Raw genomic sequence first — 63506 nt, 5'->3', positions numbered from 1 at the left:
AGGGTTGTTTTGATTTGCATTTCCCACATAACTAAAGACGTTGAACATTTCTTTTGGTGCTTCTCAGCCACTCCATATTCCTCAGCTATGAATTCTTTGTTTAGCTCTGAACTGCAATTTTTAATAGGGTTATTAGTCTCCCTGCAGTCCAACTTCATGAGTTCTTGTATATTTTGGATATTAGCCCTCTATCAGTTGTAGGATTAGTAAAGGTCTTTTCCCAATCTGTTGGTTGCTGTTTTGTCCTAACCACAGTGTCCTTTGCCTTACAGAAGCTTTGTACCTTTATGAGGTCCCATTTGTCTATTCTTGATCATAGAGCATAAGCCATTCGTGTTTTGTTCAGGAAATTTTTTCCAGTGTCCTTGTGTTCAAGATTCTTCCCCGCTTTTGCTTCTATTAGTTTGAGTGATCTGGTTTAATGTAGAGGTCCTTGATCCACCTGGACTTAAGCTTTACACAGGGCAATAAGAAGACGATGATTTGTACTCCTGCATATGCTGACCTCCATTTGAACCAGCACCCTTTGCTAAAAATGCTATCCTTTTTCCACTGGATGCTTTTGTCTCCTTTGTCAAAAATCAAGTGCCCATAGGTGTGCTGGTTCATTTCTGGGTCTGCAGTTCTATTCCACTGGTCTATCTTCCTGTCTCTGTACCAATACCATACCATGCTCTGTAAACTGCTTGAGTTCAGGGATGGTGATTCCCAGGGAAGTCCTTTTATTGTTGAGGATAGTTTTAGCTATCCTGCGTTACTTGTTATTCCAAATGAATTTGCAAATTGTTCTGTCTAACCCTATGAAGAATTGGAATCGAATTTTGATGGAGAGTGCATTGCAACTGTAGGTCACTTTGGGAAAATGGCCATTTTTACTATCTTCCAACTGCCAAGCCATGAACATGGGAGATCTTTGCATTTTCTGAGATCTTCTTCAATTTCTTTCTTCAGATCATGAAATTCTTGTCACACAGATCTTACACTTGTTTGATAAAAGTCACACTGAGGTATTTTTATATGATTTGGGACTACTATGAAAGGTGTCATTTCCCTAATTTCTTTCTCAGCTTGTTTATCTTTTGTGTAGAGGAAGGCTACTGATTTGTTTGAGTTAATTTTATACCCAGCCACTTTGCTGAAGTTGTTTATCAGGCTTAGGAGTTCTCTGTTGTAACTTTTGGGGTGTCCCATGTATACTACCCTATCCTCTGCAACAGTGATATTTTGACTTCTTCCTTTCCAATCTGAATCCCTTTGACCTCCATTTGTTGTCTGAGTTCTGGCTAATGCTGGGGACAACATACAATGGAGACATCGCAGTAGCCCGCAGTAGCTTTTTGTAAAAACTGGTTGTTTCCATTTCTCCAAACCTTAGCCCTGGACAACGGCTGTATAGATTTCATTAGTGTGTGACTGCCTATCAGTTGGCCTTGGTGTGCACAATTATTGTATTATATCTGACTTTTCTACTTCTTTCTCCTTCTGCTCTGGTGAATTCTGTGAAACTAGATGTTCCTTGATGTTATGATTCTGAGACAATTGGAAATTGATGCATAGGGGCACAGCACAGCACAGCCCTAGTGGCCCAGGTGGATACTGTGTATTCTCATCTTGGAAAAAATGTAATAACTGCAGAATTGTTGTTCTAGATTAGGGTTTTACTTGCAAAGACAGCTTGAAGAAAATAAGAGAAAATGAATTAGAGCCAACATTGGGACCCTAAGAAAGGAAAAAGTTATTGAAGTTAGGAAGTAAGTTTTACATAATATTATAGACTGGTTAAGGAAGTATAGAATATATAAAATAATATACTAGTAAACTAAGTCTAACTACTGGAACCCTTATGAGAGTCATTGTGTGCAAGGAACAGAACGCTAGTGGAATTAGTGTGCTAAGGGTTACCTTGATTCTTTCTGGCCACTGCCTGGCAGTTTTGCCTATGTCATTTATCATTAGAGTGTCACAGGAAAATGCAATTAGCTGATCTCGGAGCTTTGGACTCTGAAGTATAAAAGTAAATGTTTAAAGTTTAAATCATGATAAGTTTACAATTATTATTATTATATTGGCCACAGGCCTGGGTATAGGGCAAGCCTGAAACTTTGGAGAACAGTTGTAATTCTTAGTTCTTGGTGAGATGTAGTCATTCTTTGCATTTGATTTGGCAATGATTATAAATCTCTTTTTTCTACCCGCTTTTGGATTATTAATAAAGGACTGGGGCAAGAGAAAGGCTACAGAACATGTGAAGACTAAATGAGAGAGAGCATGAGGGAGTGAATGAGAGAGTAAATGACAGAGCTAATGTAAGAACAAATGTGAGAGTGAATGAGAGAGCATGACAAGAGCATGTGAAGAGTGAATGGAAAGAGAATGTGAAGAGTGAATGAGGGAGCTAATGAGGGAGCGAGTCTGAGAACAAATGTGAGAGCCAGGGAGAGAGCATGAGGAGAGCATTTGAGAATGAGTGAGGAGAGAATGTGAGGTGTGTGTGAAGACTGTGTGTGTGCGTGACAGGAGAGTGCATGTGCTGTGTGTGAGATATGTGTGAGGTGTGTGTGAAGACTGTGTGTGTGCGTGACAGGAGAGTGCATGTGCTGTGTGTGAGATATGTGTGAGGTGTGTGTGAAGATAGTGTGTGCATGACAGGAGAGTGCATGTGGTATGTGTGAGATATGTATGAGGTGTGTATGAAGATTGTGTGTGTGCGTGACAGGAGAGTGCATGTGGTGTGTGTGAGATATGTGTGAGGTGTGTATGAAGATTATGTGTGTGTACGTGACAGGAGAGTGCATGTGGTATGTGTGAGATATGTATGAGGTGTGTATGAAGATTGTGTGTGTGCGTGACAGGAGAGTGCATGTGGTGTGTGTGAGATATGTGTGAGGTGTGTATGAAGATTATGTGTGTGTACGTGACAGGAGAGTGCATGTGGTGTGTGTGAGATATGTGTGAGGTGTGTGTGAAGATTGTGTGTGTGCATGACAGGAGAGTGCATGTGCTGTGTGTGAGATATGTATGAGGTGTGTATGAAGACTGTGTGTGTGAGTGACAGGAGAGTGCATGTGCTGTGTGTGAGATATGTGTGAGGTGTGTATGAAGATTATGTGTGTGTACGTGACAGGAGAGTGCATGTGGTGTGTGTGAGATATGTACGAGGTGTGTATGAAGAGTGTGTGTGAGAATGAAAGGGTAATGAACAGACGTGTACATGATTGTGGGAGTTTGAGAAAAGAAAACTGCAATAAAAAAACCGGAGTGCACAAAAAATGCAGCGTGTGTGCAGCCTCAAGCTGAGAGAGAGAGAGAGAGAGAGAGAGAGAGAGAGAGAGAGAGAGAGAGAGAGAGAGAAAATGACTTTAAGCCTTGAAGTTGCCTATCAGTTTGTACCCAAAGAGGAGTCTGTGGATATGTATTATGTGCCTTCCAGATATTCCTGCTTCCAGGTGAGAACTCTGATCCTGTGACCGAGGGCCAGGAAAGGCTGACAGAATGGCTGCTCCCTTGAGGGCAAAGGATAAAACTTTTAGGTCTATGACCTCCTAATTTATTTTTTCACCTGAAGACTTCTTATTCAAATTTTCTTACTGGGATACAACTATGGTCCTGGTGAGCGTCTTTTCTCTTGGATGCTCAATCCGTTCTTTGTTGTCACAGACTGTTTGAGCTTACTCCAGTCACTGGGACTTATTCACACCTTCAAGTTTCCTGAACTTTTCAGATTTCTAACATTTGTGGCAAACTGCGTGGCAAAAGCAATGAATGTTGAGCACTTCCCTGGGGTCCAGTGCATATGGAGCTACGGGTGTATGGATATGGTAAATCCCTAGGAGTTACTCTAAGAATGTAGGACTGTGCTCTTAAGACCGCTGCCTGACCTCACTTCACTTTGCCAGCTTTGTGGGCTTCTACACTGCTGCTCTGAGAAGAACTGAAAACTAAGGGAATAGATGTGTAGCCTCCCATTACCTTTGTTATTGTTAGGATATTAGTAGGATAGGTTTGATTGAAATACACTCTCAAAAATATTAACAAAACCATTGCCTCTTGTGTACCATCTGGATGAAGGACCAAGTTCACAGACAGTTCTTCACAAGCTTCCCAAAGCCAGCAAATTGGAGCATGAAGAAAGCCAAGTCCAAGGCATTCAAAACCAGCATCCTCACCAATGCCCCCAAGAAAGGCTTTGGTTAAAGAAGGGAGGTAGTGAGACAGTTGGCCCTCATACACTCAGAGAAGACTGTGCCAGGAGAATTGGGGAAGGATTGTGGGAGAGTAATTAGGTATCAGTAGTCAGTGAGCAGAACGTAAAGTGAAAAAGAAAAAATATATAAATAGAAATAAAACAAAGTTCTTTAACAAAATGGGATACAATGTATTGCTGAACTAACTCTACTGTATTTACATTTGCACATGCTTTAACAGATAGAGAGACTAGATGTGATAAAGTAGGATGCCCTTGTCATTTACATATATTATGTATACAAGATAAATGAGGTGGAGAACATGCAGTTCAAAGATCCATTGTTCCCTCATATCTATGTGGCTCTGCTTCCCTTTATCAGGACTGTGGAGGCCTCTGCTCATCCAGGTCTCAGGGCTCAACCAAAATGCAGTCCCCTATGATCTCTGGCCAAGTGCTCTTGTGTTCACAACAGAACTCTGCCTCAGGCTGCAGAGGCACTGAAGGGCCAGCCTTCACCTTCAAGGTGCAACCACGCTTTCAGTCTTTCCAGGCTCTCTGTTACTCAACTGAAGGTTTCAGCAGAGGCTTTTCATCTCAATAACAGAAGCTTACCTAACCCAAAACAATGGGAAGCCATCCTACACTCCTGATTGGCTGGTTACCTGAGACCAAACAACATAGCTCTCTTCTTTATGCCTGTTTTCCTGATTTGAAAGTAAATAATGTGATCATCTGTGGTGTTGGTGGTAAGAATAAAATTCTTAACATGAATAACAGGACCATGCAGAGCATGGCCTTCACATTCTAGGTATAGAGTGAAGAGCTAGAGGGAATTACCAAAGAAAACAATAAGAATCCTAGCAACAATTACAGAAATAATGAAATGAAATAAAACAAAAACAAAAATACCTTGTGGGTGCTGGTATTAAAGGCATGTATTAACTCTGACCAGCTTTTATGTATTTCCAATAAAAAGCAAACAAACAAACAAACAAACAAACAAACAAACAAACTGCCTTATTACAGTTGCAGCAAGTGCAGGAGAGAAAGCTGGGAGACATGCTGTGCTGCTGCCCCCAGGCTGTGATTCTGCAGCAACAACTTCCTTGGGAATAGGAACCTGTATGCAGTGGGATTCCTTGCTGGGCCTATCATCTCAAAAAGAGGGGCTTCCCTAATTCAAACCTTAGAATCCAGTTTACTTCCGGCCAGGAATGAAGTCAACCATCATTAGTGAAAGAGCAAGGGAACAATTATATAGGAAAAAATATGTGCCTTAATCAGAAAAGATCCTCAACTTCTAAGGCCTCCACAATCTCCACCCCTCTCTTCTGAGCTTTGCATAGTGATGTTGTATAACTACAGATGGTAGGAAAAGGCAGAGTTCTTCCCAGAAAAGTCATACATGATTTTCACCCTGACATATGTGAGTTGAGGTGGCATCGTATCACAGAGTCAGCACACCCGGGATAAGGACACAGAAGCCACAGATGACAATGCCAAATGGACTCCCTCCTGAACTTATGGACCCATTAAAATTGAGGTTTAGCCTAACCTTAGGCCATTCCACTCCCTGCCCATCCACCTGATTTTTATGTTTGCTATGAGTAAAAGATCAGAGTGGACCCCCAAATAACCTCATGATTGGACTTGGAAATTCAGGAAGAATGATATTGGAGAAGGGATGGCTATGTGGTTACAATGTGGTAACTAGTTTCTGACCAGGAACCTCGTCCTTAGCCATTGGGGAATTTAAGGCCGGGCCTCCTGCTTGTTCCAGTGCAGGCTAAGACTTCAGGGTCAGGCCAGCTCCTGAGCCCCACACAGGGCTGCCTGCATACTCTTGTGACTGCATTAGAGCCAGAGTGCTCTCCACCCTATCCTCTTCTCTCCTCTTTATCACAGCCATGGTCCCCAAGAGTACTTGTCAAACACATTTATACATCTATCTCTATCTCAAAGTCAGGTTCCCAGAGAATCAATCCCCATAGCTGACCATAAATGAGGATTCACTGTGTGTGTGTGTATATATATAGTATTTTAGAACACAGAATGGGGATTCTTGGTGAAAGCTTCATGGACATGTATTGCAGAACTAGAGTTTTAAAAAGGTTACTCATTGTCAGAGTCCGGATGTGCAGGGCCGGACGTGCCTTAGGGAGAGCCAGAGATAGGACTTGCCAAACCAGCTATCAGCCCCAAGGACATTGACCATCTATAGCCACCCCCTCCCCTTCCTTCACCCCCCTGAGTGAGATGAGCTACCCTACCTGCCTGCCGAGCTGCTAGAGAGCACGTACTCCTTGCTGATGTAATTTCGCGCTGAAAGTAACTGTGCACCATTTGAATTGACCAATCATGTGTAACCGCGCGAATGCCCCTAACCTCCCCTATATAAACCCCCGAGTTTGGAGGCTCGGAGTCGATTCCTCTGTCTCCTGTGTGAGATACGTGTCGACCCGGGGTCCCGCTAAGACTCGGGATCTCGTTTAATAAAGCTACCTCTTGCTGTTACATCAAGAATGGCTACTCGTGATTCCTGGGGGCACCCCAGCCCGAGATCGGAGCGAGAGACGGGGCTCCCCGTTTTGGGGTACGCTCTTTCATTTGGGGGCTCATCCGGGATCTGAGCGTGACCCCCCCGGAACCCCGAATGTCACTTGGAGGTACGTTAGTGTGAGTGCTGGAAAGCGGCCGCTGTGTGTGAGTGTGTGTGAATTAAGTCTTGTAGTCTGTGTTTTTCAGTACCGGTTTAAGGTCTTGGTGCACTGTCTGGGCAGATGAAGGATTCCTGCCCTGTGCACGGGTGGAAGAAGGATTCCCACCCTGTAGAAAGCTAGCTTGAGAGTGCACTGTCTGGGCAGAAGAAGGATTCCTGCCCTGTGCACGGGTGGAAGAAGGATTCCCACCCCGTAGAAAGCTAGCTTGAGAGTGCACTGTCTGGGCAGAAGGAGGATTCCTGCCCTGTGCACGGGTGGAAGAAGGATTCCCACCCAGTAGAAAGCTAGCTTGAGAGTGCACTGTCTGGGCAGAAGAAGGATTCCTGCCCTGTGCACGGGTGGAAGAAGGATTCCCACCCCGTAGAAAGCTAGCTTGAGAGTGCACTGTCTGGGCAGATGAAGGATTCCTGCCCTGTGCACGGGTGGAAGAAGGATTCCCACCCAGTAGAAAGCTACCTTGAGAGTGCACTGTCTGGGCAGATGAAGGATTCCTGCCCTGTGCACGGGTGGAAGAAGGATTCCCACCCCGTAGAAAGCTAGCTTGAGAGTGCACTGTCTGGGCAGAAGGAGGATTCCTGCCCTGTGCACGGGTGGAAGAAGGTTCCCCACCCCGAATAGGCGCCTGTGAGTAGATGAAGGATTCCTACTCTGAATAGTCTTTTTTTTTTCTTTTTCCTCTTTAGAAAGCGCACAGGGGGACGCCCCAATTGGGCAGGATCTGAGACGCATGAGAACGTTCCACGAGCTGAATTTTGCAGGGAGGACCCGGCAACTGACAGTCAAAAAGATCTGACTGTGTTTAAAATCTTGGACCGACGACTGTGTTTGAAATCATGTTTTGCTTTGTTCGTCGAAGAGTTTTACTTGGTCCCCTTAATGCTTAGTGAGTAAGAAACTTAATCTTATGGACCCTGCTCTAGTGGCGGTGTGTTTGTTGATAGCCAAAGTTAATTTTTAAAACAGTGTTTTGAAAGACCCCAGCTTAGCAGCAGTAACGCCATTTTGCAAGGCTGTACTTAAGATGACTGGTTCAGAGAAAGGTTAAAACACTGAGTACAAAGCGGCTGCCAAGCAGGATGTGTTTGGTTGAAGGCCTGGCAACAGGACGACTTCGGTTGAGCACCTGACAATGAAAAAAAAAAAGCCCCGGGAGAGGTCCCACACCCTGGTGGGGGGCCGAGTCAGCCGTTATGTTTCAGGAAGGTAGCTAGGAAACTTGCCCCCGGGCTAAACCTTTGCCATATTAGAATCCACCAATTATATCCCTGTAACCATGCATCTGCTTCTGTATGCTTGCTTCTGCTCCCCAAAATCCTATAAAAAGCCCATCCTTGGTTCCGTGGGGCGCGCCAGTCCCCCGAGTAACTGAAGCGCCCGCAGGTGCCTGTGCCTGTGTATCCTGACAATAAACCAAGTCCTCTTGCTGATTGCATCCTGTGGTGTCTCGGTCTGGTCTTTGGAGTTAGAGGATCTCCATCCCGAGGGAAAGTTCTCCCTGAGAGCTTTTCATTTGGTGCATTGGCCGGGAAAGGAGATCCTCCACCCAGGGACCACCGACCACCCACTGGGAGGTAAGCCGGCCGGCGTCTGTCTGATTCTGTCTCGTTCTGCCTTATTCTGTCTGTTCTGTGAGCGCTCAGCCAGGTCTGTTCTGTGGCGCTCAGTCAGGTCTGTTCTGTGAGCGCTCAGCCAGGTTCTGTGAGCGCTCAGCCAGGTCTGTTCTGTGAGCGCTCAGCCAGGTTCTGTGAGCGCTCGGCCAGGTCTGTTCTGTGAGCGCTCAGCCAGGTCTGTTCTGTGAGCGCTCAGCCAGGTCTGTTCTGTGAGCGCTCAGCCAGGTTGTTTGGAATTTGGGCGGGACGAAGAAGGAGCTGACGAGCGCGGACTTCTCGCCCTGCAGCCCTGGAAGATGACTTTTCGGGGCCCAATCTGGGACTCTGGTTAGAAGAGAAAGATCCGGACTAACGGCACCTCTGTCTGTATTTTTGGCTTTCAGAGGGCCCCGGACCTTTGCCACCTCCATCTGACTTTTTGCTTTCAGTTTGGTACCAAAGCCGTGCAGCACGCCTGTCTGTTGTTTGTTTGACTGTTGGTGTTGTTTGTTTTCTCTGTGTTCTAATCTTCCTTAGAACTAACATGGGACAGTCCCTAACAATGCCCCTAAGTCTCACTCTTGATCATTGGGAAGACGTCCACGACCGGGCACACAACCAGTCCGTCGAGGTTAAAAAAGGAAAATGGCAGACTCTCTGCACATCCGAGTGGCCCACTTTCGGAGCGGGATGGCCAGTGAATGGCACATTTAATAAGATCATTATTTTACAGGTTAAAGATCGGGTCGTCCACGGACATCCTGACCAGGTTCCTTATATTATCACTTGAGAGAGTCTCGACTTAAACGCCCCCCCTGGGCGGAACCCTTCGTGGACCCGAATTGGCCTCCCCTCAACCCCCAGCCTGTCCCCTCGGCCCCGCCCGGTCCGACGGCCATGTCTTCCTCTCTCTACCTTTGTGAAATCAGAGCCTTCTAAGAAACCTGTCCTCCCGGCAGACCCAAACTCCCCTCTCATAGATCTTCTCTCTGACAGGCCCGGCTAAAACGGAGGAGGCAGAGCCGCCGGCCAGATCAGTTGCCGGGCCACAGTCTGATAAGGGTTTCTCCCCTGTCGCAGGGAGATTGCGCAATAAGCGCGAGGTGATGCCAGATTCAACCTCCCAGGCTTTCCCACTTAGACAGGGAACCGGTGGCCAGACCCAATACTGGCCGTTTTCAGCAGCTGACATTTACAATTGGAAACAACACAACCCTTCTTTCTCCAAAGATCCGGTGGCACTCACCGACCTAATAGAATCTGTTTTACTTACCCACCAGCCTACTTGGGATGACTGCCAACAGCTCTTACAGGCCCTCTTAACCTCAGAAAAAAAACAAAGAGTGTTCCTAGAGGCCAGAAAGCATGTTCTGGGAGATGATGGGCGTCCCACCCAGCTGCCTGAGAAAATTGATGCTGCATTCCCACTTAAGAGACCAAACTGGGATTTTAATACAGCTGAAGGTAAGGGACACCTACGCCTTTGTCGCCAGTTGCTTCTAGCGGGTCTCTGAGGGGCTATACGACGCCCTACTAATTTGGCTCAGGTAAAACAGGTATTACAGGAAGCAGGGGAAACTCCCTCCGCCTTTCTAGAGAGACTTAAGGAGGCCTACCGTATGTAAACTCCCTATGACCCAGATGACCCAGGACAAATGACAAGTGTCTCTATGTCCTTCATCTGGCAGGCGGCTCCAGATATCAGGACTAAGTTACAGAGGTTAGAAAATTTGCAGGGCTATACATTACAGGATTTACTTAAAGAAGCTGAAAGGATTTTTAATAAGAGAGAGATAAAAAAAAAAAACAAAAAAAACAAAGAATTGAGTCGAATCTTGGCCGCTGTAGTACAGGGCCAAGAAAGGAAGGGAGATAGGGGGGAGCTCGAAAGGGGCTAAAGCTGGATAAAGATCAATGTGCCTATTACAAAGAGAAAGGACACTGGGCCAGAGAGTGCCCCAAGAAGCCTGGTGGACCCCGAAAGCCTCGACCACGAACCTCCCTCTTGGCTCTAGATAAAGATTAGGGAGGTCAGGGCCAGGAGCCCCCCCCCCCCCCGAGCCCAGGGTAACGCTTAAAGTTGGGGGGCAGCCGGTTACTTTCCTGGTAGACACAGGAGCCCAGCATTCAGTCCTCACCCGAGCTTCAGGACAACTCAGCGACCGGACGGCCTGGGTACAAAGAGCTACTGGTGAGAAACAATACCGATGGACTACAGACCGCCGGGTTCAGCTGGCTACCGGTAAGGTGACCCATTCCTTCTTACATGTTCCGGACTGCCGGTACCCTCTGCTGGGCCGTGACCTGCTCACCAAACTAAAAGCACAAATTCATTTTGAGGAAAGAGGGGCCCGAATAACTGGCCCCCACGGAACTCCCCTTCAAGTTCTATGAATATAGACTATATGAACTGGGACAGGACAAGCCACAATCCCTAGAAATAGACACTTGGGTCACGAATTTTCCACTGGCTTGGGCAGAGACTGGTGGGTTGGGGTTGATGCTCCAACAGCCCCCCTTAATTATACAGTTAAAGGCCACTACAACTCCAGTCTCCATAAAAAAATACCCTCTGTCACATGAAGCTTATCAAGGTATAAGGCCTCACATTACGAGGCTTCTAGATCAAGGCATCCTAATCCCCTGCCGGTCGCCTTGGAATACGCCTCTTCTGCCTGTTAAGAAACCCGGCACTGGAGATTATAGGCCAGTACAAGACTTGAAAAAGGTCAACAAGAGGATAGAAGATATTCATCCGACTGTTCCAAACCCTTACAATTTGCTCAGTAACTGTTCATCGATGAGAAACAGGGGTATGCTAAAGGGGTCCTAACACAAAGGTTGGGACCCTGGAAACGCCCTGTGGCCTACCTGTCTAAGAAATTGGACCCTGTGGCCTCCGGCTGGCCACCGTGCCTAAGGACGGTGGCTGCTATTGCTGTCCTGATCAAGGACGCTGGAAAATTGACTTTGGGACAGCCACTCACCATCCTAGCACCCCACGCAGTGGAGGCCTTGATAAAGCAGCCCCCAGACTGCTGGCTCTCTAATTCTCGCATGACCCACTACCAAGCCTTGTTACTGGATGCAGAACGGGTTCAGTTTGGGCCCATAGTCGCCCTCAATCCTGCCACCTTGCTTCCTCTACCAGAGGAGGCAGAACAGCATGACTGCCTACAAATCCTCGCAGAAGTACATGGAACCAGGCCGGACCTATCGGACCAGCCTCTTCAGAATGCTGACCACACATGGTACACGGATGACAACAGCTTCTTGGCAGAGGGAGAGCGAAAGGCTGGAGCTGCGGTCACTATGGAGGACAAAGTGATTTGGGCGAAAGCCCTGCCTGCTGGTACCTCCGCACAACGGGCTGAACTCATCGCCTTGACTCAGGCGCTCAAGATGGCAAAAGGTAAGAGGCTAAATGTATATACAGACAGCCGTTATGCCTTTGCCATGGCACACATCCACGGGGAGATCTATCGGAGGCGGGGGCTGCTCACATCTGAGGGTAAAGATATTAAAAATAAGGCTAAAATTCTGGCCCTCTTAGAAGCCCTATTCTTGCCCAAAAGACTGAGTATTATACATTGTCCAGGACACCAGAAAGGGCACAACCCAGAGGCATGAAGAAACCGGCTGGCCGATGCCACGGCGCGAGAAGTGGCCATAAGCAAACAAATCTTGCCCTTAAATAGCCCAGACCAACCCACGCCCCCACCAGTGGGACAAACCAGTTGGGTTTATGCCCATGAGGACATAGAGCTCCTAAAAAAATGGGGGCCATCTACCACCCTCAACTAAAACAGTGGGTCTACAAAGGACTTTTGAATTGATCTCCTTTTTACATAAATTAACCCATTTGGGGTTTAAGAAGATGAAAACCTTACTAGATCAGGAAGAGATAAATCTGTGTTTTTTGAATCGGGACAAAGCAATACAAAAGGTGACTGAGAGTTGCAAAGCGTGCGCTCAGGTTAACCCGGGAAGGACCATGATTGGACAAGGAGTTCGTCCTAGGGGACACCGTCCCGACATCCATTGGGAAATTGATTTTACTGAAATTAAACCAGGTATATATAGATACAAGTATCTCCTAGTGTTTGTAGACACCTTCTCAGGATGGGTCGAAGCCTTCCCCACGAAGCACGAGACTACAAAAATGGTCACCAAGAAGCTCCTCGAGGAAATCTTTCCCAGGTATGACATGCCTCAAGCGTTGGGGTCGGACAATGGGCCCGCTTTCGTCTCCCAAGTAAGTCAGTTGGTGGCCAAATTGCTGGGGATTGATTGGAAATTACATTGTGCCTATAGACCCAGAGTTCAGGTCAGGTAGAACGCATGAATAGAACAATTAAGGAGACTTTATCCAAACTTACGCTTGCAACTGGCTCAAAGGATTGGGTGGCCCTCCTTCCCCTAGTTCTATATCGGGCCCGGAATACCCCGGGCCCCCATGGTCTATTCAAACATTGCTGATTTTGCTGACAGCCCTTCTCTGAGGGCCCATTTACAGGCCCTACAGATTGTGCAGAGAGACATCTGGAGACCTTTGGCCGCTGCTTACCAGGACAAGCTTGAGCATCCGGTGGTGCCACACCCGTTCCAGATTGGAGACACCATGTGGGTGCACAGACACCAGACCAAGAATCTTGAGCCACGGTAGAAAGGACCCTACACTGTCCTCCTGACTACCCCGACCGCCCTAAAGGTAGACGGAGTCTCGGCTTAGATCCACACACCACACGTCAAGGCAGTCCGGTCTGAGGAATTGACTAATCACAACACTACACCCCAGACATGGAGAGTTCAGCGCACTCCAAACCCCTTAAAGTTGAAACTCCTACGTAGCTCCTCCTAGCCCTTTTGTGGCCTAGAGTCAGTGGGGGAATAAGCCCCCACCAGACAGAAATTTCTTGACCAAGTCGAGTGAAAGATTTCACTCAAAGTTAGCAAAAAAAAAAAAGGGGGGGGGGAATGAAAGACCCCAGCTTAGCAGCAGTAACACCATTTTGCAAGGCTGTACTTAAGATGACTGGTTCAGAGAAAGGTTAAAACACTGAGTACAAAGCGGCTGCCAAGCAGTATGTGTTTGGTTGAAGGCCTGGCAACAGGACGACTTCGGTTGAGCACCTGACAATGAAAAAAAAAGCCCCGGGAGAGGTCCCACACCCTGGTGGGGGGCCGAGTCAGTCATTATGTTCCAAGAAGGTAGCTAAGAAACTTGTCCCCGGGCTGAACCCTTGGGGGGCCGAGTCAGCCGTTATGTTTCAGGAAGGTAGCTAGGAAACTTGCCCCCGGGCTAAACCTTTGCCATATTAGAGTCCACCAATTATATCCCTGTAACCATGCATCTGCTTCTGTATGCTTGCTTCTGCTCCCCAAAATCCTATAAAAAGCCCATCCTTGGTTCCGTGGGGCGCGCCAGTCCCCCGAGTGACTGAAGCGCCCGCAGGTGCCTGTGCCTGTGTATCCTGACAATAAACCAAATCCTCTTGCTGATTGCATCCTGTGGTGTCTCGGTCTGGTCTTTGGAGTTAGAGGATCTCCATCCCGAGGGAAAGTTCTCCCTGAGAGCTTTTCAGTTTTATCTGTGCTTGTGCTCGCAGCCAGCTGAGATAAGCTAGAGAAAGATTTAAATTTTGCTTGTGAGTAAGGAATCTTAAAGGCAGAGTTTCAGCCGTTTTGACACTTAGTGAGTAGCTGCCTAAAAGATCAGAAATGCTGTCAACAGGCTATCAAAAGAGAGAGAGAGAGAGAGAGAGAGAGAGAGAGAGAGAGAGAGAGAGAGAGAGAGAGACAGGCTGTGTTAGAAATGCTACAGGAGGAACTATCTGAAAAGGCTGAGAGCGAGGTGGGAGAGGACTATAAGGAAAACAAGAACAAGAAAGGAATTTCTGACATTTGCTCACAGTAGGAGAGCACTCATTTAGAGAAGTTCTTTAAGGGAGCCTGCCTTATCAGGCAGTGGCCAAGGTCAGGATTAATGTTTTCTTTTCCATGGGCCTTTAAACCCAGTGAGACAGTTTGGTAAAGGGCTGCTACTGAGGTCCTGATAGCCCCAGTTGAATTGGTTACGATTCTTTTGTCAGCAACCTGGCATCTAGCACCCAGGTTCTAACCATCTCTCCATCCTTTGGTTATACACCTTGAGGGAAAAATCTAAGTCTAGAGAGATAGTCGATAACAGATCTGCTACCTCTCTGCTCACCTTTCCGTTTCATAGACAAAGCTTGTGCTTATTTGTACAATGGCTTTTTGTCCAAGAAGGCCTCCTGGTTTAGCTGTGTGACTAAATGCTGTTTGCCCTCTTCATGCTTGTTAGTAACTGTTACAGGTTTTCTTTACCACTGAGGAAAGACGGGATCCTACTAGAGGCCAGAAAAAATGTTCCAGACACGGATAGAAGGCCCTCACTTCTGCCTGCTCTCTTCAGACGCCTGAAGGTAGGGAGTGCTCCAGGTCTGCCGCCAGGCTCCAAGGGTGGTCTCTGAAGGGCTGGAAAATGCCCCACCAATCTGGCTAAGATAAGGAAAGGATATGAAGAGAAAGTTACAGAAACTTGAAGGGTTAAGCTAAGTCACTGAGAGAGTTATTGTAAGTTGCAGAGAAAAATAGCTGTAGAAGAAGGTGCAGACAGAGAGATTGAAAAAAAGAAAGAAAGAAAGAAAGAGTATAAAAAGAGCAGGAAGCTAGGGAAGAAAAGAGACAAAAAGAAGAAGAAGTTAGAGAGCTAAAGAGAGATAAAAGATGAGAGAGGAACATATACTGGCCACAGTAGTTAGGGAACCTAGGAAGATAGTACCTGGCAACAGAAGAGAATTCCTGGCTAAAGATCAGTGTGCCTAATGCAAAGAAAAAGGACACTGGGGCAGGGACTGCCCAAGAAAGAACAAGAGGGGCCACTGGAGAGCTTCTTGGTCCTAGAGTGCTGGACAGGGACCCAATGCTCTGTGCTCCTGTGCCCCACAGTGGGCCAATATCCAAAGACCTTGAGTACAAGGGGCTACTGGCAACGAACAATACTTATGGACTGCCCGAAGAACAGTGGACCTTGGCGTGGGCCGGGTAACCCACCCACTAATTCATGGTCATCCCTGACTGCCCCTATCCCTTGCTCATGAGAAAATTGCTCTCCAAATTGGCTTGCGTGGGCTGAAATCGCTGGGTGAGGCCATGTGTATGCATATCTACAGACTGTGAATGTGGAGCTTAAGACCTGTCTCAGTGCACCAGTACCTGATGCTGGGAGATGTGTGACTTAGTCCTGTTCTGCTTGGAACACACCGTTCCTGCCAGCCGGGCACTGGCAATTATCACCCAATCCAGGACTTAAACTGTGATAGAGTGGCTGATGTTTTGCCTTTAAATAGAGTGTCCCAAAAGATGGAACCACTGGTCAGCTGCCATGGACTAGATTCTCCACCGGTTGGGGACAATCTGGTCACCTTGCTGCCCAATCCAGACCTGGAGCCACCACAGCACGAGTGTCAAGCACTGACAGAAGCCCATGGGTGGAGGAAAGACCTCTGCAACTGGCTGATTGACCCCTGCTGAAAGCCGAGGACCTTGTCCACAGACGGGAACAGTTCTCTTCATGAATGAAGGTCAGAGACAAGTGGGTGCTGCCATGGTGGACAACACGATGTCATCTGGGAGGGCTGAACTTCTACCCCCCAGCACATCAGCACTTCAGATGCCTTTACCATCTCTTGCATGCCCTGGTGAAGCCAACAACTGCAAGAGACGGCCTCGATAGTCATCAAGAAGATACTGGAAGAAATCTTCCCCCAGTCTGGAGTACCCAAGGTAATCTGGTCAGACAACAGCCCTATTTTCATTGCCAAGGTAAGACAGGGTGTGGCCAAGTATTTAGAGGTCGATTGGAAATTACATTGTATCTACAGACCTCAAAGTTCAGGACAGGTAGAGTAAATAAATAAAACTCTAAAAGAGACCCTGTCCAAATTAAATTAACCATGGAGACTGGCGCAGACTGGGTGACACTCCTTCCCTCTTGCTCTCTTCAGAGCAAGAAATACCCCTTCCAGATTCAGCCTTACCCCCTTTGAGATCTTATATGGGGCCTCAGCCCCCCTGACTGTATTAGATGATGTTACTGAACCAACACGTCATAGTGCCATAGTAATAATGATTTGTGTGCCAGGCTAAAAGACCTACAGGTGATACAGAAAGAAATCTGCTCACAGCTGACAGCAGCCTATGCCCCGGAGACCCCTGAGACATCCCATCAGTTCCAGGTCGGAGACTGCAGCTACACTGAGCCCAGACACTCGAGCCTCGCTGGAAAGGACCATACCTGGTGCTGCTGACCACCCTGACAGCTGTCAATTCTCAGCCCTCACCAGTCGTGTACTAGCTGTTGGGGCTGAGAGCTGGGACCTAGAGGGAAATTCAGTCATGTTTGTCCCGGGTTCTATCAAGATAGGTGTGGGATAGGCTTGATTTCCATTACAAATGATGTAACATTGCATATGTTACTACTCTTAATACTTCTTGGGACCGTGCCTCAGGGATCACAGTCTGTATAAGCTTAGAAGTTCTAAAAGCTAGTCATGACCTTGGTGTATAGGCTTAGATAGTGTCCAGATTAGAATCCTCATGTTAAGACAACAATACCAAGCTGTTATGCTAGATGAAGCTGAGTTCTCCATGAAGTTCTAAGATTAGAACTATTAACAAAAAAAAGAAGTGGGGAATGTAGAACTAGAGTTTTTAAAAGGTTACTCATTGTCAGAGTCCGGATGTGCAGGGCCGGACGTGCCTGAGGGAGAGCCAGAGATAGAACTTGCCGGACCCGCTACCAGCCCCAAGGACATTGACCATCAGTAGCCACTCCCTCCCCTTCCTTCACCCCCCTGAGTGAGATGAGCCACCCTACCTGCCTGCCGAGCTGCTAGGGAGCACGTACTCCTTGCTGATGTAATTTCGCGCCGAAAGTAACTGTGCACCACTTGAATTGACCAATCATGTGTAACCGGGCAAATGTCCCTAACCTCCCTATATAAACCCCCCAGGTTGGAGGCTCGGGGTCGATTCCTCTGTCTCCTGTGTGAGATAAGTATCGACCCGGGATCCCGCTAAGACCCGGGATCTCCTTAATAAAAGCTACCTCTTGCTGTTACATCAAGAATGGCTACTCGTGATTCCTGGGGGCACCACAGCCCGCGATCAGAGCAAGAGACGGGGCTCCCCGTTTTGGGGTACACTCTTTCAGTATCTTTGCTACATGTCTTTGCACTGGGATCTTTCCACATGACTTAGATATTCTTGCCATGGGGTCATTACCCGTCACCTTGCAATTTCAATTTTGTGTTTCTTTTGGATGCTAACGCTGTTTGACATAAAATCCAAGGATGAACTTCCATAATGGGCTATGGTTTCAGACTTGATTTACAGCCATGTGGCCCTCGGGTTGCTTCCTTTTGATCCTAGAGTTTGATTAATCTTTCCAGCAAGGCTTCCAGTACTTGATAGGATTGTGCTACATGCTGTCAGAGCAGAGTTATACAGAATTCATATGCTGGCCTTCCTCTGACAGTGCTTACCCTTGACAAGTCCTCAAACAGGGCAGCGCTTGCAGAAAAAAAAAACCCTGCAGGCAATAAATCATATATCTGGGTCTTCCCCTGGATCCTTGAGAAATGAAAGAGGAATATGGTCTTGGCTTACTGGAAGTCTTATCCCAAGACTAGGGAAGGGGACTCCAGAGAGCACTAAGCCTTCTCCTCATCCATCCTATTCTGTATAGCCTGTGGCTTTCATTTGTTCGGTGTGGTGACCTTAAAATGTTCTAGGTATTTCTGCCATGTTATGTCTCTATACCTAGACATGACCTCAGGTGTACAGTCACATTGGAAATATACAAAGCCTCGCATCTGAATTGTAAAATTCAATGTGTGTTATATTTAAAATACCACAATAATTGAGTGGCCGTTGCTACAGTAAATATTATAAGGGGGTTTCTACCCCACCGTAGATCATTTAGTTCCCAAATAAAAGACACAAAACTTTTAGATTTATAATAAGCTTTAAAATACTAGAACTGGGCAGACATCAACCCTCTGTGCTATTTTTTCTGCTTCCTTCTCAATAACCCTGAGGTATTGCTTGCCATGCTCTACCTGGGCCACTCCTGTTCTGACAGGCTGCCCCTCATGGCAATACACTCACGATCCACCTACCGTATGGGGTGGTGTCTCCTTCTTTCTCCTCCATGTCCTTTCCTTCTCCTCGTGGACCCTGCCTGAGCCCCCAGGCCCAGGGAAACTTTGCTCTGTCCCCTCTCTTCTGCCCAGCCCATGTTGTAGGGATTTTATTAACCAATCAGGGGTAACTTAGGAGGCAAAAAAAAAAAAAAAGAAAATCTGGTATACATGAGGATCTCCTTGTCTTGGAGCAACCAGACCATAGGGTACAGAATTTACCATTTGAATATACAGCAGCAGCAGACACATTATAGGCCGATCTACTTTGTAGTTGGACTCAAAGCTTGGCTCTCACATCCATTGGATGTTCAACCTGGAGAAGTTATTTTACCTTTGTGTGACTCAATTCCCTTATCTGCACAGTGAGGATGATAACGAGTGTTAATTCACAGAGTTGTCTTGGGGACTGACGAGTTAATATATCTAGTATTTAAACATTAAACATCATCTACTTTGCATAATTAATAAAAGTCTGTGGAAAGGGCAAAGTAATAAAGCCAGAAGAACATTTGATTTGGAAATGGGGCTGTATAACTACCTCTAGTAACAAACTGAGAATCAGGGAATGATGGAAGACTAAGGCCAGAGAATTGGGAAATCAAGGCCAGCCTGGGCTGCCTAATAAGATCCTATGTCAAAATGTCAAGAAAAGTCAAGATTTATTATTATTTAATAATAAATCAAGAAATAGCCATTGTAAAGAATTTACAAAAAGCAAAGCAGTGGAGCAGAGTGGATGCTGTGTGTCAAGTCCCTCTGCTGCCCATCTCTGGGACCAAGTATGCATCAGATCAGTGATGGGAATGGGGTGCTGAGAGCCTGGAGCAAAGGGATGCTGGCTGCATGGCCACATTTGAACAGCACTAAAGCAGGACTAAATGCTAAGAAAAAAAGCAATATGCAAAACATGTAAATTTTAATGTCCTCCAGAAAGGCAAAACCACAATAATTTTACTGTTTCTCAAGCTGCTTGTGTCACAAAACTTCTAATATTGGTAAGGATGTGGAAAACTCTTGTGATGCAAACCAGTTGCCAATAAGAAGAGCACTGTGGTCCTGACCACAGTGACCTGGATGCTGTCAAATAGGCCGAGGCAGCCTGGACAGCCATGAGAGTATGTTTAACACACAGATATCTGTCATTTCAAAAGGGGGAAAATGAAGCCTGACTTTCCCCCCCTTTAAGCAAAACCAAGAATACTAAAGCATTGAGGATTACAAATAAAAATATGCCAAGAAACTTCATAGAATATACATTTCTCTTGTGTGTGCTCCTGAGTGTGTGTGTTTTGTATGTGTTTTGTGTGTGTATTATGTGTATGTGTGAGTGTGTGTGTATGTGTGTGTACTTGTGTGTGTGAGTGTCTGTGTGTCTGTGTGTGTATGTGTGTGAGTGTGTATGCAGGTGTGAGTGTGTGTGTATGCGTGTGAGTGTGTGTGTTCTGTGTGTGTGTGCGTGTGTGAGTGTATGTATGAGTGTGTGTGTGTGTCTGTGTCTGTGTCTGTGTGCACTAATGCTTCAATTATCTGCTATGGTGAATATTGTCCCCAACTCAATTATGAAGGTTAGTATTAAGCTGTGAGTAGTATGTGGAGAGTGGTCACAAAGAATAATTAGAAGTCCTCTTCTGTTAAGTTGTCTGAGACTTCCAAATGCTGCATGATGTGAGTGGGCCTCACATCTCAGCACACTAACTATATTAAGTAAATTCCCGTTTGTTTTTCTTAAACATTTTTCTATGAAAACCTTTAATAATTTTTTCTCCCATTCATTTTTTTTGGGGGGGGGCGCAAGGGTCTTTGTTCGTTTTTTGTTTTTGTTTTGTTTTTTGGTTTTCTTTTTGTTTGTTTTTTTGTTTTTTGCTTATTTTAGGTCCACAGGATTTTCTGTAGCCTTGGAGGAAGTCCTAGACTTAGGACACTGGATCTGTACAGTTAAGGGAATTAACCAGTTCACTGAGCACATTTTTTCTTTGTTTGGTTTCTGTTTTTCTTTTGAGATCTCACTGTGGGAGCAGAGGAAGCCCTGAGGAAGTACAGCCCTAAGTGGATGTGTGCTGTAAACATGATATGACCATGCCTTGGACCCAAAGCCATTTATCCATGGGGAAAATGCAAAGGCCCCCATGCCCCTTGAGGCTCAGGGACATGACAAAGCCTTCTCAGGATGGTGTTGATAGTGTGTGCAGAAAAAGTCTACTCTACCTTCCTCCCTGGCCCCATCTGGATATTTACAGCCTGAAGACTGCTCCCTGCACAGACTGCTCCTACTGAGATTAGCTAAATCTGCCCCTTGTCAGTTGCATATGCATAGTCCTCCCCTACTTGTTTATCTGCATGTAATGCCCACCTCCTTGCTGCCCTGTGCAACAGCCCTGCTTCCTGGCCAGCTCTATACAATAAACATGCTGAGCTTCTGGGATGCTGCATTTTCTCCAGCCCACGGACCCAGCCTTCCCCATGTATGTGTGTCCAATGTCATTCTTCATTTCCTCCTCATCCCTGGTCAGGCCCAAGTCCCTGGAGCCACACAAAGGACTTGGCAATCTCAGTCTGCTCCACTTTGAAGGAAGTACTTTCTAAACTGAAATCTAAAGCACACAGTGGGTTCAGCTCCCTCTCAAGTGTCTTTGGTGAGAGTTGGGGTGGGTGTGAGACCAGTTGCATTATGAGTATTGTAGAAGAGTAAAGGATTCACAGTTTGCTTTTGGTGAAGCTGAGCTCCCCAAGAGGCTATCACTGCCAGCGTTTTCCCAAGTCACTTCTAGGAGGTCAACTGACTCCTAGGTGAGTCTTTGGTTACACTGCTTCAGTTTTCTGTGGCTACACTGTCCAAATGGCACCCACTGGTCACACATGGCTATTTGAGATGAACTAAACTTAGAACTAAAATCTGCCTCTTTAGTCACAGCAGGCAAACCAGGAGGCAAACAGCCAGCCAGAATCCATAGCCAGAAACACCGCAGATATAGAATATTTCTATCATCTAGAAATTTCTCCTGGACAGCAGTGGTCTAGGTTCTTGGTGTCTGGTTTTTCCTTCAGGGAGAATTATTTGCCGTACTAATATCAAATGGTTTATTTTTAAAGCAACTTTACCAAAATATGACTTACTCACTCCGAAATTAATCCAGTTTAAGTCTACAATATAATGGTTCCCCATAAATTATCCGAGTTCGATGGTAGACCACGGAATAAAAGAAAGACAGTTTATGCAGTTATGTAAAAATGGTATGCATCAATATTGACCACTGCATAATTATACTGTACTACTTTTGATTTCTTCAAAATTCAGGCCTTTTATTGATAGTTTTACAAAAATACATTATCCTAGAGTTGAGAAAATATTTTACAATATTTCATCTGGGCTTTTTATTTCATTGATACTTTAATATTTTTGCATCTTTTGCTAATATTGTTAGATTCTTAATATGAGTTTTATTTTGTGGATTTTTTTGCCGATCTGGTCACTATTTGATGCCATTTCAATGTTCTCAGGATTTTGATGACAATAATACCACAATGATAAAGGGATACTCATTTTCTTGAGCCATTTACATATGTATATACACACATATGGGAAGTTATGTATACATATTTCTATGCTATACTGTGTAGAATACAATTCTATTATACCTCAACATATACAGTGTACTCAATATGAGTTCTGTGAATGTTATCAGTCATGGGGAAATATTAAGAGCCTGAATAAACATGGACAATATTTGCAGAATGCACATAAAATTGAAGATGGTATATAAGCAAAAGTGTGAAGTATATCACTTAGAGCTTTCATATCGAATGCACTTTAAAATTTTTAATAGATTAAAAAATTTAAATCATCTTTACCCAGTTTCATGTTTTTTTTCACAATGTATCTCCTGGATGATTTGAATTATATATGCTGCTCAAGATCCTTTTAACAACAGTAACCTAATGCCTTACATGTGTTTCTGATATTTCTATTCACTTGATCACTGTTCAAAAATTGTACCAAGTTGATAGCTGTTATTTTTTATGACTTTAAGAATGTAAATTTCATGTGTGTGTATACACTTTTGATCCTAACTCTTTGGAGGCTTAGGCAGGTTGATCTCTTTTTTGAGTCAACCTGGTCTACTTAAGAAAACCCTATCTTAAAAAAAATCAATCAATAAATAAGCAAATAAAAAAAGAATTTAAAACACTTGAAATTAATATGAACACAACCACATCTTTAATAACAATTGATTTTTTTATTGCAGATAATCCATATAATCCATTCACAATATGTTATATAGTGTCATATGGGAACTCAATTTCATCGTAAACAAACCTGCTTTTCTCTTTTCATTGGTTGCTCTTAGTTAACATTTTCATACACATATATAATTTATTGTGATTATTCTCTCCCCCCACATCGTCTCATCCCCTCCCCTATGACTTAAACTTATACAGTCTTCTAAATTTAGGCTTTCCAAATTTAGGATTTCTCTTTTATTTATTATACATTCCTTTACTTTTCCATCTACATTTTATGATATCTTAATAAGAAACCCATTCTGTCATTAGCATTATCTCTGTGCTTGATAGGAGACATTCACATTCTTCAGTAGCTTGTCATCAGTGCAGGAAATGACATCAAGCTCTCTCTCTGTCTCTCTCTCTCTCTGTCTCTCTCTGTCTCTGTCTCTCTCTGGCGCTGGCTCTCTGTCTCTGTCTCCCTCTCCATGTTTCTCTGTCTCTCTGTCTCTCTGTCTCTCTGTCTCTTCTGTCTCTCTGTCTCTCTGTCTCTCTCTCCATCCCCTCCCCAATTGTTTTGTTTTCTAATACAAGGACTCACACTTTAGTCTAGCCTTGAACTCAAGGCAATCCACCTACCTCAGCCTTGTGAGTGTTGGGATTGCAGGTATACACCATCTTGCCCAGTGAATTTTGTGACTCTCATACATCCCTTTACTATTTCTGAGTTATTTTTAATAGTGCTGTGACCCTTTTCTAGCTTCTAGATGTAGATACATTAACTGATTAGAAGGTTTTATTTTTAAAGATTTATTTATTTATGTACATGAGCACTCTGTTTGCGAGTGTGCCTGCATGTCAGAAGAGAACTTCAGACAGAGGAGGGCATTGGATCCCACTACAGATAGTTGTGGGTCACCATGTGGTTGCTGGGAATTGAACTTGGGAGCACTGGAGAAGCAGCGCTCTTAACCACCAAGCCATCTCTCCAGCCTGATAAAAAAGATTTTAAATTTCATTCTTTTCGTGTTTGTTTGCATCTTTCTTCTTGAGAACACTGTGATGGAATGTCCAAATGGTAATTAGTGGCGGTTGGTAGAAGGAGCCATATGTGTGATGCTGCCATATGTGTGAGGGGCTGGCAACAAGGTGAGGAGCCAAGACCATGGCCCTGTGCCCTGAGGCTCGCCTGCTGGATGTGGGCTCTCAGCCCCATCAGGATGCCTTCAGGCGAGGACAGCAGGTGGTGGCTTGGGCCCTGCTGAGCCAGCCTAGGAGAGTGGCAACCACAATCGCCATGTCCAAGCCTCCAGCCTGGGGCACCTGGAAGCTCCAGCTGTGATGCCCGCGGGTTTTTCGTGGTGGACCTGGAGGCCTGAAGAAGCCGCCCTCGCATCCACAGAGCCTTGAGAGGGGACTGACGCGCCTGGTTGGATCCCTGATTTCAGCACCCTGCCCTTCTGGGTGTCGCGCCTCCCGGTGTTGCCTGCACCTTGCAGTGGGCACACGTGTCCTTCCCACCCCGCCCTTCGACCTCGCCCCAGCCGGGCCTCAGGGCACGCGGAGCTCGTGGGTGAGCGCAGGGCCTGAGGGGGCGGGGCGCTAGCGTTATATTTGGCGCCCGCAGCAGCGCGTGTGCCTGGACAGGTTTTCCCTCCGCAGGCGCCGGCAGCCAGGGCGCCTCCGCCCAAGCTGACTCCTCTCTCTCCCTCTCCGACCCCGGCAGGCCCCAGAGGTGATTCTGCCTGCACGATGTCCTCCTTCCTGGAGACGAGCTCTTCGCAGGCGCCACATCGCCAGCAAAAAGAGAAAGAAAAAAAGAAAAGAAAAAGCAGAAGAAGCGGCCAAGGAAGGGGGCCTTAGCGGCGTTGGGCATCATCTCGGCCACGGGAGGGCGCCCTATGACAGCGGCGGGGTTTCCAACAGAGACTACAGCCTCGCAGTGTCCAAGGAAGAAGCCCAGGCCAGCCCTGCCAGGGGACCTTGAGGCATGGAGCTCGCGGGGACCCCTAGCCCAACCTCCGGTCTGGTCCCCAGGAACAGCAAGCAGCAAGCAGCAAGCAGCAAGCAGGGCGGGCTGCAGCCCCAGAGCAGCAGAATCAAGGTAGGTAGGAGACCCGCGTCCCTCTTTGGACTGGTTCTGCCTCCCCCCCCCCCCCCACCTGGTCCCCCTGTCCTGGGAAAGCAGTGGCAGAAGGAGGCAATGCAAAGTGAGCCCATTGGGTAGGGGGAGGGAGGGTTCAGGGATGTATGGAGAGCTGAAGCAGGGATTGGAAAGCCTATGGCATTGGGAAAGAGTGTAGAGGTGCTCTGGAGTGTGCATGAGAGCTGTGCTCTGACATCCCCAGAGCAACTTGGGGCTGTCACCTCTCTCCAGATTGACTTAGAATTAAATGACCTGTACCTGCCAGGGCAGGACAGGCTTTTCAGAGGCAGCTTATCCTGGTGGCACACTCCCTGTAATGTTTCTATTGTATGTTAAAGGATGGGGATCATGGGAATATATTTTCTTGAAACCTCAGGCAATTTATGCAGATTACAGTTCTGCCTAATTTAATTCTTTCCTGCCTGCTATGAGCAGGCCCCCAGATCAGCAAGTTCCTTTGGAATGGTTTTGCTTGTTTTTGTTTATTGTCCATGGTGCTGATTAGAAAGCCATGAATTGTTTTGTGAATTTTAAATTTCAAGAGGTGGCACCCAGAGTTTATGGTGGTTTCCTTCACACATTGCAGTGTAGTTGCAGCATAAAAACGTACTTCTTGTGACAAGAAGTGGAAAAAGAAAGTTGATGAGCTAAGAAAAGTAGAGCCTTGAGCCAGATCAACCATTTGGCTTCCTCAAATATGGAGCAAGCATGGAATGTGGCTTTTTCAGAATCGAGGGGGTTTTTAGGATTGGGCAGTGAATGCTGTCTGGGGCTAACCCGTCCCTTTTGTGGCTGACAACCCTTAGGAGAAGGTCAGAATGTGCCAACAGCACAGAGTGGGCACTGGTGGTGTTTGAACTCAGCAGTGCTCAGGAACTGTGAAAGTTTCTCTGTTATCACCCTGGAGCCATCTAGTGAAATAGACCACTGTGATGCTGTGTAAGAGGCCGTTGTGAGGGCTGGAGAGATGGCTCAGTGGGTAAGAGCACCAAGTGTTCTTCCAGAGGTCCTGAATTCAAATGCCAGCAACCACATGGTGGCTCACAACCGTCTGTAAGGAGTACTGATGCCCTCTTCTGGTGTGTCTGAAGACAGATGCATTGTCTCACATATAAATAAATAAATCTTACAAAAGATTGTCATCTACTGCAGTTTCTATGTGGACAGGGCACAGTTAAAGGGATTAAAGATCAAGTACATTGTCTGTCTTTAAAGATCAAGTGTATCTCCTAACTTTTAAACCAAGAAATGTAGTGTCTTTTTTGCTGCTTGTGTAGCTTTTCGTGATGTATCTTTTCTCCTATTACGTCGTTTGTTTCCATGATAGTTGTTTTCAAGTATATATGATTATCGCTCCTATTTGCAGAGCTATTCAATATTTTCATTGGTTAAACATTTGTGGTGAATTTACATTGTGATATCAGTAAAATGCTATGTGAAAATTTTAGAGAATATACCGGTTTGGGTAATTTTAATAACCTTTGCCCTCAAGTGGTGGCCTGTTTTCACATTGAAAAGACTGGAATGTATTACCATCCATAGCAGGATTGATAGGGAAGCACAATGGACAGCGACAGTGTTGTTCCCTTTGACAGTTGTGGGAGCCAAGAAAGAAGTGTGACTTGCTTTTTGTGATTTACCAAATCAAGACTGAGTATCATTACTATAGAAGCCCATGGAAAAAATGATGAAGTTTTCAGAAATCACCAGTTGAAGAAATGGTGGTTTTGCTTATATTGAATTCTGAGTTTCAAAGTTATGTTTCATTTTTCTTTATTCCTTAATGAGGCTTTTTATTAAGTTTTTTATTCACCATTACACACTTAGATGCACAGTGCTAGGATCGTAGTAGGTGCTCATTAAATCACTGATCATTGGGGAGGAGAAATGATAAGAAAGTATGTATTTTCTGTAAGTTCTGTTAGTTTTGGGAACAGGTGGTTTTAGGTTTACCATCATACTTTGGTATCTTGTCCCACATAAGACAACTTGACAGAACCCCCTTTCTGGCCATTATGTTCAACTTATTTTTCTCTTAATCATTCTTGAAAATCATGGAAGTAGTGTGGAAAATTGATTGTACCTGCAGTATAGCAAAAAAGCCCAGTCTAGATAGGAAGCAGTTATGTTTCTCCATGAGCTGATGTCTTAAAACATCTAGATTTTAGGAATTTGGTGTTGTGTTTTCTAAACATACATCTTACAGCATTCAGATAACATCGTGATAGAATAAAGGAATCTTTTGATTTAGCACCAAATTCCCTAAAGCAATGACTACTGCACAGCTCTCTTGGCCATATGAATAGCCGAAATTATATTTCACTCTTTTAAAGAAAGTAATGAAAGCACTGAAGGTTAAAGCAGAGCCCATGGGAAAAGTTTGCTGTGGTGTTTCTCTTTGGTTTCTTGTGCTCTTTCTAGGGAATGACTTTAAGAAGTCAGGGCGACCGGTCAGGTGGTCAGTGTGGTCAGGCAGTCATGAGCAGATGGTTAAGCGATGTGCTAGGGCCCCATAGGCCAGTGAGCCCAGCTGAGAAGCAGAGTCTGGCCAGTGAGCCTAGCTGAAGAGCAGAGGCTAGCCAGTGAGCCTAGCTGAAGAGCAGAGGCTAGCCAGTGAGCCTAGCTGAAGAGGAGAGGCCAGCCAGTGAGCCTAGCTGAAGAGCAGAGGCTAGCCAGTGAGCCTAGCTGAAGAGCAGAGGCTAGCCAGTGAGTCTGACTGAAGAGCAGAGGCTAGCCAGTGAGCCTGACTGAAGAGCAGATGCTAGCCAGTGAGCCCAGCTGAAAAGCAGAGTCTAGTCAGTGAGCCAGGCTGAAGAGCACAGGCTAGCCAGTGAGTCTGACTGAAGAGCAGAGGCTAGCCAGTGAGCCAGGCTGAAGAGCAGAGGCTAACCAGTGAGCCTGACTGAAGAGCAGAGCTAGTCAGTGAGCCTAACTGAAGAGCAGAGGCTAGCCAGTGAGCCTGACTGAAGAGCAGAGGCTAGCCAGTGAGCCTGACTGAAGAGCAGAGGCTAGCCAGGGAACCTGACTGAAGAGCACATGGTAGACAGTGAGCCTGACTGAAGAGCAGAGGCTAGCCAGTGAGCCTGACTGAAGAGCACAGGCTAGCCAGTGAGCCAGGCTGAAGAGCACAGGCTAGCCAGTGAGCCTGACTAAAGAGCAGAGGCTAGCCAGTGAGCCAGGCTGAAGAGCAGAGGCTAGCCAGTGAGCCTGACTGAAGAGCACAGGCTAGCCAGTGAGCCAGGCTGAAGACTGAAGAGCAGTGATTTTAACCTTTATTTATAAGTTCTTCCGTTTTCCTAAAATTTCTACAAAGGTTTGCCTCCATAAAGGTTGACTTATAAGGTTCTCCTTGCTCTCTTCTTATCTCCTTTCCTCTTGCTCTTATGACACAATAATTTCCTTACTCTCAATGCCTTACTCTCAACGCTAGGCCTTTACTTCTAAGTTCTTCTTGAGTTCTGTTCTCTTCAGTTCAGTTCTGTCTAAAAAGCTTTCTCTCTCTTTGTCCTCAATATTTGTATATCTTTCTGAACACAGCATCACATGGTGAAAAGTTCACCACAAGTTTGCACAGGAATTCAAATCATAAGTTGGATAATGAGTTTACGACAGAGAATGTTTACATTCATATCCATCAAGAGTAATCATCAGGATAAACCGTCACCATCTGTCACTGGCTCTGCATGTTCATGGAGAGTTAAAAGCTGTAATTTTTATGAGAAAAGAATAAGTGAAATTGCCTATAGGCAAATCCAGTCAATTATTAATGTAAAGTCCTTGCACCTATAGTAAATCATTAGTTCTCTATTTATGAACTTTGGTTAATTGGTTTATACCCTCTTAGCATGGGTTCTAATTTGTAGATGCCTGCTTGGTATTGCAGAAGCAATTCACTCATGAAACTTTAAGAAGGAAGAGTTCTCAATGCAATTTTGATTACCAGAGAAAACATAATAGCTGTCCCATTATAAAGGAGCTTAAAATTACTAATCTAATTTTAGGAACTCTTATAGAATCATCATAAGAATTAAGAAATCATCTATTTGTCTGTACATCATCACGCCAAGACAATACATCTTCGTTGCTCTGTGGTGATCTGCTCAAAAGAGTGGGGTAAAGAGCATGACAAATACAGAGGCAGATACTTGCAGCCAACCATTCAGCTGAGAGCAGGGTCCACAATGGAGGAGTAAGAGAAAGGATTGAGGGAGCTGAAGGGGTTTACAGCCCCATAAGAACAACACTAAGAAACACCCAGAGCTCCCAGGACTTAAAGCACCATCCAAAGAGTACACATGGATGGACCCATGGCTACAGCTGCATATGTAGAAGAGGATGGCCTTCTTGGGCACAAATGGGAGGAGAAGCCCTTGGTCTTGTCAAGGCTTGATGCCCCAGTGTAGGGGAAACCAGAACAGGGAGGCAGATAGGCCTGGGTGTTTGGGTGGATGTGGTAACACCCTCACAGTAGAAGGGGGAGGGGGTTTTATAAGGGGTTTTGTGGAAACCAGGAAAACGGATAACATTTGAAATATAACAAAAGCCCTCTCTGGGGAAGGGACAGCGGATAAGCTGCTCTGAGCCCCTACTTCCCTGCTGCCTCCCTTTGATCGAGACTGTGGTACATGGTGTCAGCCTGGGACTCTCCATGGGCTGCTGCTGGCACTGGTCCTGGCGTTCATGGCCAAGAGCATGATGAGCAAGGAGCACATGGTTTGTCCTGATTCAGAGCAGGGCGAATGGCCACCAGAGAATAAGCACAGCTTCCTGTACGATCCTGAGGTCTTCCTGGGCAAGGAGGACTCCAAGACCTTTGATAGCTAATCCTGAACGAGAGCAGGAGAGGCTGGGGAAAATTGTTGATCCAATCGACAGTGATGAAGGCAGCCTTGTTACTACTGAGGACCTGAAAGTTTGGATCAAACAGGTACAGAAAAGATACATCAACTAAAATGTGGCTAAACTCTGGAAGGATTATGATAGGGACATAGATGAAAAATCTCCTGGGAAGAATACAAGCAGGCTACCTATGGCTACTACCTGGGAAACCTTGCTGAATTCTAAGATAGCTCTGATCATCACAAGTTTAAAAAGTTGCCTCCACGAGATGAGAGGAGGTTTAAGGCCTTGACGGTCACCTGACAGCTACTCAGGACTGGTTCATTGCTTTTGTGCACTAAGAGGATTTAGAACATATGAAGGAGTTTGTAGTTCTGGAAACACTGGAGAATATCAACAAGAACAGGGATGGTTTTGTGGACCAGGATGAGTACATTGTGGACATCTTTTTCTCACGAGGACAATTGCCCTGAGACAGACTGGGTTTTGTCTGGGGAGCAGTTCAATGATTTCCCAGATCTGAACAAGGATGGGAAACTGGATTAGGATGAGATTCACCACTGGATCCTCCCTCAGGACTATGACCATGCACAGGCTGAGGCCCAGCATCTGGTGTATGAGTCAGATAAGAACAAGGATGAGATGCTGACCAAGGAGGAGATTGTAGACAACTGGACCATGTTTGTGGGAAGCCATGCCACCAATTACAGGGAAGATCTTACCAAAAATCATGATGATCTTTGAAAGAAACTCATCCTCATGTGGCCAACAGTCACATGCTTTCTACGGATATTCTGGTTGATTGCTATATTTGTCAAGTATATAGCAGTTGTGTCCCTAAACAATAAGAAACCTTTCTAAAGCTCAAAAAAATCATACATTGCACCACGAACAATAATAGTAGTAGATTTAAACACGCCACTTTCATCAATGGACAGATCAGGGAAACAGAAATTAAACAGAGACACAGAAAGACTAACAGGTTATGAAACAAATGGATTTAACATATATTTATAGAACCCACCACCCTAAAACCAAAGGATATACCTTCTTATCAGCATCTCATGGTACCTTCTCCAAAATTGACCATATAATCGGTCACAAAACAAGCCTCAACAGGTACAGGAAGATAGAAATAATCCCATGCCTCGTATCAAAAAACCACGGACTAAGGCTGCTGATCAATAACAACAAATAGGACAGAAAGCCCACATATACATGGAAGTTGAAGTCAATGACAACTTGGTCATTGGAGACATAAGAAAGAAATTAAAGACTTCTTAGAATTTAATGAAAATTAAGATACAACATACCCAAACTTATGGGACACAATAAAAGAAGCGCTAAGAGGAAAACGCCTAGCTCTGTATGCCTGCAAAAAGAAACAAGAGAGAGCAAATGTCAGCAGCTTGACAGCACACCTAAAAGCTCTAGAAAAAATTAAATAAGCCCTAGATGTGTAGAAGGCAGGAAATAATCAAATTCAGGGCTGAAATCAAACAAGAAGAAACAAAACCGAGCATCAAAAGAATCAGCAAACCCACGAGCTGGTTCTTTGAGAAAATCAACAAGATACATAAACGCTTAGCCATATTAACCAGAGGTCACAGAGAGTATATCCAAATTAATAAAATCAGAAATAAAAGGGAGACATAACAACAAAATCTGAAGAAATTAAAAAGATCATCCGATCCTACTACAAAAACATATATTCAACAAAACTGGAAAATGTGGAGGAAATGGACAATTTTCTATATAGATACCAGGTACCACAGTTAAATCAGGAACAAATAAACCATCGAAACAACCCCATACTCATAAAGAGATAGAAACTGTTATTAAACATCTCCCATCCAAAAAGAGCCCAGGACCAGATGGATTTAGTGCAGAATTCTATCAGACCTTCATAGAAGACTTCATACCAATACTGTCCAAACTATTCCGCAAAATAGAAACAGACAGAGCACTACCAAACTCCTTCTATGAAGCCACAATTACTCTTATACCTAAACCACACAAAGATACAACAAAGATAGAGAAATTCAGACCTATTTTATTTATGAATATTGATCAAAATGCTCAATAAAATTCTTGCAAACTGAATCCAAGAACACATCCAAACAATCATCCATCATGGTCAAGTAGGCCTCATGGCAAGGATGCAGGCATGGTTTAATATACGGAAGTCCATCAACGAAATTCATCATATAAACAAAGTCAAAACCACATGATCATTTCATTAGATGCTGAGAAATCATTTGACAAAATTCATTACCCTTTCATTAATAAAGTCCTGGAAAGATCAGGAATTGAAGGCCTGAATCTAAATATAGGAAAATGCAAAATACATCAAACCTGTACCTAACATCAAACTAAACTTAGAGTATTGAAGGAATCCCACTAAAATCAGGGACTAGACAAGGCTGCCCACTCTTTCCCTACTTAAGTACAATATGGTACTTAACGTCCTAGCCATAGCAATCAAACAATGAAAGTAGGTCAAAGGGGAAAAATTAGAAGGGATGAAGTCAAAACACTAATATTTGAAGATGATATGATAGTCTACTTAAACAACACCAAAATTCTACCAGAGAACTACTTAACCTGATTAACAACTTCAGCAAACTGTCCGAGTATCAAATTAACCCAAACAATTCAGTAGTCTTCCTCTACTCAAAGGGTAAACAGGCTGAGAAAGAAATTAGGGAAATGACACCCTTCACAATAGTCCCAAATAATATAAAATAACTTGCTGTTACTTGAACCAAGCAAGTAAAAAATATGTATGACAAGAACTTCAAATCTCTGAAGAAGTTGAAGAGGTCTCAGAAGATTGAAAGATCTCCCATGCTCATAGATTGGCAGGATGAAAATGGTAAAAAATGACCATTTTGCTAAAGGCAATCTACAGATTCAATGCCATCACCAATAATATTCCTACTCAATTCTTTATAAAGGTAGAAAGTGCAATTTGCTGTCATTTGGTAGAACATAAAACCCAGGATAGCAAAACTATACTCAACAATAAAAGAACTTCTGGGGGAATCACCATCTCTGACCTCAAGCAGTATTACAGAGCAATAGTTTGTATGGTATTGGCATTCAGACAGGCAGATCAGTGGAACATAATTGAAGACACAGAAAAGAACCCACACACCTATGGTCATTTGATCTTTGTCAAAGGAGGTAAAACATCCAATGGAAGAAAGATAGTATTTTTAACAAATGGTGCTGATTCAACTGGAGGTCAACATGTAGAAGAATGCAAGTTGACCCATTCTTATTGCCCTGTACAAAGCTTAAGTCCAAGTGGATCAAGGACCTCCACATCAAACCAGATACACTAAAAGTAATGGATAAAAGGTAGGGAAGAGTCTCGAAGACATGAGCACTAAGGAAAATTTCCTGAACAAAATACCAGTGGCTTATGCTTTAAGATTGAGAATCGACAAATGGGACCTCATAAAACTGAAAAGCTTCTGTAAGGCAAAGGACAGTGTCATTAGGACAAAACGGCAACCCACAGATAGGGAAAAAATCTTTACCAGTCCTGCATCTGATGGAGGGCTTATATCCAAAGTATACACAAAACAGAAGAAGTTAGAGTACAGAGAGCCAAACACCCCTGTTAATAAATGGGGTTTGGAGCTAAAGAAAACATTCTCAGCTGAGGAATATAGAATAGCTGAAAAGCACCTAAAGAAATGCTCAATATCCTTAGTCATCAGGGAAATGCAAATCAAAGCAACCCTAAGAATCCGCCTCACACCAGTCAGGATGTCTAAGATCAAAAACTCAGGTGACAACAGATGCTGGCGAGGATGTGGAGAAAGAGGAACACTCGTCCATTGTTGCTGGGATTGCAAACTGGTACAAGAACTCTGGAAATCAGTCTGAACGTTCCTGGAAATTTGGACATTGCACTACCTGAGCACACAGCTATACCAGTCCTGGGCATATACTCAAAAGATGCTCCAACATACAATAACACATATGATCCACTATGTTCATAGCAGCCTTATTCATAATAGCCAGAAGCTGGAATGAACCCAGATGCCCTTCAGCAGAGGAATTTATTCGAAAAATGTGGTACATCTACACAATGGAGTACCACTCAGCTATCAAAAACAATGATTACGTTCAATTCATAGGCAAATGGAAAGAACTAGAAAATATCATCCACAGTGAGGTAATCCAATCACAGAAAAACACACTTGGTATGGTGTTGGGAGCGATGGCCTTGAAGCCCTCCATTATTGATGTTATTATTATGGTTAGCATTAAGTATGACTGGGTTCATGGAAAATCCCCAGCCAGATGCGGAAGACTAATACAAATGTGGTGGTCAAGATGAATAATCATATGATAACGTCTGACATTAATATACCCAATGTCATGACCTGTAACCTTTCTGAAAAACCAACATCCTGCTGACTAATAGATATGACAAACCTGTGACCTTTCTGACAACCTGTCAACATCAGCCGATTCCCTGACCACAGGAATATTGTGTCCTTGGCGTGGGTAAATGTTTCTTACTTCTCTCCTCTCTCTGTTATCCATTTTATGGTACAAATTCAGCCTTGGGGAAAAATAAAATTGTCGCCTTGATCAGACTCTTGTCTTGGAGTCCTTCTTCACATCTCTTGTCCCTCATTCTCTTCCAGGTACTCAGCACCCCTCATTGACAATATGCACTCATTGATAAGTGGATATTGACCAAAACCTCAAATTACCCAAGATGCAATCTACAGATCTCAGGAAACTCAAGAAGAAGGATGACCAAAGTGCAGATGCTCCCACTCCTTCTTAAAATGGGGAACAAAAATATCCATAGGAGGGGATATGGAGGCCAAATCTAAAGCAGAGAGCAAAGGAACAGCCATTCAGAGCCTGCCCCACATGTGGCCCATATATATACAGCCACCAAAACTAGGTAAGATTGATGAAGCTAAATGTGCTTACTGAAAGGGACCAAATTTGCATCTCCCCTGAAAGACACATCCAGAGCATGTCAAATAAAGAGGTCATTGCTAGCAGTAAACTAATGAACTGAGAACAGGACGCCCTTTATTGGAATTAGAAGAAGGATTCAAAGAGCTGAAGGGCTTGCAACCCCATAAGAACAGCAATGCCAACCAAATAAACCACTAGCAAAAGACTATACGTGGACTGACCCAGGGGTCCAACTGCTTATGTAGGAGAGAATAGCCTTGTTGGGGCACCTGTGGAAGGGGAAGCCCTTTTTCTTAACAAGGTTGGACCCTGGGTGCAGGGAAATGTCCGGGAAGGGGTTTCTAAGTGGCGTGGATTGGGGGACCATACATATGGGAGAGGGCACGGCAGGGGGACTTATGGAACAAAAGCTGGGAAAGGGAATAACATTTGAATAAAACATATATCTATTTAAAAAACTGAAATTTAAAAAAATGATACTAATACCAAAAAATAATCAAAAAAATGTGAATAAGAAAGATATTTTAGGTTTTGGAAAAAGATGAATGCCAGGTATTTGAAAAACTGTATGACCATGGTAAACACTTTAATATACTTGAGAAATTTTTTACATGTTAATGAACTGCATCTTTTTTTTAAATAGTGAATGGAAATACAGTCCCTTCCTGGCTGTGAGGCTGGGGATCCAGATGTAGTGGAATTCATTATTTGTTGGTCCTGAACCTTTGAGTCTGCTTCTAACTCAGCTTATGCCAAGGAAACTAGGCCAGGGTGATATCTAAGCCATTGACCAAACTATCTGGACTAACAATCACAGGTGAAATTCCACCTTGTAAATGGGAGGAGAGGAATAAAAGATACCTTTAAGGATTTAAAAAAGATGAAATGTACCCAAAAAAATCCAATAAAAAAGTTTAAAATAAAAATAACTTAGGAAATACAAAATACTGGGGTGCCATTCCACAATCGTGATGTGTTTCTTCTGTGATAGCTTACAGGTTAATTTACTTCTCCATGACTGTTTTCTTATTTCAAAGTAAGTAATGGCATCGTCTGTGGAGTGATGGTGTGAACAAAAGCTTTGCCGAACTTGAATAATCGATCCCTCCTGAGCATGTGCTTAACATTCTAAGCACAGGGAAATTTCCTGAGGGGATTAAAAAACAAAATCCAAACATAAAACAGGAACAACAACGATGTAAAAACATTCTGCACTCTGGGTATGAAGGCATGTTGCAACTTTAATCAGCTTTGTAGGTATTTCTAATAAACACACAAGAAACAAAAATCCTATCACAGTCCTAGCAGTTGCATCCAACAAAGAGAGAGCTGTGAGGTAGTGCGTACTGCTTCTTTCCCCAGATACCCCTGGGCCTCAGGCCTGCACCCAGTGAGCTGGACCAAGAGCAGCCAGGTTGAAATTCCTGCTGCCATGGCAGGATTCTGCAGGAACATTTCCCTTTGACAACAAGGAACCTGTGTGGAGGAGACCTCTTGGTGAGTCTTCAAGGACTCTTAAGTGTCTTATTCTACAGGGAGACCCTGCCAGGTCTTTGGCAAGGCCAGCCAGTTGTTTTGGGAAGTCTCTGGTCCTGTGGCAGAGGGTGAGGAATGACAGAAAGAATGGCAGCTCCACTGAGAGCAAAGGATAACCCTTCTAGGCCTATGACCTCCTAATTAATTTATCTTCTCACCTGATGCCTATTCACATTTTCTTACTATCATACAACTGTGATCTTGATGAGCAGCTGGTCTCTTGTTTTCTTAATCAGTTCTTTGTTGTCACAGACGTTTTTAACTTACTCCAGCCCCTGAGACTTACTCATACCTTCTGTATGCAGTAGGACCCTTGGTGGGCCTGTCATCTCAAAATTAGAAGGTTCGGTAATCCAAAAGATTGGACTCCAGTTTACCTCAGGCTAGGAAAGAAGTCAGCCACCATTAGTAAAAGAGCAAGGGAAAAATTACATAGGAAAAAGAAGTGGCTTAATCAGTAGAAAAGATCCTCAACTTCTAAGGCCTGCACATCTGCACCCCTCTCTTCTGAGCTTTGCATAGTGATGTATAACTCCAGATGGTAGTAAAAGGCAGAGTTCTTCCCAGAAAGGTCAAACATGATTTTCACTCTTACATCTGTGAGGTTGGGTGGCATTATAGCACACATTCAGGTGGAATTATAACACCTAGGATAAGAAGACAGAATCCACATATCACAATGCCAAATGGACACCCTCCTGAACTTATGGACCCATTGACAAAACCATTGCCTCTTGTGTACCATCTGGATGAAGTACCAAGTTCACAGACAGTTCTTCACCAACTTCCCAAACCAGCGAACTGGAGCATGAAGAAAGCCAAGTCCAAGGCATTCAAAACCAGCATCCTCACGAATGCCACCAGGAAAGGCTTTGGTAAAAGAAGGGAGGTACTGAGACAGTTGGCCCTCATACACTCAGAGAAGACTGTGCCAGGAGAATTGGGGAAGGATTGTGGGAGAGTAATCAGGTATCAGTAGTCAAGAAAAAAAAATATAAATAGAAATAAAATAAAGGTCTTTAACAAAATGGGACATAATGTATTGCTGAACTAACTCTACTCTGTTTACACTTGCACATGCTTTAACATCTACACTCATTTACATATACTATGTATACAGCAAAGATTAATGTAGAAGAGAACAGGCAGATCAAAGATCCATTGTTCCCTCACATCTATGTGGCTCTGCTTCCCTTTATCAGGACTATGGAGGCCTCTGCTCATCCAGGTCTCAGGGCTCAACCAAAATGCAGTCCCCTATGATCTCTGGCCAAGTGCTCTTCTGTTCCCAGTAGAACTCTGCCTCAGGCTGCAGAGGCACTGAAGGGTTCACCTTCAAGGTACAACCACTCTTTCAGTCTTTCCAGGCTCTCTGTTACTCAACTGGAGGCTTCAGCAGAGGCCTTTCATCTCAATAACAGAAGTTTACCTGATCCAAAACATAGGGAAGCCATCCTACACTCCTGATTGGTTGGTTACCTGAGACCAAACAACATAGCTCTCTTCTGTATGCCTGTTTTCCTGATTTGAAAGTAAATATTGTGTGCATCTGTGGTGTTGGTGGTAAGAAAAAATCCTTAACATGAATAACAGGACCATGCAGAGCATGGCTTTACATTCTATGTACAAATTGAATATCTAGATGGAATTACCAAAGAAAACAATAAGAATCCTAACAACAATTACAGAAATAATGAAATGAAATAAAACAAAAACAAAAGCAAAAACAACAATACTTTGTGGGTGCTGGAATTTAAGGCACGTATTAATTTTGACCAGCTTTGTAGGTATTTCCAAATAAAAGCAAACAAACAAACAAACAAACAGCCTTATTAAAAGTGCTGCAGGTGCAGGAGAGAGAGGTGGGAGATGTCCTGTGCTGCTGCCCCCATGCTGTGATTCTGCAGCAACAACTTCCTTGGGAATAGGAACCTGTATGCAGTGGGATCCCTTGCTGGGCCTGTCATCTCAAAAAGAGGGGCTTCCCTAATCCCAAACCTTGGAGTCCAGTTGACTTCAGGCCAGGAATGAAGTCAACCATCATTAGTGAAAGAGCAAGGGAAAAATTACATAGGAAAAAATATGTGCCTTAATCAGAAAAGATCCTCAACTTCTAAGGCCTCCACAATCTCCACCCCTCTCTTCTGAGCTGTGCATAGTGATGTTGTATAACTCCAGATGGTAGTAAAAGGCAGAGTTCTTCCCAGAAAACTCATACATGATTTTCACCCTGACATCTGTGAGGTGAGGTGGCATCATATCACAGAGTCAGCACACCCAGGATAAGGACACAGAAGCCACAGATGACAATGCCGAATGGACTCCCTCCTGAACTTATGGACCCATTAAAATTGAGGTTTAGCCTAACCTTAGGCCATTCCACTCCCTGCCCATCCGCCTGAGTTTTATGTTTGCTCTGAGTAAAAGATCAGCGTGTAGCCCCAAATATCCTCAGGATTGGACTTGGAAATTCAGGAAGAACGATATTGGAGAAGGGATGGCTATGTGGTTACAATGTGGTAACACAAGGTCCAGGTTGACGTTTGCTCACTGATGTCCGATTTCACTGTCTTGTTATATTTGAGAAAGGGAGGATGTCCAACTTAATATATAAAAGGTACAGAAATTTATTATTTTATATATGCCCTGTAGTTGATCCCTATGTTTCAAGAAAAAAGGAGTTTTTATTCTAAAAAAATAAGATAATAGACCATTGATTTTGTGAAATACATGGATATGTAAATAAAAACAATGTCAACTGTCAAGGACTGCACAGTAAGCAAATATTTCCAGGTTTTATACACTCAGAGGTCTAGAAGAAACATATTGGCCTCCATAAAAAGGAAAACCTTAGGAATCGAAATGTGTGTCACATGCATTGTCTCGAGTAGTAGATTTACTTTTAAGAAAAAACTCCCTCTTCCTTGGTCCCTAGAGATTTGGGTGCTAAGAAAAATCTGTTCTCTCATTCAGGTTGTAAGCAGCCCTCCCCAGCAAAAGCACTGTTGAGTTCTAATGATGCACAGAGAAACATCTAGCTTAGCAATAGAGGTTGCCAAATGCTATTCCCAGTGATGTATGAGAGACTGGAGGAAAGGGTCCGCACAGAAATTGATCAATTTTTGGAGAGCTAGTTAGCAGGTAGGTCATAGAACTTCCCAGTGGCATCATCAGTAAGCCCTTCACTGGACAATCTATTGTATCTAAGAGATGCCTAGAATCTTCTGTGATGTCACCAGTGTTGTGGTGACACCAACTGCCTTTGGGTTATTCCTTCAGTTCCCTTTGGGTTCACAAACAGGCATGTTTCGCCAGCCGCTCAGGCTATTTCAGAAGGAAAGTGTTGATCAAGGAGAGACCACACCAAGGCTGAAGGAAGATGACCTCCTCTCATCTTCCTTGGAAGGAAGGAAATCATTCTGGGGAAGGCTTGGTGAGTCCTGGGCAGAGTTGGGGAACATCCTCAAGGAGGTATGTTTGAGATGTGCCTTCTAAGATTAGGCCTTACAAGCAGGAGCCTTGGGATTTCTCAAAGGCAAACCAAGAGTCAGGAGTTCCTGATCTTTAATTTGAGAGAAAGCCAGAAAGTGGTAAGCCTTCAGTTTCTTTTCTGGAAGCTTTTTAATTGTGAGTGTCAATGCATGGCAGGAGGAGGCACAGTGAGATTAAAAATGTGACCATCCATGGTTGGGAGTTGAAGCATTTCTTCCTCTAGATTACTGTAGTTTACATAAGTCTCTGATGGTGAGAACAAGGAAGGATGCACCCCGAGAAATGAATTGAGTTCTCAGACACTTTGGGCTGGAACACAGATGATTAGAGCTTGATGGAGCTAAGCATTATGAACTCCAGGATTAATTGCACCACATCTGATATGAGATAATATTATCCCAGATGTTTATGTCTCAGTCAGGTTATACTATTCAGGGTGAGGGGTCCTGTAATAGTGAATGTGGCACGAGTATGGCATTAGAGGTTGGGAAGAGGGACATAGCTTAAGAATCCACCTTTAAGAAAGCTTTTCTGCTCTTTAAGGGATTCACCCAGTCTCTACCATTTCCCCTTCCTCACCTCCTTTTCGGATTCAGAATGATCTTTTCTGCCCATGGGCCACCAAATATGCAAATTCACTTGGGTTTATCTATTTACAGGTTTTGGTAGGAAGGCATCATCCCAAAATGTCATCAGTAAGCAAGAGGAGTGTTTAAAGGAACTGGAGGAACTTAAATTTGAAATCCAGAAGTGTCAATTCGAGAGGGATGAATTTTATCAAATCCTGGACCTTTATATCTATGATAATTGGGACCACAGGTAGTCATTATGGCCAGTAACCTGTTCACTGTCTTGTGCTTTCTCTCTGCTAACCCAAGATTTCCTCTTAGCACAAGAGAGGTTTACCTCTCATCCTGGATTTTAAGGAGATTTGGAAGGCATTTGCTTGTGAGACAAGCTAGGTCCTGTGTGTTTAGGGTCAACCTCTTTTGTACTTGACCCTGAGCTCCTTGGATTAGCATTGGTTCTGTCAGCAGCTGGAAGGACCTGGTCACACTTGCTGCCTCTAAGTGAGGGGATGAAATGCCTGCACGTCATCCCTCTTTTCCTCTAATTTTTTTCATTATACACTGATTCTATGGCACCTCCATGCATGTAGTTGGGATTCTGCTTGTGTTTGTATATTGATTGGTATGTAAGTATGTGAAAGTGTTTGTGGGTATTAAGCTCTCGGTCAGGGAGTCTGAGGAGTTTCATGGGATCTTAGGATATGTCTGATGGACAGTTTGCAGGTCATGATAGTGGGGATGCCCACATGGATCAACTGAGCACTTTGCATCTTCTGTTTACTTAGGTGGTAGATAGGACCCTCCTGAGGGAAGGAGGGGTTACAAATCCTCTACCCTGTCAAAGTAGTTATTCCCTCTGAGAATTCATGGAACAATAGGAACAAGGTTTGAGAATCCCTGTTTTCAAAACAAAAGAAATATCATCACAACTATCTGTTAGACCCAAGCCACTGCAGTACAGTTGGTCTTGGGGGAACCATATCTCCACAGTCTTAGAAAATGTCCATATTTCAAAATAACTCTTTGCTGATTTGCGTAGAAATATTTCCTTGAAAGAATTGTTGTTGGAGTCTCACTGTTGTGTTTTTGCTCTGGTCTTTGTGTTTGCCACATTCTTCCCTCCCCCCACATTTCTTAAATTTCAATTTTTTATTGGGTTTTTTTAATTTACAATTCACTTAATTCTGAAATCCTGAGTTCAGATGGTTATTTTTTTCTTGGGCCATGCCCCACAACAGGCTGGATGTCGAATTCCCAATACTTCAATCCGAACATGAGATGAGAATGATGGCTATGCAAATGATGACCAGTTCAATAAGTGAGGCCATGGAGAGGTACAAGGAGCTCATACAAGTGAACAGTTCCTACCGGTGAGTCGCTGACAGAGATGAGAACCCAGCACTAGGCAGGGAATGCTCCTGTCCTGTATGACATTGAACCAAAGTCAGGGCACTGGTTCTGTAGTGTCTGACTTTTAACAAGAAGCCTGCCTCCTGGCAAGGGTCTTATGTTTGTAGCTCTTGGACTCAGTTGTCCTACATGTGAAGGCTATAGAAGACCCTCCAATTGTTATTTCCCCCGTTAAGGATCCTCTAGATAGAAAAGGTTTGCACCATGATGGGAATATCAATCAACTCTGAATCTCTAGGACTCTGACAGAAGATTTAAAGATCTGTGATCCATGAGAAACACATGGAAAGATTGTATAGCTATTGGGACTTCAATTACCCCTCAGAGGGGATTTCCCCACTACGTGAAGATGGTTTTAGCATATCATGGACATATAAGCACCCATATGGACCATTTCTTCTTCCTGGATTTATATAAACCGTCTTAGTGTCAGGATTATCAGAAGTACTTTGATTCATGTTGAATGTGGATTCTGGATTTGACCTCCTCTAATTGGTGCTAACTTGTATAGTGTGGCTCTGTTCTGGGGATGTCTGGGGATGAGGGATTCCTTGAAGGGATGATTTGACTTGCAAGAGTGACAGGCAAATAGAAGCTGGCTGGGTTTACCATTTTTTGTTTGTGGTTCAGCATCAGGCACTCCCAGCTTCTGCGTGAACAAACTCAATTGAAGAACAATATACAGATTTTGCTGAATGAGAACAGAGAACTGCTGGTGGAGCAGACTGAACGGCCAGCATCCTGTGTGGAGGCAAAGAGGCTCTGTGAAGAGGCCGGAATGAACATCTGTGTCCCCAGTGCAAAGGAACAGCAGGTAGGATTAGGCCTCCAGGTCAGGTTGTCCTCAGGTCTTTCCATAAACATAGACAAACCAATGTAACTGTCTATTGACTGATCCATGTCCTGACCTAGGTCTCATCCAAGTGTTCATTCATGTGATGGTTTACAAGGCTTTCTGTGGAGATAGCCCCTCTTCAGGAAACTGCATGTTTGGAAAGCGAATGCTCCTGCTCTTTGAGAATCTGCAGTTTATTAAGGGAGATGGGTTGATCACATATCACAGCACTACATGCCATGTGTGTGGAGGGTGCTATGTGGGAGCCCCTCTTTAGACTAGAACAGGGCTTTGAGGGATGAAGCAAAAGCCTGGAGCTCATTTTCATTACAGGGATCTTGTGAGACTCCAGGAAGTAAGTAGTTTTCGAGGAGGAGAGCCTGGTGGAAATGCCAAAGAAATGGTTCTCATTGTCATTTGTGGTGGCTTTTGTTCTTCCTCCCCTCATGTCCCTGTATATGAAAATGGTGACTTCATGCTTCATAGATCTTGGGTAACTACAGAGCCTGAGGAGCAGCATGTCAGTCCTGTCTTATTTGAGTGCTCCTGGAGAGTTCGTATGTGGGCCTTACAATCTGAAGCTGGATAGAAGAACAAGGATGTGGAAAAGGTTTCTCAAAGGCTGAGGGTTGGCATGAGAGATTTGAGACTTCAAGAACAAAGTTATCCGTATATACCCCCAATTCTCACCAAGAAAGGTGCATTGCTGTGCTGATCTGCATCTTAGGGAGCCTGCGGGGAGGCCAGTTCATGACATGCAGTTTTGTCCAGTCATTATCCAACTTCGTCCTTTAAGCCTAGGTCTCTCAACAAACATGAAGCTTCCTTTTTTTGTGCTGTCCAGCAGTCTTTGCATCACCGGTCCAGTTCCAGGTGGAGCCCTGTCTCTTATTTGTCTCAACACATTCTTAAACCATTCAACTATTTTCAAAATAAGGATTAGATTTCTTCACTTTACCTGAACAGAGGTATCCCCCGGGAAGATTCTGGATTGTCTTATTGGCTTCACCATGATCTTGCATGGAATCCTAGAGTGCATCCCTCTGCTGACATTGCTTTGCTGACTATATCATGGGCATGGCATTCTTTAAGGATAGATTCCCTCTCAATACTGTACACAGTGCTGCATTTCAGAAAAGTCAGGGTATGTTATTTCTTTAGCCTCCTTCTGACTGACATTGAGGTTGTTCTAACATCACATGAACTCTAATGTGATGAAAAGTTCCTGGTAAATGACCATGAGTCCCTGTCTTCTCTGATGGTTCCAAGGTCTTCTATGAAGGAAACAGGGTAGTTTTAGTGAGGGGCCTATGATGAGTCAACATAGAGCTTGATGGAGTCTTTTCCTAGAATCTCTCTCTTGGGAATTTGATGTTGTATTGTTTAGGCTATCTGTGCAGAACATGTAACTTACTTGTAAAACCAACAAGTATCTGCATAGAAAGGTTTCCTGAAGTGGAAATGAGTACAGGCCAGGGCAGCACAGCCTGCTTGAGTCTAAGAGACTTGTACACAGCATAGCTCCCACTAATTCCTCACTCAACAGGAAATGTGCTGCACAAGATCAAAGTTTTCATTTGTGCGTGCAAGTGAGTATCTGTGTATTTCTGTGTGTTTGTGTGTGTTTGTGTTTGCAGTAGTGAATGTGTTTCCCTCTATTTCCAAGTTTCATGAGAAAAGTGCTCTAAGAGTTCACTTTACATCCATGAAACATGAAATACAGCTGCCCAGTCATTTGGCATCTCCATCCAGCTCTGTACAGCAAAAGGACACTTAAGGTATTAATTTATTCTGTTTTCAAAAATACCGTAACAGAATTATCTCGTGAAGTCTGGGGGAGGAGTGGGAAATATGTTCAAGTGAGTCGTGTTTCACAGTGGTAACAAATGGTACAGGCCTGGAGCTTGCAGGTCCCTTTTAGTTATGGTGTAAAAGAAGGACAATAAAGTCCTGTAGAAATGCAGCCCCCCCCCAAAAAAAAAGAAATGCAGCCCCCCAAAAAGAGGACACAAAAACACCTGTAAAGTTAGATTTTCAAGTGATTAGGGGTAAAACTACTGGTCTGCATTGAAATCCTTTGGAGCACATCAAAGGAAAGGAGTACAGGGAGGTAAGGGGGGCTTCTCTCTAAAATCCATGAGTTTATGCGGCTTCTCTGTTCTTTGTGAATGGTGAAAGCCCACTGGAAGGGTGTGTCACTCACTGTGTCTCCTCCAAGGTTGCTTTCCACATGGCCTGCTACCATTTCTCTCCAGCTACCTTGGCACACTACAGCTTCCGCTGGGAGTTTGGCTTGGATTTTATTCATTGAGAATTTGAGTTGCTTGGAGTTGTATTGTCATCCAGCAAAAGCCCCATAGCTATGCTGTGGTGCAAGAACAGGGCAGTGTCAGGAGCCCCTTTGGTGCACAGATAATCTAAAGCGCTCGCCTCTGTTATCTGTGTAGCATTCTGCAAGTGCTGTCAATCAACATCATTTTCTCTCCCTTAATTTCAGCCTCAATGGAGTTAGGAGAAATGATGAATTTCAGATGGGTCTGGGAGTGTAAGAACAGGTAGCCCTATGAGAAGCCATGTTCAGAAAGTGGAACAGAAGGTTTAGTTAGCCCAGTGATTCCACAACAAGGAGTAGGTGTTGCCATTGCAACTAGGGAGCATCAGTGTTGTAGTGGTCCCAGAGTAACCTTGAAGGAGAATCTATCCAGACATCCATCAGGCAAGGAGTAAAAGTGTACCATAGGGTGGAGCCCTTCCATAGATTCTGATTCAGTCTGAGAAAATCCATGCAAGCTTTTACGTACTTACTCAAAATATCTGTGGCACAATCACATTACGGGGAGAAAAATTGTTGATTTCGATCCTGGTTATGGAGATTTCCTATGATTCTAGCTTTGGGCATGAAGTCACTCAGGCTATGGTAAAGACAGCTCAGATTAGAAGAAGCTGCACACTTTGGGGAAAGTCTGAAACAGTGAACAAGAACAAGTCTAGTCTACCACCAACATATGATCCTTTGCTGGGGAACAAGACTGATCTACACAGCCCTGGGAACTAGCAAAGCAAGATTGGTAATAGGGAAAGAACCCTGAGTCTATGTCAGTTTATGAGAGGACAGCACATCACTGACTGAGCTGTCTATAGGCTCTATTCACTATGTACATATCCCACTCAACATTTGTTTTATGCCTCCAGCGTATACTGGGGAGTCTTTACATTAAGCATTAATGTTCAGGTAGGAACACAGGCTGGAAGAAGCCATTTGAATATCCTTTCCCTATATAAGTACCCGTTTTGGGTGAATGACCACCTACACGGATTTCAGCCTCAGGCAGCTAAAGAGCTACTCAGAGTATAGTTCTGGTACAGTTCATGTGAATTTTGCCCATGAAACAATATATATGATCCTCTGGATTTCTTGCTATGTTCTACTCCTTTCTTCCTGTGATCTCTCCGGAAAGATCTGAGGACATTTTCTCTTCTGTCCTCTCACAAATTGCCTTACACTAGCCATAGACTTACAGGGGTGCTGTTCTGTTTCTACATCACAATCACCTTTAATGTCCGTGTGTACGCTGGGAAGATTTGCATGGAGCACATTCTCAGTGATTACAGGATCCATGCAATTCCCATGGATTTGATGTGAGATGGCTTCTCTGTGCATTTGCAGGTACAGTGCTTAAAATGGAACCTAGGCAGGTTCCTTCACTGCAAACATAATCAGAACTTTCACCTCAATTCTAGGCATCTTCTCCAGAAGGCATCCACATGGTATTGTAGGTTGCTCATCCCTCTCTTGAACTCAGATTCAGACATAGGTACAATGTTATTATTCAACATAATATATCTGGACCAGTGGAAAAATACGCTCATTTTTCTCTAAATTCCAATACAGTGTATAGTCCACAGTTCAAATTCTAGCAGTTTTAAAAGCTGAGATACAAATCCAAGAGCAGGTACTCTATGACACTTGGGGATGCAGGGACTGACCTCAGCTGACAGGTCATGCTGGATTGTCCAACTGAATAGAGCTGATGTAAGAGGGAGAGTTGAAAGACTGAACCCCCAGTGAACTAGACTGTGGGGGGGAGGGCAGCAATGGGGGGAGGGTTGGGAGGGGAACACCAATAAGGAAGGGGAGGGGGTAGGGGGATGTTTGCCCGGAAACCGGGAAAGGGAATAACACTCGAAATGTATACAAGAAATACTCAAGTTAATAAAAAAAAAAAAAAGAGGGAGAGCTGAATTGACAACCACTCTCTAAACCTTTATTCCTTTGCTCTGCTAGGTCTGAAATTCTCCAGGAGAAACTCGAACAAGACACAAACCAGGGCAAGATCTCCCTTGGAGAGAAGTGCTACAGGAGGAGAACTCAGTGTGCACAGCAAATACACCACTATTGCATCTCATCTGTAATGTCCATAGCAATTGTGGACTGCATTTTCCTCCTTTAGTTTTATTTCTTTGGATTGAATAGGCCGTACTTTCACCTCCCCACCCTCCAGCAAGTGTAAACTTTTGGAGGGACTCAGAGAAGTGCTGATGCACATCAATCAAGAGGTGCTGGTCATCCAGAAAGACTGTGCACGTGTAAATGTGTACTTGTCCTGGTGGGTCATCCAGAAGAGTTTCATGGAGATCAGTTCACAACATTGGAAAGACTTTGAGATAAAGTCTGTAATATCATTTCTACTCAGTATTGGATGGCTTTGTCCTTAATACCCCCACTCCAACAAAACAGACCTACTTCCACTCCTCTTGGAAAGATTATTACCATCAGTAACTGCTTGTCTACTGTGTCTCCAAGGAAAGACACAGGCTATAAATCTATTCTGCAGAAGGAGCAGCAAAAAATGCTTAGCGCAGCTCCTCTATTTAAGTGTGGCTGAGTTTTGATTATTTTGGTTATTTGGTTTTCCTCCTATTCATTTGAAGTTTTGTTATTTATGTGTTGTTGTTTTGTTCATTTGGTTTTCTATTTTGATAAGGATATAGACTGTATATATTGACTACCTGCATCTGGTTACTATCATGTAAATTGGATGTATCCTGGTGAAAAAAAAGAGTAATCTCAAACTCTTCACTCTTAAGAACCTTCTTTATTGATCATTAGTGTCAACATCTGAAGTCCCACAGCTATCAGGGAGGGATGGATCTCTGCATTCTCATGGGGACTGGGCATCAAAATCACTTCCCAGTCAGACTGAGATTCAAAGGCAATTATACAGTCACTGTTCACTGTGTTCCAAACTCTGTGAATTTCAACTTCATATTGCATATATTACCCACTGTGTATGCTTACTGTCAAATATATAGTTACCTCTAAATTATACTCTGTGGATGAGAGTGTTGAACAAATTAATGGGATAAACATTAATTTCTCTGTAATATCTCCCAGGACATATAAACGTGGCATAAGGGAGTTTAAAGCAATCAGGAAGCCTGCACCCAAATCCCGTGGTGGAGAGTGCTGAACACCCAGGAATGCAGATACTCCTGATGCCACAGGACAGAAAGCCACTTCTGCCCAACTTTGCCCACATCTCTTGCCCAATATTAATCTGCATGATGCCTCTGGAAACAGGAATATAGGAGCAGTCAGTGGCAGGAACCTGCTTGGTTCAGCCTGGGTCCAGAACCAACCCAGGCCCTGAGCATATTTGAAGAAAACCAGAGGCATACAATTCTGTTTCCTGATTGTGGCTTTTTTTTATTTGAAGTTCTAAACACCATTTTGTTGTTGTTGAATTTTAATTGGATATTTTTCATTTTGAATTCAAATGTTATTCCTTCCTTGTTTTCCAGAAATAAGTCTGAATACCATCGCCCTCCCCCTCTTCTATAAAGGTGTTCCCTTCACCATCCATCCAATTTCCCAGCCTAGGCAGGACCAAGGGCTGCTCATTCCATTTGTGCCCAAGAGGACCATCCTCTGATACACATGCAGATGGAGCCATGGCACAGTCCCTGTATAGTGATTGGGTAGTGGTTTAGTCTCTGGGAACTTTGCTTGGCAGTCATGGTTGTTCTTATGGGGTTGTTAGTCCCTTCAGCTCTTCCAATCTTTCTGTAATTCCTCCAACTGAGGTCCAGTTCTCAGTTCAATGGTTTGCTGCTAGCATTCTCCACTGTATTTGACATGCTCTGGCTGTGCCTCTCAGGAGACATCTATATCCAGTTCCTGTCAGCCTGCACCTCTTAGCTTCATCCACCTTATCTAGTTTGAAGGCTGTATGTGTATAGGTCACTCGTGGGGTAGACTCTGAATGGCCATTCCTCCAGGCTCTGTTGTAAACTTTGTCTCCCTATCCTTTCAATAGGGATTCTTCTTCTCTTTTAAAGGAAGAAGTGAAGCATCTACATTTTGGTCATCCTTCCTGAATTTGATTTGGTCTGTGAATCTTGGGGAATTCCAGCATTTGGGCTAATATCCACTTATCAATGAGTGCATACCATGTGTGTGTTTCTGTGATTGGGTTAACTCACTCAGGATGATATGTTTTAGTTCATTCTATTTGCCTATGAAATTCATGAAGTCATTGTTTTTGATATCGCTGTAGTACTCCATTGTGTAGATGTACCACACTTTCTGTTTCCATTCCTCTGTTGAAGGGCATCTGGGATCTTTTCATTTTCTGACTATTATAAATATGGCCGCTATGAACATGGTGGAGCATGTGCCCTCTTGTATGTTGGAGTATCTTGTGGGAATATGTGCAAGAGAGGTATAGCTGGGTCGTCAGCTAGTGCAATGTCCAATTTTCTGAGGAACCTCCAGACTGATATCCAGAATGGTTGTACCAGTCTGCAATCTCACCAACAATGGAGGAGTGTTCCTCTTTCTCATATCCATGCAAGCATCTTCTGTTGCCTGAGTATTTGATCTTAGGCATTCAGACTGGTGTGAGGTGGAATCTCAGGGTTGTTTTGATTTGCATTTCCCTTATAACTAATGATGTTGAACATTTCTTTTGGTGCATCTCAGCCACTCCATATTCCTCAGCTGTGAATTCTTTGTTTAGCTCTGAACTGCAATTTTTATTAGGGTTATTAGTCTCCCTACAGTCCAACTTCATGAGTTCTTTGTATATTTTGGATATTAGCCCTCTATCAGTTGTAGGATTAGTAAAGGTCTTTTCCCAATCTGTTTGTTGCTGTTTAGTCTTAACCACAGTGTCCTTTGCCTTACAGAAGCTTTGTACCTTTATGAGGTCCCATCTGTCTACTCTTGATCGTAGAGCATAAGCCATTCATGTTTTGTTCAGGAAATTTTTTCCAGTGTCCTTGTGTTCAAGATTCTTCCCCACTTTTGCTTCTCTTTGTTTGAGTGTATCTGGTTTGATGTAGAGGTCCTTGATCCACCTGGACTTAAGCTTTGTCCAGGGCAATAAGCAGGGGATGATTTGGACTCTTCCATATGCTGACCTCCAGTGGTACTGGCACCATTTGCTTAAAAAGTATATTTTTTCCACTGGATGGTTTTGTCTCTTTTGTCAAAAATCAAGTGATCATAGATAGGTGTGTGGGTTCATTTCTGTGTCTGCAATTGTATTCCACTGGTATATCTTCCTGTCTCTGTACCAATACCATACAGTTTTTATCACCAATGCTCTGTAATACTGCTTGAGTTCAGGGATGGTGATTCCCAGGGAAGTCCTTTATTGTTGGGGATAGTTTTAGCGATCCTGTGTTCTTTTGTTATTCCAAGTGAATTTGCAAATTGTTCTGTCTAACCCTATGAAGAATTGGATTGGAATTTTGATGGGGATTGCATTGAATCTGTAGGTCACTTTGGGTAAAATGGCCATTTTTACTATCTTCATCCTGACAAGCCATGAGCATGGAAGATCTTTCCATTTTCTGAGATCTTCTTCAATTTCTTTCTTCAGATCATGAAGTTCTTATCACACAGATCTTTCACTTGTTTGATAAAAGTCACACTGTGGTATTTTTATATTATTTGGGACTGTTATGAAAGGTGTCATTTCCCTAATTTCTTTCTCAGCTTCTTTATCTTTTGTGTAGAGGAAGGCTACTGATATGTTTGAGTTAATATTATACCCAGGCACTTGCTGAAGTTGTTTATCAGGCTTAGGAGTTCTCTGGTGTAACTTTTGGGGTGAATCAAGTGTACTCTTCTGTCATCCGCAATAGTGATATTTTGACATCTTCCTTTCCAATCTGTATCCCTTTGACCTCCTCTTGTTGTCTGCTTGCTCTGGCTAATGCTGGGGACAACATACAATGACAGGGACTGCAGGCAGTAGGCCGGGATGGAGACATCTCAGAAGCCTGCAGCAGCTCCTTGTAAAGTAGGGTGGCTTCTTGGAACCCTGAGAAGCAGGAGACACATCTCTCCATGAACTCACCATCTGAAATAAGAGGCTGCTTGCAGCAGTCCGGGATGGAGACATCTCAGTAGCCCACAGTAGCTCTTTTTAAAAACTGGTTGTTTCCATTTCTCCAAACCTTATCCCTGGACAAGGGCTGTATAGATTTCATTTGTGTGTGACTGCTTATCAGGTGGCCTTGGTGTGCACAATTATTCTATTATGTCTGACTTTCCTACGTCTTTCTACTTCTGCTCTGGTGAATTCTGTGAAACTAGATGTTCCTTGAGGTTATGATTCTTAGACAATTGGAAATTGATGCATAGGGGCACAGCACAGCATATCCCTAGAGGCCCAGGTGCATATTGTGTATTCTCATCTTGGAAAATATGTAATAACTGCACAATTGAAGTTCCAGATTAAGGTTTGACTTGCAAAGACAGCTTGAAGAAAATAAGAGAAAATGAATTAGAGGCAACAATCGGGCGCTAGGAAAGGAAAAGGTTATTGAAGTTAGGAAATAAGTCTTATATAATATTACAGACTAGTTAAGGAAATATAGAATATATAAAATTATATACTAGTAAACTAAGTCAAACTACTGGAACTCTTATGAGAGTCATTGTGTGCAAGGAACAGAAAGCTAGTGGAATTACTGTGCTAAGGGTTACCTTGATTCTTTCTGGCCACTGCCTGGCAGTTTTGCCCATGTCATTTATCATTAGAGAGTCTCAGGAAAATGCAATTAGCTGACCTCGGAGCTTTGGACTCTGAAGTATAAAAGTAAAGAATTAAAGTTTAAATAATGATAAGTTTACAATTATTATTATATTGGCCACAGGCCTGGGTATGGGGGAAGCCTGAAACTTTGGGGAACAGTTGCAATTCTTAGATCTTGGTGGGATGTAGTCATTCTTTGCATCTGATTTGGCAATGATTAAAAAATGTCATTTTTCTACCCGCTTTTGCATCATGAATAAAGGACTGGGGCAAGAGAAAGGCTACAGAATATGTGAAGAGTAAATGAGAGAGAGCATGCGGGAGTGAATGAGAGAGTAAATGACAGAGCAAATGTAAGAACAAATGTGAGAGCGAATGAGAGAGCATGAGAAGAGCATGTGAAGAGTGAGTGGAGTGAGAATGTGAAGAGTGAATGAGGGAGCTAATGAGAGAGCGATTCTGAGAACAAATGTGAGAGCCAGGGAGAGAGCATGAGGAGAGCATGTGAGAATGAGTGAGGAGAGAATGTGAGGTGTGTATGAAGATTGTGTGTGTGCGTGACAGGAGAGTGCATGTGGTGTGTGTGAGATATGTGTGAGGTGTGTATGAAGATTGTGTGTGTGCGTGACAGGAGAGTGCATGTGGTGTGTGTGAGATATGTATGAGGTGTGTATGAAGATTGTGTGTGTGCGTGACAGGAGAGTGCATGTGGTGTGTGTGAGATATGTGTGAGGTGTGTATGAAGACTGTGTATGTGCGTGACAGGAGAGTGCATGTGGTATGTGTGAGATATGTATGAGGTGTGTGTGAAGATTGTGTGTGTGCGTGACAGGAGAGTGCATGTGGTGTGTGTGAGATATGTGTGAGGTGTGTATGAAGACTGTGTATGTGCGTGACAGGAGAGTGCATGTGGTATGTGTGAGATATGTATGAGGTGTGTGTGAAGATTGTGTGTGTGCGTGACAGGAGAGTGCATGTGGTGTGTGTGAGATATGTATGAGGTGTGTATGAAGATTCTGTGTGAGCGTGACAGGAGAGTGCATGTGGTGTGTGTGAGATATGTATGAGGTGTGTATGAAGAGTGTTTGTGTAAGTGACAGGAGAGTGCATGTGGTGTGTGTGAGATATGTATGAGGTGTGTATGAAGATTGTGTGTGTGCGTGACAGGAGAGTGCATGTGGTGTGTGTGCGATATGTGTGAGGTGTGTATGAAGACTGTGTGTGTGCGTGACAGGAGAGTGCATGTGGTGTGTGTGAGATATGTATGAGGTGTGTATGAAGATTGTGTGTGTGCGTGACAGGAGAGTGCATGTGGTATGTGTGAGATATGTATGAGGTGTGTATGAAGAGTGTGTGTGAGAATGAAAGGGTAATGAACAGACGTGTGCATGATCGTGGGAGTATGAGAAAAGAAAATTGCAATTAAAAAGGCAGAGTGCACAAAAGAATGTTAAGTGTGTGTAGCCACAAAATGTGTGTGTGTGTGTGTGTGAGAGAGAGAGAGAGAGAGAGAGAGACAGAGAGAGAGACAGAGAGAAAGACAGAGAGACAGAGAGAGAGACAGAAACAGAGAGAGAGAGAGAATGACTTTAAGCCTTGAAGTTGCCTGTCATTTTGTACCCAAAGAGTAGTCTGTGGATATGTATTATGTGCCTTCCAGATATTCCTGCTTCCAGGTGAAAACTCTGATCCTGTGAGAGGCCAGGAAGGGCTGAAAGAATGGCTGCAACCCTGAGGCCAGAGGATAAAACTTTTTGGCCTAGAACTCCTAATTTATCTTTTCATCTGAAGCCTTAATATTAAAATTTTCTTACTGGGAAAAGACTATGATCCTGGTGAGCGTCTTGTCTCTTGGATGCTCAAGCAGTTATTTGTTGTCACAGACTGTTTGAGCTTACTCCAGTCACTGGGACTTATTCACACCTTCAAATTTGGTGAACTTTTCAGATATCTAACATTTGTGGCAAACTGAGTGACAAATGCAATGAATGTTGAGCACTTCGCTGGGGTCCAGTGCATATACAGCTATGGGTGTATGGATATGGTAAGTCCCTATGAGTTACTCTAAGAAAGTAGGACTGTGCTATTAGGACCTGTCCTGCGTGCGACTTTTCGCCAGCAAGGAGCACGCGGACATTTAGAAATCCTTACTGTGACCACTTTATTAATCTTAGAAGAGGAAAAACCATGCTGCGCCAACATGGCGCGCTTATAAAACCCTAGTGCGGCGCACCCACACCTGGTTGGTTGTTACCCATGACCTCATAAGGCACGCCCCGGAGTGGGCAAAGACCTGGCACAAAGGCACTCTTGCACATGCGCACAGTTAACTTCCTGAAAGGGGGCCGGCTGGTGCGGCGAAGGCTGGCGCCATCTTGCAATGGCAGAGTCTATCCTAGCCTACCACGTGGGGCGCAGTGGAAGCCAGCGCCATCTAGTGCTGGCGAATGTTATTGCAGCCCTCTACATCTCACCCTTATAATTTATATAATTTATAGCAGTCATGATCACCCTATCGCGTGCAATAAGGAAACCTCAGCGATGTGCAAGGGCTGATCAAAGGAACACTGAGTCTCTCTCAATCCCAGTGCAATGGATCCACAGATCCATGGGGTGCAGGAGCAGAGAACTCAGATACAGAGAGAGTCCCTCTCCTCCCAGTGCAATGGACCCACAGATCCATGGGGTGCAGGAGCAGGGAACTCAGATACAGAGTAAATCCTGAACAAGATAACCAAATTCCAGGTGAGGCCCTTTGTACAATGGCCACAAGTGCTTGAGTGATAACGGCCTTGTCACGTTACTGTTGAGATCTGAGTTTGCAAACCAACCATGGTATGAATACTGATCCACAGCATAGGGCTGCATCAAACAGAGCCACTCCCGATAAGTAGTGGGTACCTCATTTGGTCCTCCTCAGCTGTTACCACCAAGGACCGTAGTCAAGCTGCTCCTATAATAAAATTTAGAACTCCCAATTGTTAGTAACTACTCCAGAAAGTTCACCCACTGTACTTGTCTAACAATAGATTGGGGGAGGATAACTCCAGACACTGCAGACACAATGTCTGCAGCAGTAAAGGCTGCTACAATAGCAGCGAAAGTGTCAAGGTCTTTTCCAGGACAGAGTTCTCCAGTCACTGTAGCTTTACACAGGTGGCTTTCTGTGAAGCTACAGTCTGTAAAATGACAACACCAGTTACCAGTTAAGGCAGCAAGAGTCACCAGAGAAATGAAGGGACTGGGGTAACAGTTGGAGTCAGCAAGCAGCAGTGTACAGAGTCTGAGCATAGGCCACAGTGGAACGGGAACACACGCAGCGGTAACACTGACTGCAGCAACGGCAAAATCTCTGTGATGACAAAGGATGAAGGGGAATCTTCTATCTTCCTCTCAGGGCAGAGGAATGACTCCGGGGACCCGAACCAGGAGAGCTGAATAACCAGGATCAGCAAGTCTCAGCAACCACTCAGGCAGCTGGCACACTCTTGTAGCATCCTGTAGAAAAAACACAAACATTCCCTCTTCCCCATATAAAATATCTGGACAGGAACATGTCAATAAGTGGATCTCTCTATTTCACCTAGGCAGAAGTATGCCTAGTTGTAGGGTGCCATAAACTTTGGCATCCAAAATTTTAAAACTGAAATAAAAGGAGCATTATTTAGCATACGGGGATAACTCCCCCTTTTTATTTATTAAGATATAGTAAATATATTATTTATTAAGGTAAGTCCTCGAGGATTAAATTGAGGACACTGAGCACTTGTATTTATAAATTGACCTGTATACCAAATTATTGTCTCCAGCATAATTGTATTGGATATATAAAGAATGAGATTTTTTTACTAATTGTTCTTATGTAAGGACTATAATCTGTCTGGTATCTGTCCTCCCTTGCTAAAGAGCCCAGGCAATCCAGTTTGAGTTCTTAAATGTCCTATAAAAGAACAGTATTTAGTGCTCTTAACCACTAAGCCATTTCTCTAGCACCTCACAAACTTTATTTACCTAAACATAAGCATTAATTAGAAATGTCAAATCTTGTAAATATTGTCCAGATTCAGTCTTACTAGAAATCCCTGAGCTGGCAGGGTGAAGCTGGGAGTTGAAAGTAAGCAAATGTAGTCTTCCTCTTTTCGTGAGGGTGTGTTAGCAACTCTATTACCATTTTTAAAGAGCTGGGTCTATGGTTTTGTTTAGTTGTCTGAGCCAGAGCACTGAAGGGACAGTGAGTTGTCAGACATTTACACTGAAATCACTCACTGATTTCATGTAGAAAACTTGTCTCTAATAAAGCATTAAGTAATTGAAATCAATTGTAAACCACAAACCACACATTGGCTATCAGTATATGAATTGAAAGCTTGATTTTTTAACATTTTAAAAACAGCAGCTAAAGCATGGAATTTAATAATCTGTGCTGAAGCAGCAGAAACTCAGGAGAATAAACAAGTGATCTAATCATATATGTAGCCTTTTCATTAGATGAACCACCTATAAATGCACTAAGCGCATTTCCTATGTGTTGTACGCACAAATATGCAGGAAGTACAAAAGCATGTAAAGAGTAAAATGATCAATTTTGCCTGAAAAAGTTGTATATGTAATAGGCCAAATATCAGTATTTAGTAGTAACCAATTAACTGTTGTTTGGAATAAGATATGTTTTACCAGGTTTCTATTCAAAATACTTCCATGACTCTAGTCCACAACTCTGTACTAACACAGCTGAAGCTTTATCTCCAATGTGCATAACAAAGACCTAAGTCCTCTGGTAAGGTGAGGTACTTAGCCAATTGACATATCTTTAGAAGCTAAAATTAGCTTCAAATATTCTTATCCGGAGTAGTGTGACAGCTACTCCCCAAATATTAAAGCTCATTTTAAGAGCAAAGGTTTGTAGTAAAAATTTCTATATACATTGAAAGATTTAAGTTCTAACTTCTTACACTGAAGAAGCAACAAAATTATCTAACATGAGGCTGTTAGCAATCCTCTAAATCTATCCTGAAATGGCAGTTGGAGTAAGTAAACTGGCTGTAATGCTCTCACAAGTTCCAAAACCTCATCAATCCTTCGTAAATCTTGTAACAATCTCTACCTGTATGATTTTTCCTTAATTAAAAATATGTTTGAGTTAGTCAATGTAACACTGGCAATCCTAAATCACAATCTTTAAGTTCTCTTTGTAACACCAGAGCACAGCCACGAGGTCACCTGAGTTCTGAGTACGTGACTAGGCAGCTGTTCTCTGGGCAGTGGAAATTAACATTAGAATACGGATAACTTCAGGGCAAGCCACAACTTTGGAAAGCAAAACTCAACCTCCAACAAACAATCTAGTCTCCAAGGCACCCCAGGTCTATCTATTATGTTACAAAGTTTGACTGTCAATTCTTACATTTGGACACACAATGGTGCGGTCTCCAATACCTCAAGGGACAATGTCCTAAATTCTTTTAGAAGCCTGGTTTCTAGGATAAGAGTTCCATAAAAATATTACCTCAATTTAGACCTGTTTCCCTAGGTTGGCTCATGTCACATGTTATCTCGAATGACTCCATCCAGATTACCAGCTTTATGTCAACTTTCTGTTACCAATATTATACCTTTTTAACCATATCCAATAACTTGAAAGCCAATAGTCCATAACCAAGGCAAGTAGAGCATATTTACACATTTAAAACCAATGAGAAACAAAATTGAAGTGGCTACACCTATCTTTAATATTTAGACCAAACACCATTTTTACCCTTTTAGATATGATTTTAAGAGTAGCACCTTGTCACCTGTTGAGTCAAGTAATAAGTCAGGGATTTTTCTAAGAGAAACAGCTATCAACTCTTGTATGAAGAAGCTGTTGGCGCTTTTAAGATCAGCTCGTGTAGACGCTTAGCTTCTGGGCAGCTTCTCCAGCTGACCTATGTTCCTAACTACAGGTGTAGGGCTCTAAAGGCCTGATTGAAACTGTTTTTTATTCATTTGTTCCTTTTTGAAACGAGTTAAAACCAAGTCAAGGTGTGCACGACCAGCAGGTAAAGTTTTTACCATTTTTTCTTTTGAACATGAAACATAAAACATTTAGACAACGAGGAACAAAAACCACAGACATACACTGACAGACATGGGGACATCCTGGTGCACCAGAGACAAACAATAGACAAAGAGGGGAAAAAGCCAGATGGTGTTCACGGTGACTATCCACTCGAGTGGAGTTGATATGGGCGATGGATTGTCTCAATTCCTGGACTAGTCCACCAACGTGTTGAAACCCAATTCCTGTAAGATACTGAGATATATTATCTGAGCGGCACAACCAACATTCGCCAATGGTATGGAAGTGAAACACAGCCCTGAGTATTTTTACTCACAACCCAATTATATTAACTCTATCAGGCTGTGCACGGGCACTGAAATGTCCTTTTGCTTGATTCTCCTGAATAAATTTTCAGGCGGTCTGCCTCTATCAAATCTGATCAGTATGACTCTGTAAAGCTGTCGAGTCAGCGCCCGGATGCCGCGGCGTCCCCAGAGCCGGCGCGGGAGCTTAATAACACCTTTTATAAGCACCAAGACAAAGTTTTTCTCCCAAAATACTGTGTTCCTTTTACCTCCTCCCTTCTCACCCGGGACGTTCTTTCCCCAATCTTTCACCTCTGGCGGTGGTAAGACCGCAGGGGGGCCTGGTCCTTGAGATCGATCAGGATCCTTTTCTCGTTGCAACTTTTCACTACCCTCTGTTTCTGACCCTTTGTCGCTTCGCCCTTCCCCCAACACTCTCCGCTTTGCTGTTATAGCTGGGCAGTTCCCAAGCGACCTCTGATGCCGTTTGGCGATAGCTAGAAACTCAAAGGTCAATAGAAACAACTCGAGGGTTGCCAGAGCAACCATAGCCGCACCTGCCGCGTCTGGCAGGGGACTGAGCTGGAGCAGATCAAGGCTAAACATAGTCTCTCAGAGTTTTTTACCTGCATTCCACAGTTTCTGGATTTCTTCCGTGAAACGGAGGCTTCCTCTTGGCACCGGCGATGATGTAGCTTTCTGGGTCCCGGGTTCTCGGCACCAAATGTCCCGCGCATGACTTTTCGCCGGCAAGGAGCACGCGGACATTTAGAAATCCTTACTGTGACCACTTTATTAATCTTAGAAGAGGAAAAACCATGCCGCGCCAACATGGCACGCTTATAAAACCCTAGTGCGGCGCACCCACACCTGATTGGTTGTTACCCATGATCTCATAAGGCACGCCCCGGAGTGGGCAAAGACCTGGCACAAAGGCACTCTTGCACATGCGCACAGTTAACTTCCTGAAAGGTGGCCGGCTGATGCAGCGAAGGCTGGCGCCATCTTGCAATGGCAGAGTCTATCCTAGCCTACCACGTGGGGCGCAGTGGAAGCCAGCGCCATCTAGTGGTGGCAAATGTTATTGCGGCCCTCTACAAGGACCCCTGCCTGACCTCACTTAACTTTGCCAGCTTTGTGGGCTTCTACAGTGCTGCTCTGAGAAGAACTGAAAACTAATGGAATAAATGTGTAGCCCCCCATTACCTTAGTCATTGTTAGGATATTAGTAGGAAAGGTTTGATTCAAATATACTCTCAAGAATATTAACAAAACCATTGCCTCTTGTGTACCATCTGGATAAAGTACCAAGTTCCTAGACAGTTCTTCACCAACTTCCAAAAGCCAGCAAACTGGAGCATGAAGAAAGCCAAGTCCAAGGCATTCAAAACCAGTATCCTCACCAATGCTACCAGGAAAGGCTTTGGTAAAAGGAGGGAGGTACTGAGACAGTTGGCCCTCACACACTCAGAGAAGACTGTGGCAGGAGAATTGGGGAAGGATTGTGGGAGAGTAATTAGGTATCAGTAGTCAAGAAAAAGAAAAAAATATATAAATAGAAATAAAATAAAGGTCTTTAACAAAATGGGACACAATGTTTTGCTGAACTAACTCTACTCTGTTTACACTTGCACATGCTTTAACATCTAGAGAGACTAGATGTGATAAAGTAGGATGCCCTTGTCATTTACATATACTATGTATACAGCAAAGATTATGGTAGCAGAGAACAGGCAGATCAAAGATCCATTGTTCCCTCACATCTATGTGGCTCTGCTTCCCTTTATCAGGACTATGGAGGCCTCTGCTCATTAAGGTCTCACGGTTCAACCAAAATGCAGTCCCCTATGATCTCTGGCCAAGTGCTCTTCTGTTCCCAGTAGAACTCTGCCTCAGGCTGCAGAGGCACTGAAGGGCCAGCCTTCACCTTCAAGGTACAACCACTCTTTCAGCCTTTTCAGGCTCCCTGTTACTCAACTGGAGGCTTCAGCAGAGGCCTTTCATCTCAATAACAGAAGCTTACCTGATCCAAAACATTGGGAAGCCATCCTACACTCCTCATTGTTTGGTTACCTGAGACCAAACAACACAGCTCTCTTCTTTCTGCCTGTTTTCCTGATTTGAAAGTAAATATTGTGCTCATCTGTGCTGTTGGTGGTAAGAATAAAATCCTTAACATGAATAAGAGGACCATGCAGAGCATGGCTTTACATTCTACTTGCAAATTGAATAGCTAGAGGGAATTACCAAAGAAAACAATAAGAATCCTAAAACAATTACAGCAATAATGAAATGAAATAAAACAAAAACAAAAGCAAAAACAATATTTTGTGGGTGCTGGAATTTAAGGCATGTATTAATTCTGACCAGCTTTGTAGGTATTTCCAATAAAAAGCAAGCAAACAAACAAACAGCCTTATTAAAAGTGCAGCAGGTGCAGGAGAGAAAGCTGGGAGACATCCTGTGCTGCTGCCCCCATGCTGTGATTCTGCAGCAACAACTTCCTTGGGATTCATTATGCAGTGGGATCACTTGCTGGGCCTGTCATCTCAAAAATAGGGGCTTCCCTAATCCAAAACCTTGGAATCCAGTTTACTTCAGGCCAGGAATGAAGTCAGCCATCATTTGTGAAAGAGCAAGGGAAAAATTACATAGGAAAAAATATGGGCCTCAATCAGAAAAGATCCTCAAATTGTAAGGCCTCCACAATCTCCACCCCTCTCTTCTGAGCTGTGCATAGTGATGTTGTATAACTCCAGATGGTAGTAAAAGGCAGAGTTCTTCCCAGAAAAGTCATACATGATTTTCACCGTGACATCTGTGAGGTGAAGTGGCATCGTTTCTCAGAGTCAGCATACCCGGGATAAGGACACAGAAGCCACAGATGACAATGCCAAATGGACTCCCTCCCGAAATTATGGACCCATTAAAATTGAGGTTTAGCCTAACCTTAGGCCATTCCACTCCCTGCCCATCTGCCTGATTTTTATGTTTGCTCTGAGTAAAGGATCAGAGTGGAGCCCCAAATATCCTCATGATTGGACTTGGAAATTCAGGAAGAATGATATTGGAGAAGGGATGGCTATGTGGTTACAATGTAGTAACTAGGTTCTGACCAGGAACCTCGTCCTTAGCCAATGGGGACTTTAAGGCCGGGCCTCCTGCTTGTTCCAGTGCAGGCTAAGACTTCAGGGTCAGGCCAGCTCCTGAGCCCCACACAGGGCTGCCTGCATACTCTTGTGACTGCATTAGAGCCAGAGTGCTCTCCACCCTATCCTCTTCTCTCCTCTTTGTCAAAGCCATGGTCCCCAAGAGCACTTGTCAAACACCTTTATACATGTATCTCTATCTTAAGGTCAGGTTCCCAGAGAACCAATCCACATAACTGAGTATAAATGAGTATTCAATGTGTGTGTATATATAATGTTTTAGAACACAGAATGGGGATTCTTGGTGACAGCTTCGTGGACATGTGTCTTTGCTAGATGTCTTTGCACTGGGATCTTTCCAGATGACTTAGATATCCTTGCCATGAGTTCATTACCCGTCCCCTTTCCATTTCAGTTTCTTTTTTCTTGTGGATGCTAATGCTCTTTGACATAAGATCCAAGGATGAACTTCCATACTGGGCTATGGTTTCAGACTTGATTTACAGCTATGTGGCCCTCAGGTTGCTGCCTTTTGATCCTAGAGGTTGATTAATCTTTCCAGCAAGGCTTCCAGTACTTGATAGGATTGTGCTACATGCTGTCAGAGCAGAGTTATACAGAATTCATATGCTGGCCTTCCTCTGACGGTGCTTACCTTTGCCAAGTCCTCAAACAGGGCAGCACTTGGAAAAAACACTGCAGGGAAAGAAATCATATATGTGGGTCTACCCCTGACTCCTTGAGAAATGAAAGAGGAATATGGTCTTGACTTACTGGAAGTCTTATCTCAAAACTAGGGAAGGGGACTCCAGAGAGCACTAAGCCTTCTCCTCATCCATCATAGTCTGTATAGCCTGTGGCTTTCATTTGGTCGGTGTGGTGACCTTGAAATGTTCTAGGTATTTCTGCCATGTTCTGTCTCTAAACCTAGACATGACCTCAGGTGTACAGTCACATTGGAAACATAAAAAGCCTTGCACCTGAATTGTGAGATTCAATGTGTGTTATATTTAAAATACCACAATAATTGAGTGGCCATTGCTAGAGTAAATATTATTAGGGGGTTTCTCCCCCACCGTAGATCATTTAGTTCCCAAATAAAAGACACAAAACTTTTAGATTTAGAATAAGCCTTAAAGTACTAGAGCTGGGCAGACATCAACCCTCTGTGCTATTTTTTCTGCTTCCCTGTCCATCACCCCGAGGTATTGCTTGCCATGCTCTGCCTGGGCCACTCCTGTTCTGACAGGCTGCCCCTCATGGTAATACACTCACGATCTACCTACCCTATGGGGTGGTGTCTCCTTCCTTCTCCTCCATGTCCTTTCCTTCTCCTCATGGACCCTGCCTGAGCCCCCAGGCCCAGGGAAACTTTGTTCTGTCCCTTCTCTTCTGCCCAGCCCATGTTGTAGGGATTTTATTAACCAATCAGGAATAACTTAGGAGGCAAAAAAAAAATCTGGTATACATGAGGATCTCCTTGTTTGGAGCAACCAGGTGTTAGGGTACAGAATTTAGCATTTGAATATACAGCAGCAACAGACACATTATAGGCCAATCTACTTTGTAGTTGGACTCAAAGCTTGGCTCTCACACCCATTGGATGTTCAACCGTGGAGAAGTTATTTTACCTTGTGTGACTCAATTCCCTTTTCTGCACAGTGAGGATGATAACGAGTGTTTAATTCACAGAGTTGTCTTGGGGACTGACGAGTCAATATATCTAGTAGTTAAACATTAAACACCATGTACTTTGCATAACTAATAAAAGTCTGTGGAAAGAGCAAAGTCATAAAGACAGAAGAACATTTGATTTGGAAATTGGGCCATACAACTACTTCTAATAACAAACTGAGAATCACGGAATGGTGGAAGACTAAGGCCAGAGATTTGGGAAATCAAGGCCAGCCTGAGCTGCATAATAAGATCCTATCTCAAAATAGCAAGGAAATCAGGTTCATACTAATAATAAATCAAGAAATAGACATTGTAAAGAATTTACAAAAAGCAAAGCAGTGGAGCAGAGTGGACGCTGTATGTCAAGTCCCTCTGCTGTCCATCTCTGGGACCAAGTATGCATCAGATCAGTGACGGGAATGGGGTGCTGAGAGCCCGGAGCAAAGTGATGCTGGCTGCATGGCCACATTTGAACAGCACTAAAGCAGGACTAAATGCTAAGAAAAAAAGCCATATGCAAACCATGTAAATTTTAATGTCCTCCAGAAAGGCAAAACCAC

General features: G+C 43.8%; 1 protein-coding gene and 1 pseudogene across 4 annotated transcripts; both read left to right on the top strand.

Annotated features, from left to right (window-relative positions):
• Positions 1-24869: 24869 nt before the first annotated feature.
• Positions 24870-47417, top strand: LOC134480515 (uncharacterized). Of its 4 annotated transcripts, XM_087568662.1 has the most exons (8): positions 24870-25049; positions 34598-34866; positions 36249-36383; positions 39724-39855; positions 40574-40733; positions 41722-41853; positions 42524-42707; positions 47014-47417. In XM_087568662.1, the coding sequence occupies exons 4-8, from the start codon at positions 39726-39728 to the stop codon at positions 47017-47019; spliced, it is 612 nt and encodes a 203-aa protein (XP_087424788.1). In that variant the 5' UTR covers positions 24870-25049; positions 34598-34866; positions 36249-36383; positions 39724-39725; the 3' UTR covers positions 47020-47417. The 4 variants fall into 4 exon arrangements, with proteins under 4 accessions (XP_087424788.1, XP_087424786.1, XP_087424789.1 ...); XM_087568660.1 differs by lacking the exon at positions 36249-36383; XM_087568663.1 differs by lacking the exons at positions 34598-34866; positions 36249-36383.
• LOC148003436 (reticulocalbin-1 pseudogene) lies at positions 24936-30674 on the top strand (annotated as a pseudogene).
• Positions 47418-63506: the final 16089 nt, after the last annotated feature.

Source organism: Rattus norvegicus, chromosome 9, assembly GCF_021556685.1.
Source record: "Rattus norvegicus strain SHRSP/BbbUtx chromosome 9, alternate assembly SHRSP_T2T, whole genome shotgun sequence".
Taxonomy (NCBI): Eukaryota; Metazoa; Chordata; class Mammalia; order Rodentia; family Muridae; genus Rattus; species Rattus norvegicus.
The sequence above is the reverse complement of the archived record's forward strand: the minus strand, read 5'-3'. Positions and strand labels throughout refer to the sequence as shown.

Excerpts from the sequence above, each read along its gene's own strand:
- LOC134480515 (XM_087568660.1), top strand. The coding sequence starts at position 34,776 with ATGGAGGCCAAATCTAAAGCAGAGAGCAAAGGAACAGCCATTCAGAGC. Across the intron at positions 34,867-39,723 it reads TATACAGCCACCAAAACTAG|GCATGTTTCGCCAGCCGCTC; the intron begins GTAAGATTGATG and ends GTTCACAAACAG. Across the intron at positions 41,854-42,523 it reads CAAGTGAACAGTTCCTACCG|CATCAGGCACTCCCAGCTTC; the intron begins GTGAGTCGCTGA and ends TTTGTGGTTCAG.